The sequence below is a fragment of the Mya arenaria genome, chromosome 10 (genome assembly GCF_026914265.1).
Source record: "Mya arenaria isolate MELC-2E11 chromosome 10, ASM2691426v1".
In the NCBI taxonomy this organism is placed as follows: Eukaryota; Metazoa; Mollusca; class Bivalvia; order Myida; family Myidae; genus Mya; species Mya arenaria.
In genome coordinates this window covers 61,075,895-61,136,109 of record NC_069131.1, presented here as the reverse complement: position 1 = coordinate 61,136,109, position 60,215 = coordinate 61,075,895, and the positions used below count along the sequence as shown (strand labels likewise).

Here is a 60,215-nt window from a genome sequence, read left to right as displayed (position 1 = left end):
TAGTGTTTCTTGTATGAATTGTAATATTTTTTCCTCACAGTTTTCGTCCTTTTCCTCTGATACTCGTTTAAGGTATCCTACGTACAGTCATGTGAACTTTGGATGGCAGGTGACTCCTATTTTGTAAAGCGTTTTATGTGTAAAATATAAATATTTCACGGAAGAAAATGTTGTTAAAATGTTGTCTTGAATTTGAAAGATGGCAAACTTAACAAGTCATTTTATGTAGGTCAATTTACATATGAATTTGAAATAGAAATAATAAAACATAATAATAACCGCAGCAATGATATATATAACGTTTTTGACACATAATGGTACTCATCAAGCAATAGAAACGTTCAAATGAGAACAAAATTAAATGCGATAACCAAGTTTCAACATTCAAATTTATTTCCAGTGGATTGATAAAATGAAAATATATTTCGAACATCGGATACCTTAACAAGTATTGCAAATATTCAAATTATACAATATGCATTATCGTTATTGTATCAACTAACTATGTTGTACAAGAAATGCCCAAAGTGCAATTGATGCTGAGGCAACATGTTTACCCTTACTGTTATATTTGACTGCTGGTCAAGGATGATAAAGGTAATAGTTTATGTTCGTCACATGTTGTGTTTTTATTTTAAAATGGAAAAAATATTTCATGTTGTTATTCTTTCTATTATATCTGTTTTGATAATCTAAACGTTACATATTAAGGCCACACCATATCGATTTCTAGGTCATTGGATTTCTCGAATGTTTTTTTTTTCAAAACAGGAAAAATATAGTTTGCATGCAACAACATATATCTACAATAAAGGAAATTGACTGCCTTATTTTATCAGTGTTTGGCCAAAGTCAGCAGAATAATCATTTTTCTAAGCACCATCATAAATCTCCGCAATAATGAACAAAGAACAAAGGCGATCAGAAATTTGAAGAGGCCCGGTAAATGTCGCCGGCATGCTTTCAAAAATAAACTTTAACTTGTTTCATTGAGGATCTAAATAGCGAAGTATAGTAAATGGTTAATGTTATAGTAACTTAACTCTCCAGCATGTGTCTTTTAGCAAGAAGAAATGACCTGTATGGTTTAAATAATAATGATCAAGGGAAAATCCTCATTGAAAGGTGTTAAAGCGCTCTCGCAGTAATTCAACTCACTAGGGCAACCAAAAGCAATGTCAATTATCTGATTTTGTTTCACAATATACTATAGAGCAATGTAGGATTTGAGAAGCAGGAAGTCTGAAAGTAAAAAAGAAAACAAAAAATTGGTTTTGAACAACATGACATATAACAACGATGAGTATTTGAAAATTAAAATAGCAAACAATTTATCACATGTTTTCAGAATTAGACGGCAATACAGTCTTTAAATATTGATTGTTTTTACAACGGCTAATTTAGACATTCAATCCTTAATGTTAACACAGCTAGGCTGTGTACACGATGGTGTATGTGTATGTCATGAATTATTTACAGGACGTAGGTGCATGGAAAATGCTCATGAATATTATGGAGAAAACTGTAACAGACTTTGCTCAATTGGTTGCGTCGGTAGAAAGTGTTCATCAAATGGAACATGCTCATTTTGTTATTCTGGTTATTACGGGGATAAATGTAATTTCATATGTTCTATTGGATGCAATGGTGAAGTTAGTTTAAGGAACGGGACATGTTCTGAATATACTGTTGGCTACTATGGCGACCACTGCAACATGAAATGTTCTCATGGATGCGCCGATGGAATCTGCTTAAGATTCGGTTCATGTTTTAATTGTATTATGGAGAAAACTGTAGCATAACGTGTACACTAGATGCTTTAATCAGAAATGGCAATCACATGTACATACAGGCCGGGGATCGTTACGTGCTGAATACAAGCTTCGTTATCTTAATTATTACACTTATAGCCAAGTAGAAAAATCGATACTTTATGAATGCACTTTACATTACAATATGACGCATACAAACGATATTAAGTGTAATATGCTACCTTATATCCTGTATCAGTTTGGTTAAATGCATTGATTAAAACTCGTACAGGATTCGGAATTCAACACACAGAAGCAGGTATAAGCGTTGGTTTTACCGTTGGCGGAATGTGTGGCCGGAATAAACCTATCTATAATTGGAGCATACATAATTTGAACTTAGTTTTAACAAATCTTGTGAAATACGATATATACGTCTTGCTGACATGATTAATTAAACAAATCATTTAAGGTATTTGTATGCGATGAAGTATAATGAAGAACGACAAAAGAAACATAGCAGTCTTCGCCGCTTATGGAGCCCCGCCTTCGGTCTTTTACCAGCGTTTGATTGAATTTTTAGTTTCTTAAAACACTTCGATAAACCTTTTCACAAAACGGCCGTCTGACGATGCACTATCAAAACATTATTTTGGAAACAGGTTTGTGGAAGTGTTTGATGAAACTTATCACCTTATCAAACTCCGGTAATAAACGAAGGCGGGGCCCTTTAAGCGACATAGACTGCCCTTTGTTTTATATAAAGTGGTAAAACAAAAGTTATCTTTGTTTAAAGTCTTCATTTTAGGCAAAATGTTGCATTCCGACGTAGTATATATGTCGAAATTTATCACTTGGTATACAAACACTGGATAACAATTGGTAATTTTTTTTTTCTCAAGAGAACTTATCATCAACAGACACCAATTTAACAAATAACCGATACAGAATTGTGTAGAAATCATATCGATAATCTTGTGAAATAGTTCATAAAACATGAATGAATTTTGCACACCTTCACATGAAGCTGCATGTTAAGCTGATATTGTAAATGAATAAGACTGTAAAACAATTATCAATTATGTAACTAGTTATAGAGTCGCTCTTCAGTCAAAATAAAATTGACTTGGTTTATAATTTTTGTTACGGGCCAAAAAAGGATTTGTCTTACAACAGCTGTCCTTTTGACTTAGCGCTCAGTTATTTCTAATCATGGTAACTGATAATATGGCAAAATTCCATGAGACTCTCAAATGATTATGTCAGTCAACTTCAATGTTGCAGTATTTGTTAAATTGAATACATAAAATGTTGTCTGGAAGTTAATCAATCACATTGAATGGTTGATCAATAATGGGCTTAAGTGAAGTTTTGATCAAACACATTGAGTGGTGTCTAAGATATGGGCTAAATATAAATTTGCATGACTAACCTAAATCAAAACTAAGTCTTGAGAGCATAAAAGGGCGATTTGTTTTCTTTTCATACACCAGGAAAGGTTTGATAGATCCGCGTACCCACCAATTACTTGTTATTATAGTACATATGATAACTGAAAAACCTGTTTAAAGAGTCAGGTACTTACATCAAATGGATGTTGAAACACGAGCAAAAGGTTTATGATGTACTTTTAACAAGCCCGTTATATTCCAAATTATATCAAACTTGCATAAAGTTATCAGCATCAAAATGTAGCGATTAACCAATTGCTTTATGAATTGACATTTTTATGTGATATATATTTTATAGATTACACATACATTTTTGGTTCATGCACACACAATTAAAAATGTTGTTTCTGATATCAGGCATTCATAGTAACACTTGCATGGAATATCTTAAACAAGTTTTCATGCTGATGCCAATAGAATAGAATAGCCTCCTTATTGTTCAATCAGTCAATCTAAAAAGGTATTTTTGATATGTCATGTTTAATGTGTTTTTTTCGTGTGTACTTAGTAGATGGGATTCACGGGATGAAACGATATTTAGCTGAAACAGACAAGAAACCTCTAGTTTGTGGTCACCACGCGGAACATTAGTGCTTTGACGCTTTGCTGAATATTGACATATATCTACATGATTTTGTACTTCTTGTATATTGTATCTGATGTACGATTGAATAAGATTTAAACAAGTTTAATATAGCTATTCATACATTTGGGCTATTGTTTATCGTCATATTTTATTTGCTAACAATGCCATTTGTCATAATACTTAAAAAATGTTGGTTTAAAATGATTTTCAGTATTTTTCTAAGTATACGATACAATTCACCTTGTGGGATAATTCTAAATGTTTGATTTGTTTACATCAGTATTGGTCTACAATGTATTGGCGTTACTTGATTGTGAAAGTCATAACATAAGTAATATTTACACCTCAACTTCCATTCCTTAAATGAACTGCCTTTCGGCAATTGCGTTCATCAATCGATGAACGCAACATCTTCGGATATGTTCGGATCGTAATTCATTGCATAACAATATACATGAAAGCTATTAATCTTGTTTTTGGCTGTATTATGTCTGCAGGTCCCGTAAAATATAGATCAACATTTTTAAAAAGTGTTAGTTTATTATATTTTAAATATATTGGTACCAGAAGTGTTTCAATTTTACGTTTTAAAGTGATTTCAAGTGGTTGATCTTTTCCCGCGTTATTGTGACGTCATTTAAAAAAAATGTTTCCGGTTATAGTCGGGTCGTTCTATTTACAGAATGGGTAAGAACGGATTACTGAAAGGTTTTCTTAAATGAAATGAAGTATTTTTTTAACAATTCTTGAATGAAATAATGACCTATTGGTGTAAATATAAGGAATGAATTGCGGGGTTGATGTCATTATCGGGGATTTGAACGCAATTGGGTTGGTCAAAGTACGCGTGGAGTCCTTCGGACACCACACACATTGACCAACCCAATTGCCTTCATACCCCGATAATGACATCAACCCCGCAATTCATTCCTTAATTGTTGTATGTATATGTTTAAATGACTTTACATATTCATATACACCACAATACTATTATCAAGATTTAATAAGGATGCTTATTTAATCAATTATGTTGTTAAGGTCTTTATTTATCCCAATTGAAAGTACAATTGAATATGAGAATACCTAATTGTATTAAGTGTCAACTGAGTGTAAAGTGCAAAACAAACAATTGTATTGGATCATATCAAATATTATTAAGCATAAAATTTCCATATATGATTCAACTTAGATTACACTAATATTATCTTTTTGAAAAGAAAATGCATGTACAATCTTTAGAGATGACATTACTTATGTGTTGTTAAAGTTAATCAATTTTAGGCAGTATTTGTTGCTCTTCTTCATTTTTATTCCTACCATCTCTTACCATGTCAAACGTATGCATGCGTACATATTCGGAAATAACTCAAGTAACATGTAACTCTTATTTGCTCATATTCACACTTTAAAATGCTAAAAAGTTATCTACTTTTTACCACATCTTTCGTTTTTATAAATTTTATCAGAATGTTGTTCAACTTGACTAAATATACAATAACGCTTTTTGTCGCACATGGATGTGGGGTGGCCGCCTGGTTCGTTATATGGTTCTTTGTATGCTTTGTTGTCTGCTCCCGACAACTCCCGATTCAGTCTCATGTAACACATTCTATCCTTAGTAATGACGTTTCCTATTGTTTCCGTTCTGCGTTGTCGGTCACTTGTTAACCGTCCAACAGCTTTGTTTCTATCTTCTCGTTTACTTTCTATATCCGGAAATGTTCATCCAAATCCAGGACCAACTTCCACTTCGGACGACCTAGATACTTCATTTCTTTCATCTTCTTAGAGCGACTTAATCAACAGTGGGCACAGCGTTGTGCATCTCAATATTCAGAGTCTACGACAAAACTTGAACTCATAGAGGTCGAACTTCAAAACTATGACATTCTTATATTTTCTGAAACCTGGCTTTCCCCTGAGATTTCCGGCGAAAATATAAAAATTGCCAATTTTAGCCATCCATTCCGTTGTCACAGAGTAGGTAGGCCTGGAGGCGGGGTCGCAATTTACGTTCGTGATGGTATCACAGCTACCGAAAGGACTGACCTGTCTGTTAACGGTATAGAGGCCATATGGATAGAAATTAACACTAATAGGAAAAAAATATTGGTTGGTGGATTCTATCGCCCCCCAAACTAACAATAACCATTGGAACCTTATGGAACACAGCTTTGAATAAGCATTTTAACAAGCTGCCGACGACATTCTTATCGCAGGAGGTTTCAATATTAACCAATCAATTCCATCCAACAAACTTTCAAATCTTATTAATTCGTACAATGCACATCAATTAATAGATAATCCCACTCATTTCACAGAACATTCAAACAGTATTATTAATGTATTTATCGTAAAGCATGCACATAATGTAATATCCAGCCTCGTATCAGATCCTATCACCCCAGCTCTAACAAGATATCACTGCCCAATAGTCTGCGTACTTAAATTTACAAAATTCAAAACAAGCAATTATAAACGTCACATATGGCTTTACGACAAGGGTAACTATGGCGATTTCCGAAAAAAATTGCAAGCAACAAACTGGGAAACCATTCTCAACTCAAACAACATCAATCAGACAGCATCCAGTATATCAGATACAATTATCTCAGCAGTTTTTACAAACAATACCAAATAAAAATGTAACAATAAGACCTAATGACATCCCTTGGATAAACAATATGATTCGTAAACAAATAAAAATCAGGAAAAAATTACACAAATTAGCTAAACGGCAAAACACTGAGACAGCCTGGTCAAATTTTAGGAGGTCCAGAAATAAAGTCATATACTCAATTCGAAAGGCAAAAGAAGAACATGAAAACAAATTAATCATTCAAGTTAATAGTAGCAATATCTCATCTAAAAAATGGTTTGAATTAGTAAAAAACCTTACAAGTAAACAAATAAATGCAATTTTACCAACATTGATAGAAAATGATCGCACTGCGCCAACAGATCAAGAGAAAACTGAAATGCTTAACAACTATTTCTGTAAACAATCAACACTTCCAGATGAAAGCACTCAACCGCTCCCTCACGTACGAAATGCTACGTCAGTCTTATCAGACATCGTCATCTCTCCTCAAGATGTCTTAGACGCGATCACCTCTATAGACCCTTCAAATGCTTGTGGACCCGATATTGTCAGTCCCAGACTTATACGAGAGGGTGCACCTGTCCTTGCTACGCCCTTATCCATATACTTAAGTAAACTAATTCGTCAATCTGTTTTTCCGTCGTCATGAAAACTTGCAAACGTTTCTCCGATCTTTGAAAAAGGAGAATTGTCTAATCCAGCCGACTACCGGCCTATATCGTTGCTCAGCTGTCTTGAAAAACTGATGGAGCGCTGAATCCATACGGTTCTTTATAACTATCTCGTTAGTAACAAACTTTTATCCACTCTCCAATCAGGCTTTATCAAGAGTGACTCTACAATCAACCAGCTCACATTCTTATACAATGACGTCTGCAAAGCGCTTGACGATGGCAAGGAAGTCCGCGCAGTCTTCTGTGATATTTCTAAAGCGTTCGATAGGGTTTGGCATCGAGGTCTCCTCCACAAACTCTCTGCTCTTGGTATTTCTGGCTCTTTGCTTCGTTGGTTCTCTTCCTATCTATCATTTCGCCAACAGCGTGTGTTATATGCTGGTTTCTCGTCATCTTTGTCTTCTGTCAACGCCGGTGTCCCCCAGGGGTCAATTCTCGGCCCACTTTTCTTTCTCGTTTATATAAACGACATCACAACGGATATCAATGCCAATATTCGCTTATTTGCTGACGATACAAGTTTATACATCGTGGTCGACCATCCCGACACAGCTAGCACTGTACTTAACAGAGATCTTCAAACCGTCTACTACTGGTCCCGAACATGGCTTGTTTCCTTCAATCCAGACAAGTCTTAGTCTATGACATTTTCTAGAAAACACAAAAAGCCTGTACATCCACAACTTTACATGAACCATATTCCAATAAAACAAGTCGAGTCACATTAACATCTGGGTATAACACTCTCAAACGATGCCAAATGGACACAGCACATCACTCTGATGTTGGGAAAAACTTGGCAACGTATCGGTCTGCTTAGGTCCTTAAAGTATCACCTTAATCGTCCCTCTTTAGAACAAATGTACATGTCTTTTATTTGACCGCTTTTTGAGTATGGTGACATCTTATAGGACAACTGCACAAATCAGCAAAAATCTGATATAGAGTCTGTGCAAAATGAGGCTGCTCGTATAGTTTCAGGTGCAACTAAATACTGTAATATCAACTCAATGCTCGCTGAACTAAAATGGGAGTCCCTAGCAGACAGGCGTAGAAAACTCAAGCTTATTACCTTTTACAAAATATATCACTCACTTTCTCCTAAATATCTAACAGATCTTATTCCCGCACAAGAACAAACACGATACAATCTTCGAACTGCCAACAACACCCCAACTATCATAGTAAGAACACAACTTTGCCAAAACTCTTATCTTCCAGCAACTATATGTGAATGGAATAAACTTCCATACAACATCAGAAATCTGCCGTCTTTAATCTTGAATACGCTTTTAAAACTATTTACATTGTTGTATCAAGTTACCACGTTCTATTCAGCCCATTTCAATCTGCTTTATACCTCTTGTTAAATTGTATAACGTGAGTAGGACATGCAATGGTTGGGATATTATCTTCCTGTTTGATAATTATTATGTGACAGTCGTTAGACTCTGACCAGCGATACACTGATGTTAGCGTTTCGTATTTTGGCTTATGTTTTTGTAATATACTTTTGACTAAGCAGGGAGTTAATATTTGGACTTATAATACCGTAATTTAGTCTCTGGTACTAAACATATTTTAAAGTGGAAACGTTTTTCAGCTTAAACATGTGCATACATTGATGCCAGACTTCAATATGGATTACTTTTAGCTAATCTGTAGTTATTTAAGTAAGAAGTATGACTTTTCTTTAGGAACATCCAAATGTTGATTTTTAAAATGCCACCAACGTATGAACATGCTCCCAACGTCACAATTATAAACTTGTTTACTCGATTTATCTTGACTGTTATCCTGTATTGTCTAGAAACAATCTGTAATTCTGATAAACACCATCGAGAAAACTGTTAATTGATAGGAAAACGAACGTCGTAGAAAATATGCTATAATATATCTTACACTGGGCGTGTAACAAATGTCTAATTTTATGATACAAACACAGGTATTAAATCACTTGATGTTTATTAATTAATGTCAAACCAATACTTGTATAAAAGCAAAATGCTGATTAAACTCGAAACAAACTGTCGTTGCTTTCAATAATAAAAAAAACACAACAGGCAAATGCACGTTAAGCAAAATATATTTAATATCCGTTGCAGACGACGACTATAGCAAGACCACAACATAATGATACTGTGGATATTTGTGATACTCTGCGTGGCACGATCATGTATTACAGGTACGTACACATGTTTTGTTTTTATTTTGCGTTTTGCAAATAGTTTGTTCAATACAATGGAATTGCTGTAATATTGTGAGTGAAATTACATTGTATTACATATATGAGTATTCACTTAATCAAACAGAAAAAAAATGTATTACACTTTCAGGGCCGATTGTGATTATAGACGGAAATGAGATGGATTGCGGGCTGAACTGTGTGTGTTGTAATGGTGGAAATGCACATTGTAGAAGCTATGATAATTATTGTCAAATCGGCTGCATAGGCACAATATGGGGCAATACCTGTCATAATCGCTGTAATGGTAACTGTTCTACGTGTCCTCAAAAAATAGGTGACGTATGCTACACCTGCAAGGAGTCATATTATGAGCTAAGCAGTTTCTGCAAAAAGAGCTGCTCCATCGGCTGTGCTGGTGGAACCTGTAATGGAGATGGAACGTGTACTCCATGTACAGCAAATTATGAAGGAAGTAATGTGAAACCTGCATACCAGGAAAATATGGTGCAGCTTGCACACTAAATTGCACTTATCAAAACTGTCGTTGTTCTACTGCAACTGATTGTCTATCTTGTAAGAAAGGATTTTACAACCAGAGCACCTTCTGTCAAACAACTTGCTCTATTGGATGTGTGAATGGTGTTTGCAATAACGAAGGAAGCTGCATCTGTCACTTAGGATTTAATGGGAGTACATGCAGCGAATGTTTGGACGGAAATTATGGTGCAAACTGCAATACGTCGTGTTCAATAGGATGCGTATATAACAAATGTTCAAAAGACGGAACCTGTTCTTGTCGTGATAATTATTTTGGAACAACATGTGATACATGTGTGAGAGGAAAATTCGGTATTAACTGTGATGAGGTCTGTAGTGTCGGCTGTGCAAAATCTTCATGTGTCCGAAACGATGGCCATTGCGATTGCCTTACTAATTTTACTGGTGATAAATGCGACCAATGCAAAGTCGGATTTCACGGGCACTCATGTAATCTGCATTGCTCTTATAATTGTGGATATGTAGGCAATATAATGGTACATGCACAAAAGCTTGTGTCGATGGCTTTTCGGGTGACAATTGCACTGCCCCTTGTGATTCAACATACGCAACATGTCTACACGATGATACTCAATATTGTCTGTCATGTAAAAATGGACACACTGGAACAACATGTCTATGTCCTCCAAACTGTGTTTGTGCATGTGGATATGATATATGTGAATCATGTACACAGGATTACGTTAACCCAGTCCGACAATGCAAGTGTAAGACACATTATTGTAGTGGGAACAGTTGTAATGAATGCATTAACCAAACGTACTATGCTAATAACGAAGCGTGTTGTAAATGTCCAGATAACTGCAAAGGTGGTGTATGCAAGACTGGGCCTGATTGTATGGCTGGTTGCATTGATGGCTTTTATGGTCTAGATTGTTCTATACGCTGTTCGTCCTTAAGTGCCAACTGTTCAATATGTAACAGAAATGACGGTATGTGTATTGAATGTAAAAACGGACGTTATCCGAATGCAATTGGAAATTGCATCAGTTGCAATAATAACTGTTTAAACAAGGACTGTAATTCTGAAACAGGTTACTGTTCAAATGGCTGTTTAGGAAAGTTTTGGGGCGATAAGTGTGATATAAAGTGCAATTCAAATTGTGCAACATGTCAGCAAGAATCCGGAATATGTGATTCGTGTTATAAACCAACGGTCTATTGTTCGTATTGCAATGAACCATGCAGCTCATCTTGCCTTGAACGCAAGTGCGACCAACGCTCTGGTCATTGTTCAATTGGATGCGTAAGAGATTTCTTTGGCTATTTGTGTCAATCCATGTGCCCTGAAAACTGTAAACAAAGTGGTACAGAAATGAAGTGCAAAGCCGATGGAAACTGTAAATTTGGCTGCGTGGATGGCTACGAAGGCGATGCCTGCACAAGTAAGAATATGATATGTATTTGCTCAGGAATCAGCTAATTTGTAAAATCAATCAAATCAATATCGTGCCTATGAAATACTTCGCTCCAATGCTTGCAAAAGATATGCTTCATTTCGGATCTTCTTTTTTTAAAGTACACGAACTATTTTTTATTAGTATAAGCAGTTATTTTCATGTTAAATATTCTGTTAGAAACCATTGCCTTTTATGATTTGTTTACATCTCTTTAAGATAATTTAAAATATTATAGTGTTTATTATAGTTTGTGTATTTACATTTAATAAAATTCGCATACTAATTCTTTTCCGTTTTTATGTGACATTGGCAAGAATCTGACGAGTATTGAATTTTCGCCAAAGTATTTTTTTTCAAGGTGATGCTAATTTTTTTTTTTTTTAATCTCAAGTTTGCACTGGTTCTTCAACAAAAATTGCTTTCAAAGTTTTATCGGGAATTTTGGGCATTTTGCTTATTTGTACAGCTGCTGGTTGCTTCCTGTGGAACAGACGTGGGTCAAAACCAAAAGGTATATGGGAATAAATTTTGATTAACATTATTTATATAACATAAAATGTTTATTAATACATATCGTGTTAATATTAATTTCAATACATCGATTTCCTTAACATAATGATGTCAAGACACACAAGGTAAGGTTCTATTCCTGCTTAACGGTTACATGCGCGGTATTTCAATTTCAGAACAAATCTCGACGATAGAGTTAGATCAGCGTAAAATCGATAAAACATATGAACAGCTACAAGGACAGGCAAACGAACAAACATACAGAAATGTTGATGACAATTATACTGTGCTTTCGAATGTTCATAACACTTAGATTGCTTATTCTTATGCTGAAACAAGGAAATAGGTAGTTCATTTGTACATATTTGTTCTCAGTGTTTGTTTGGAACGTTTGTTAAACGGAAATAAGGAATGTCTAGCGCTATATAAATGTGAGACACTGCAGTGGTACTTTTGAAAGATAAGTTTGCCAAATTTGTTGTAAAGTAAATTGGTAGGCAAAGCATTATCAGAAACAGTTCATAAACGTTTGGGTTTTTTGATACATCGAGCATATGATTTTGAATACCCGGAAATCGGCATTGTGCTTCATCTTCTGAAGTTGACCAGGTAAAACTGTTATAACAGGCGCATTTGTTTCCTGATCAATGGTTAATTCGTACCTTTGATGTCACTTTGCATGCACCGTTGCTCAATGCTCAAATCATTCAATAAAATGATTCAGTATTTGAACTAGTACTTTAAACATAATTTTACTCTGCATTATATTAAAAGTGACGTATGCAAGACCGTGTAACTGAAAAATAAAAGCTGGTCCAAGTTCTTAAATTGTATTATAATATTTAATTCGTACACTACCATATCCAAACATCGACTGGTGATGCTGGGTCGCATCACACCCTATATCACCGTGCTGGTTTAGTTATGCGCGCTTTTTGCGACGTCTTAGGTTAATGTTCATCGAAAATTAAAGCAGAAATCGGCGTATCGAAAACTTTTATCTCCTACCTTCGTCATTTCCGGTAAGGAACGCAACTTTTCTGCGCCAATTTATCGATTAAATGAAATGGTGTAAAAATAATATCCTGACCGGAAATATCGCGCGATTTCCGCTTTTGTGAGCGATAGAAATAGAGTTAATTGTAAACAATAGAAAGTTGATACGAGCTATTATGTGGCGATAATACAATATTTTACACCTTTAAAAGAATTTATGATGAAAATTGGACAACTAAATACGATTGGTTATAGGCTGCTATTTTTTGAAGTTATTCTACTTTCAATTCGTCTTTGATCAGTGAAAGGACGGGTATTATGAATGTTCTGTAAAGTAAATGTAAACGTTCAGCATTGAGCTGATGATGATAGTAACGATGATGCGAAGACAACGACGATGCTGATATAACTATAATCATAATAATAATAATAATAATAATAATAATAATAATAATAATAATAATAATAATAATAATAATAATAATAATAATACAAGAACAACGACGACTAAGGTGATGCTAATAATAATGATGCCACGTCAATGATACTGCGGCAACGACAACGATGACGAAGATTATAATTAAAATAATGATGATGCTACGAAGACATTGATACTTATGATGTTACGATGACCAAGATGATGATGATGATAATGGTTGATGTTTGACGATGTTGATGACGATGACGATGATGATGATGATGATGATGATGATGATGATGATGATGATGATGATGATGATGATGATGATGATGATGATGATGATGATGATGATGATGATGGTGATGATGATGATGATAATGATGATGAGGTTGATGATAATGAGGTTGATGATGATAATGACGATGGTGGTGTGGTGGTGGTGGTGGTTGTTGTTGTAGGGTAGATGATGATAAGGATGATGACGATAAGGATGATGATGATAATGATCGTTGTGATAGTTGTAAGTAAACAGTTTTATTTCAGATAAATGATGAAACAACAGTTGCTGACATGATTTAAAGACTGGATACACAAGCCCACTAACCATAGTGGTTATATTGTAGAGTTTTTTGTTCTCGGATGCGTGTTGTGGTCGCAGGAATGAATCTTTACATATGATGGGACATATGACTTAGAGGACAATGCAAACAACGACGGTTATCTAAGAACAAATTATACCAGTACAAGCTTTGTCCTATAGAATGACTGTTATTAATTGCAACAGTCAACTGTAACCACGTCCCACCCAGGTCCGGGGGTATACCGGGAATAGCAGTGGAAATGGGCCGTGTTTTCACCTTCCAGGTTGACCCGCAGAGCCTAGTGAATGCGGTTGTTTTGTTTTCGCGATGGAAAATAACGGGGAATGGGTCTTGCCTAGGATGTCACCAGGGTGCGAGCCTTTGGCGAAGATTTTACCAGCGGATTGTTCCCGCAGAGGAGGATATTTACCTGGTGTTTGCTGGACCGAATGTTAAAGTCCCAACTACTCACCTGAGATAGCGAGGTGGGGGGGGGGGGGCGTGGTTACAATTGATTGGTGCAAAATACATGTAGTTATGTCTTCTATTCAACTTATGTTATTTAGCATGTTTATGATTAAATATCCACTGCATAAAAATTAAAAGCGAGTGCGAACACTTGACTACGCATCTAAAATATATAAAGTGTTGTATCAGGCTACAATGTTCTATTCAACTTATTGTATGCCGCTATATACCTCTTTCTACATCGTGTAAGATAATAAGGTATTTATTGCGTTGAGATATTTTCTTCCTGTTATACTGGCTGTGGATTGTCATGCTAAAGACGTATGCAGGTGTTTTGTAAGTGTTCTGCATCTAGACTCATCTGCTTATGTCATATAATTGTTACAAAATTAAGAGTTGATATTTGGAATTAAAAATTGCAATTTTTCATTTTGGCTATTGTAAGTACGTTTTATTTAAACGTATTGTCACTTCAAATTATATAGAAAAATACAATCCCTAATTGCGGGAAGTACAACCAAAAGGAGATAATATTAAGTGTTGAAACCGATTTCTAATAAATGTTCAATATGTCTCAGTTCAAATGTTTATTTGAAACCTTAAGTAATTTTCGTTAAGAAGTCGATTGCTGATGATTATGATAAAGTGCAATAAAATATTTTCCCGTTTTCAATATCGTGATGAGATTGAGATTATATTTACTAACGTGCTAAGTCTGACCCCATATTCTCTAACGGGCTGAACCTGAGTCAGAATTTATTAACCACCTGAGTTTGATCCAATATCCACAAGTTTGCTGCATCTGAGCCAAGTGTTACTTTCGAGATGTGTCTGAGCCTTTATTCACTAGCGTGCTGAATCTGAGCAAATATTGACTATCTTTTCAGTCTGAGCCCAATTTCACTAGCCAGCTGCGACTGAGCTAATATGCACTAATGTGCTGAGTACGAGTACATTTTTAGTAGTGTGATGGTTCTAGGCCAATATTAACTAAAATGCAGCGTCTAAGCCCATATTTCATAAAGTGATGCGTCTGAGCCCAAATTTACTAACGTGCTGCGTCTGAGTCCATATTTTCTAACGTGCTTAGTACGAGCCCATATTTACTGACGTGCTCAGTCCGAGCCAATTTTACCTATCGTGCTCAGTCAATGCCCAAACGTACTGAGTCCGAGCCCAAATACACTAGCATGCTTTGTCTGAGGCCTTTGCCACTGACATGCTTAGACCGAGGCCATATTCACTTACCTGCATAGTCTGATCCCAATTTACTGACGGGCTAAGTGAGAGCCCGTAATCACAGCGTCTGGGCCCATATTCACTAACGAGCTGTGTCTGAGACCATACTCACTAAAGTGCTTAGTCGGAGCCCATATTCACTTAAGTGTAACGTATGAGTCCATATTCACTAAAGTGCTTTGTCAGAACCCTATTCACTAACGCGCAGAGTCTGAGGCCATTTTCACTAACGTGCTGCGTTTGGACCCATATTCACTAGCGTGCTGCGACTGAGCCCATATCGGCTTATATGATGAGTCTTAGCCTTTATTCACAAACGTGCTGCGTCGGAGTCAATATATTCTAGCGCGATAAGTCTGATTTCATATTCACAAGCCTTCTGCTTCTGAGCCTAAATTCTCAAGATTGATGAGTCTGAGCTTATGTTCACTAGCTCGCTGAGTCTGAGGCCATATTTATTAACGTGCTTAGCGAAAGCCTATATTCACAAGAGTACTGAGTCCAACAATTGTTAACTAGCCAGCTCTGACTGAGCCAATATCACTAACAACATAATTCTGAGCCCAAAACCACTAGCATGATGATTATAAGTCTTTACCTTCTAACATGATGAGCCTAAACCCATTTTCACTAACATGCAAAATATATATTCCTTCCACATATGACCTTGACTAGTTAAGTCTGAGTCCATATTCACTACAGGGCTTAATACGAGCCCATATTCACTGACGTGCTCAGTCCGAGTCTATATTTACTAACGTGCTAGGTCCGAGCGCCCAAACGTACTGAGTCAGAACCCAAATTCACTAACGTACTTTGTCTGAGGCCCTAGCCACTGACGTGCTTAGTGCGTGCCCATATTCACTAACGTGCTTAGTCCAAGCCCATATTCACAAACATGCTTAGGCAAAACCCGTATTCACTGACGTGCTCAGTTTTAGCAAATATTTACTAACGTGCTTAATTCTTATACCAATTTCACTGACGTTCTGAGTCTGAGGCAATATTAACAAACTTGCTGAGTTTAAGCCCAAATTCACTGACGTTCTTAGTCGGGCCCCTTATTAACTAACATGCTGGGTCCGAGCCCATATTCATTAAAGTGCTAAGTCCGAGCCCTTATTAACTTAGGTGCTAAGTCTGAGCCTTTATTCACTAACGTGCTGAGTCCTTGCCCTTATTCACTTACGTGCTGAGTATGAGCCCATATTCTCTAACGTGCTAAGTCCGAGCCCTTATTAACTTAGGTGCTAAGTCTGAGCCTTAATTCAATTACGTGCTAAGTCTGAGCCTTTATTTACTTACGTGCCGAGTATGAGCCCATATTCACTAACGTGCTGAGTCCTAGACCTAATTCACTTGCGGGCAAAGTCGGAGCCTTTATTCATCTATGTGCTCAGTATGAGCCCATATTCATAATGTGCTGAGTCTGAGCACTTATTCCCATAAGTGCTGAGTCTAAGCTCATATTTACTAACGTGCTGAGTATGAGCCCTTATTCCCTTTCGTGCTATGTCTAAGCTCATATTCAGCAACGTGCTGAGTCTGAGCCCTTATTCCCTTACCTGCTGAGTCGAAGCTCATATTCACTAAAGTGCTGAGTCTGAGCCCTTATTCTTTTACGTTCTGAGTCAAAGCTCATATTCACTCATGTGCTGCGTCTGAGCCCTTATACCCTTAAGTGCTGAGTCTAAGCTCATATTCACTAACGTGCTGAGTCGAAGCACTTATTCCCTTACCTGCTGAGTCTAAGCTCATATTCACTAACGTGCTGAGTCTGAGCCCTTATTCCCTTACGTGCTGAGTCTAAGCTCATATTCACTAACGTGCTGAGTGTGAGCTCTCATTCACTTACCTGCTGAGTCTGAGCTCATATTCACTAACGTGCTGAATCAAAGCCTACATTCACTAACATGCTGAATCAGAGTCCATATTCACTAACGTGCTTAGCCTGAGCCCTTATTCCCTTACGTGCCAAGTCTGAGTCCATATTCACTAACGTGCTGAGTCTGAGCCCTTATTCCCTAACGTGCTGAGACTGAGCTCATATTCACTAACGTGCTGAGTCTGAGCCCTTATTCCCTTACGTCCTGAGTTCGAATCCATATTCACGTATGTGCTTAGTCCGAGTCCATTTTCTTTAAAGTGCCAAGTCCGAGTCCAAATTCACTAACGTGCTTAGTCCGAGTCTATTTTCACTAACGTGCAAAGTCCGTGTTCATATTCACTAACGTGCTTAGTCCGAGCCCATATGTACTAACCTGCTAAGCCAGAACATTTATTTACTAACGTGGTTAGTCCGAGCCCATATTTACTTAGGTGCTTAGTCCGAGCCCATATTTACTAACGTGCTTAGTCCCAGTCCATATTTACTAACATGCTTAATACGAGTCCATATTTACTAACGTGCTTAGTCTGAGTCCATATTTACTAACGTGGTAAGCCCGAGCCCATATTTAATAACGTGCTGAGTCCGAGCCCATTTTTACTAACGTGCTTAGTCCGACCCCATATTTACTAACGTGCTAAGTCCGACCCCATATTTATTGACGTGCTTAGTCCGAGCCCATATTGACTAACGTGCTTAGTCCGAGTCCATATTCACTAACATGCTTAGTCCGAGTCCATATTAACTCACGTGCTTAGTCCGAGCCCATATTTACTAGCGTGCTTAGTCCGAGCGCATATTCACAAACCTACTGAGTCTGAGCCAATATTTACAAACCTTCAGCGTCTGAGCCAATATTTAGTAACCTTTTGCTTAATCGAAATCATAGTTTTAATTAACAAATCTTCTAGCCAGCAGTACTATTTTATTTTGTTTTACTCTCTTATAATATTATATCTATTTAGAATCGATGTATTTATAATCATTTTATATGATATTTTTCCAATGTTTTATCTGTTTGCTATTATTATTAAACTTTTATTTTTAACTTATATGAATGCATTTATGATCTTCCATGTTCTGTGTTGCATAATTGGTTTTCTTATTTGTCGTAAAGTAGATATTTAAACAAGCGAATATTGTCTTTTGATATATGTCATTCATAATGTATTGTTAATATAACGGTCGATCTACTCTTTAGGAATTTGAGATTTCGTCAGTTGTGTCAATGATGGGATTGGAATCATTGATGCATTTAAACAGTAAAGAAACATTAAAAATATAAGGTATGAATAATACCTATTTATTATCTGATGAGAAAAAAGTGTAAATCCTGCAAACTGGAATCCTTTTTGCATAGGCTTCCTTCCTACTAGTACATAAAGGCAGACTGTCCATGATAACAAAGATGACGATGACAATAACATTACAAAATATAATCAGGGTACAAAATAAATTACATAAGAAGATCACACAACCATACGATCACAACAATATATTGTTTAGGGTAGAAGTATTCATTGGAGTCCTTATTTCCATTAGTACACAAATTATAGTTATCTTAATTCAATTTATTTTAACTTTAACTTTACTCGTACACACATACATGTTATAAGATGCACTGTCCCAAGCAATGAAGGCAGCGTTGCATTAATTTTGGACAACCATTTAATCAGTTAATAATTAGTCAGCAAATAACTAAAAAAAAGTATAAACCTATAATCTGACAATAATCCGATTACCGCCTGGTAACGGTCAGTTAAACACCTTGTTCACTAGAACTTGTTACTACTGTGTGCTTAAACTACCTTGTTAGAGACCTTTTAAGGCATGTAGTCTGAGTACTCGCTGAAGTCCCCGCTAAACAGAGCGAAGACAATTGTGAATTGATATGGATTTCGCCGGTTTGTTTATTAAACCCACAAATTATTTGCATGATTACGAATGCAATCTCCGGTTTCATTGACATCAGTGAAATAAGTAATTTTATACACTCTTTCAATTATATGGTTTATAAAATTATCTGTCCTCTAAAGTATATGTTTATCGTATAATTGAAAGGTGTGTACACTATTGCATTTCAGTGAGGTCGATGAAGTCAAGTTTCTTGCATTCATGCATTATTTTCCATGCAGTGACAAATGAGATTATATTAAAGGACAAGTATTACATATCGGTAAACATGTTATATGCATATACGAGGGGAGATCGTAAAGTTAAAAAAAAAATCAGAAACGCTCGAACAAATGTTACAAAAACATGACCTTTTCTTTGCAACTCAATTGTTTGTTGTGAAACCAAGTCCAACCATTGATCATGTAATTTCATTTTCATAGTTCCTAAACTGCAAGTAGAAAATACACATACAGAGTATATGATTTTACAATAGTCCTTGCAACAACAATAGCTTAGACAACAGTCCCTGCAACAACAATTACTTAGACAACAGTCCCTGCAACAACAATTACTTAGACAACAGTCCCTGCAACAATAATAACTTAGACAACAGTCCCTGCAACAACAATTCTTAGACAACAGTCCCTGCAACAATAATAACTTAGACAACAGTCCCTGCAACAACAATAATTCAGACAACAGTCCCTGCAACAACAAGATCTTAGACAACAGTACCTGCAATAGCAAAAGCTTAGACAACAGTCCGTGCAACAACAATAGCTTAGACAACAGTCCCAGCAATAACAATAACTTAGACGACAGTCCCTGCAACAACAAGTGTTTAGACAATAGTCCCTGTATTAACACAATACTGAGGTTTTTGGTTTTGATTAAACATTTTCATTTTTAAGTTATCTAATTAAAAAAGGTTTATTTTATTCTTGTATAGTACACAGCATTATTTAGATTATAGCGCCTAAACCAAACATTTATAATCAAATCGATTGCGAACACTCATAAATCTTATAAGCGCTTTTGAAAAGTTGTTGTATCATGTTACAACGCCCTATTCAGTGCATTGTAATCTTGCTAAATTGCGAAAAGATGAGTATGACTGACAATGATTGCGATATTCTCTTCCTGTTTCAGCGATTTAAATGTTACATATTAGTCGCGACTGCGGATTGTCATGATTTAGACTGAGGTTAGTGCATCTCCATTTGGACTGCTATTAACTATTTTAAACCTGAAAGATTTTACAGTCTTAAAATAGATACGAATTAATGCTTTAACTGGAATATTGATAAAAAGTGGATATTATTAAGGTAAGAACTTATTGTTAAGAGGAAAGCTGCATAAATCCTACAAGTGATAACTTCTTCCAATTTATCAAAATCGAGCGAGCTTATTATCAATCAGTAGTGTCGGTTAAGAATGATCGTCTTGCATTAATCATAATTAGATCCTCAAACTTATAAGAAATAACACGCTGGATAATTTGTTGGGTTATTAAATAAGAATCAGTGAACTACATCAGGCTTTATTCATAATAAACATAGTAGTAACACAGATAAATATGTTTAAACGATGTATACTCTAACATAAACGTTACTGCGCAATACTATTCATTAATCATATGCAACATTCTAAATATCATATGGGAAAGGGTCTGATGTCCGAAGTTACATGATTTAAATATAAAAACAGTACAGCCAAATTTCAATATCTTATCATGGTAGTTTGGTGTTTAAAAGAATTGTCTTTATTCGATCATGTAAAAATTAACCGATCCACAAAATCTGATGCACAACGTGAAGCATTTGCTTGACGTACGCGTGTTGTACGAAGTGGTAGTCCGTTGCAATGCACACGATGCAACTACCTAGTCTAGCCATTATTGGCTGTTTAAAGGTACATTAGTGAACAACTTTGTTAAAAAAGGCTGAAAATCCACTTCAATAAGACAAATTCCTGTTCGTCAGTGTTACTAAGAACATGCATGATCACTCATACAGTATTTACAAAGATCAACAAGGAGCATAGGAGCTAGCTCTGTTTGAAACTGGATGTCAAGTAGAAACCAATAATATTCGCACGGATGTTATATACTGATTATTTAGCACCGGATAAAATTTACATCGTCATTATGTTAATAACTGAACATTTTAGGCTACGCGTACAAACGTAGGGTGTAGCTTCGGGCTACAACTGACCTCAACCAAATAACTGGATCAATATGAAATAACCTAATTAATAAGATTATTTAAAAATGTCACCTCAACAAGCCATGCTTATATTTATATTAATCTAAATAACAATGTCTTTTTTACTAAGAATGGTTTTAAGTCACTTCGAGTTGTGATGTGTTTTCCTCTCAACCAAGACGATTGGGTTCAAGCAGCCGGTGAATATTTTCTCTGGATTTCTAGAAAATTGCACCAGTGTTAAGTACTACACAGCGTGAAGGCTTGTAACACTAGAGGTTGATACTTTAAAGCTAATAGCTGTCTTAAAGATATAACAACGTCTATGATCGTTTGATTGTTTTAACATCAAATAAACTTGTCCCTTGCCCTGAATATAAGGCCTTTAAAATGGTGTATTCACAAGCAATATTCATAAGCATTTAAATAAATTAATATTATTCCAAGCATGTCCCTTGACCATAAACATCGACTTTCCATAGCACATTGCAACGTACCGTATAAACAAAAATTGTTGAAACAAACGTTAACCATACATTGCATTAATATTCATTTCTAGAAACACTGGGCTTGCAAAACCGCAATGTAATATTTTGGCAACGATTACTCTTTTCTTGGAAAACATGCATACACGTTTCTACCAAGCAAAGATTGTTCACTTTCTATTCTTATTTCAAAGCCCCTAATAATAGAGTGTTGTCTAACTATCAGTTGAGTTAATCGAAATGAAGACCAAGTCTGTAGTGCCATTTAGTGTTGACTATCTATCATTTGAGTTATTCTAAATAGAAAACAAGCATGGAAAGCCATTATCATTTGCCCATTAATTTGCGTCTTTTCAAAACGGAGCCCGGGTCAGGGAATCCATCAAGTGTTGTGCGTCTATCGTCTTTTCAATATATCAATCGGAGACTATGTCAGGAAAGCCATTTTCTATTGTATAAATTACGAGGATTATTAAGTTTAATTCAAGATAATAAGCCTTAAACTATTATTTTCATTATTGTATTAAAGCGAACACACAGTACAGTTAAATTCATTATAGTTTATGGTCAATAAAGTGATACGTAATTTTAATTGTTTGATTAAATGTTTGCTAAAGAGAGGGTAAGCATACACTGATGCTGAACAGATTGTAAAACATGCCAGCATTTTTGTCTTAAAACGAAATTAAGCATTAGGCACTTTAGAATATCATGTACATTTTTAGAACATAAAATTAAGTGTTTTTTTTTTAATTTTAATGTAAATATTGCTAGGAAACTGATTATGAACAGCATTATTTTTTATGATCATATTAATTGATAGATCAATAAAGTGTTACAATTTTGTTTTAAAATTGCTCATGCAAGTATGTTTGTCTCACATTATTATCATACATTTGACAAAGTAATATACAGTGATATGCATCTTGTTCTACATAGACATACACCATACATCTCGCTATAATCAAAACGCTAATGATAAAACCTAACAAATTGATCAGTTTTATCATTTCAATCTCTACATCATTGCTAGAACAACGGAAATTAGACTTCTTCAGTATAAGGATAGATATCTCTCTGGGTTCTAAAGACTTTTAAAATATCTATAGTGAAACACTTTCGATGAAGAATGAAACAACTTCGCCGGCGATCCATACATAATCGCATTCATATTGGAACAAAAGGCTTTTAATCCTGTGGCCCATTTCGTTTAACAGCATTTTCTTAGTACGTTAGCATTATATAAAAGTTATAAGGGTACCTGTGGTTAGGCATGCTCCTCTGTTTCGACCAATGCTTTACACAACATGTCATATATATTACATAAAGGGAGTGACTTCCTCACTTATTCAAACAATTTGAAACAGAACTGTTCAATTCTACATAAGCTTGTATATACACTCTCATCATTTTTATTACGACAATAACTCCAATTTTCTGTTGAATAACACTTTAAAGGTACCACAATAGAGTTTAACAGTTTAAGAGCGTCCTTTCGTTGAAAATGACCGAATATGTTCTGAAATGTATAGATATTAGACACTGCCTTCGCAGCTTGTAATCGAAGTGTTTCTTGTGTTTAATTCCAGGACAAAATTAGGGATATGAAATATTGGATAATAATAACATGGAACAACTTCAATTTGGTTTCCGTTATACTACATAGTGCACAAGTGGCCCTCCACGTCTTAATACCATAATCTTAGACTGAATATATCTAGATCTTACAACTAGTTTGGAAGCCGACGTTGTACTAAAATCAAATCGATTACGCTACTATTCCTTGCATGAACTTAAACTCATATAAAGGCTACGAAGAAATCATGAAACCTAGTACTAACAATTAATGGATTACCAACGTTATAAATATATCTGGTTTTATGATTTTAAATATTTAAAATTAACTCTACTAACTACAGCAGGTTGCATCGAATCATTTATTCTACAAAGCATACTAATTTCATTTAGATTGAAAACGAATACATACATTTATAAACCTGCGATATGAGGACGCTTTTTGAAAATGTTTGTATCATGTTTCAATGTATCATTCAGTCCAGTGCAAGCGACCTACCCGTCTGTGTTAAATATTAAGTGGGCAGACAAACAAGGGTTGCAATATTTTCTTCCTGTTTGGGAAAAATGGTGATATGACAATCGTGGCTGTAGATCGATATGGTTTTGCCGAGAGCGGCTACTTCGGATGATATGAGTACATCTTCCAAAATATGAAGTGTGATCTGGATATTTCATTTTATCTAATTAATTTAGTTTAATTATTGAAATCATTTTGCATTTTACATACATGTATAAGGATGTATAGGCTTTCACCTTCTACTATGAATTGATAACACACTTTTGTTTGAAGAAGAGGCACACATTAAAATAAATACATATGTTTATAAATTATGTTTGCCTCTATTTTAAACATGAATATATATATATATAATTGTTAAACGCTTGCAAAATACATCAGCTCCTTTTAAACTGCTTGTGTCGTTTATTGCGCATTTGGTATATTTGCAATCCTATACAAATTCTTAGTTAGTTTTGGGCTACTTAGTTTGTCCCTATACTGCTATGTACTGGGCCAGTCCCTGCACTTTGAGCTTTGGCTTCTCTGTGTACTTCAATACTCTGGCGTGTTCCTGTTCTTCTATACTGGGCATATCCCTGTGTTTAGATACTCAGATGGTCCCTGTACTTTGTAACTATGCAAGTAACAGTACTTCGACATTTGGCCTGTCCCTGTACTGAGCTTGTTTCTGTACTTCGATATTTTGCTGGTACCTGTTCTTTATTTCTTGGCTTGTAACTGTACTACGATGTTGGGTCTGTCCACGTCCTTCGATACTTGGCTTTTCCCTGTACTACGATTTTGAGTGTCCCTTGTTTTCACTACCGGGCTTCTCGCTGTATTTAATACTGAGGTTGATACTGTCTCTGTACTTCGACCCTGGGCTTGTCGCTGTACTTCAATACTTAACTTGTCTCTGTACTAAACTGCTTGGCCTATCCCTGTACATCGATAATGAGATTGTCCATGTTATATTTGGCCTTTCTCTTTACTTAATAATTGAGCCTTTTCCGGTAAGTCCATACAGCAATTGGAATGTCCCTGTACTCCGATACTGGACTTGTCCCTCTACTTCGATGCATGACATACCTGTAAATAGAAACTCGACTTAAGCCTGTACTTCAAAACAATGCTAGTCCCAGAACTTCGATACTTCGTCTGTTGATAAATTTCGATACTCCTTATACAATATCCGCTCTTAAACCGAGAAAACTAAATCAAGATCTTTTACCTAAAATTGCAATTACATCATCACGAAGTGGTAAGGGGTTCGATGTGCGTGTTGTTATTCTGTACAGTTGTCTAAAACCAACACACTGTCAAATAATTGTCATATTGTTAAAATGGGGTCTTAAATGGACTTCTTGTTGTGTGCGTGTGTGTTGTCGGGGGGGGGGGGGGGATTACCAGTCTGTATCTTCATTGAAACAATGTCGGTTTGAGAGAGATCTGAGATCTTCAGCAAAAGAGCGTCCGGGGTTACTTAATCAGCCGTATGTATGGCACCTGTAAGCTTCAAATATCGGTATGTATTTAGCTGATAGTTGCAATTACGTCGCTTGAATTTCTGTTTTACTCAATAATGCTCAAGAAAGTTTTGATGGCTGTTTTAATGTTGATTTTGTAGATAAGTTACAACTAGCAACTTTGACTTTAGAACTAAATCTACTACATCAAAATCGTTTTGTTTATTACGATTTCGTACGCTTGCATATATTTATCTTCACAACTTACAACTTTCATGGACTTTTTTCAAGGGAAATGGGATTATGATAAACTATTTTCAGTCTGGAGAACTTGTTGTAAGTATATGCTTTATATTGTAGTTTCTCCACATCTCAGAACGTAATAAACTGTGACCTTTATGAGAGATGATGTACGCAGGAATATATTGATCAAAGCAGGAAAATACCACAATAATAGTAATGTAATAGTGCAGACAAATCTATAAGCGCAACGTGTTAATTGTTTTAAACAGTACAATATAATATAATATTATGATTTAAACAGTTTGTATTATGATTGAATATAGCAGCTGTAGAAATAACACATTTACGAATTAAACGCGCTTTGAAAATTAAAAGTATGGCGATAGATCAAAAACCTTGAGTACGCTTTTGAAAATGTTTTAACTGTTGTATCATATCACAGTATTATTGTCCCCTTGTCCATCGCAAGTGGATACATACCTCTAATCGGGTATATTACACCTCGTCACGATAGTTGAATTATCTTTAGGAATAATTTATAAAATATCGTTGTGAGTGCGGATTGTCGTGGTTTAAGACTTCGGCAAATGTCAATTTATTTTGAATTCAGATTTTTGTAAAGTTTGTCATAGATAAGATGATATTTTTATTTTGAATTAAGTCAATAACTTTTTATATTCCACGCTCGCACGCACGCATTGACGCACGCACGCACACACACACACGCGCACGCACACACTCAAGCACGCACGCACACGCATGCACGAACGCACGCATGTATACACACACACACACGCACGCACGCACGCACTACCACACATGCACCATCACAAATGCTCACACACGCGCATACGCACACATTCTCCCACACATACACCCTCACACACCCTACGACACATACACCCCATACATAGACACCCTCACACAACGTACCACACATACACCCTCACAAATCTTTCACATACACACACACACACACCCTCAAACACCCTACTACAAATACACTCTTATAGACACACACCCTCACACATTCGACCACACATACACCCTCACAAAACTCTCTAGCATACACACATACACCCTCAAACACCCTACCGCACATGCACCTGCATTCACCTACACACAACAGTTCAATTATATCACATTTTGGCGTGAATTAAACCCTCGCATTATTAAAAAAAATGAAACTTTACTATTCTTTACTATTCAAACATGTTGTTTATATAATAATTAGCCCACATTTCTGTTGAATAACACTGTATAGGTCCCACAATGGAGCCAAACAGTTTAACAGACTCCTTTCATTGAAAATAACGAATATGTTCTAAAATGTATAGATATTAGACAATGCCTTTGTAGCTTGTAGTCTAAGTGTTTCTTGTGTTTTAGTCTAGGACAAGGTTAGGGTATGAAATATAGAATATTCATAAAATGGAACAACTTCAATTTGGTTCCCGTTATAGTACCAAATGCTCTATGTGGCCCTCCACGCCTGACTACCAAACTCCTAGTCTTAATACATCTAGATCTTAATTTTACCTTGGATCCGAGGTTGTCCCTTTATAATATCGACTATGATACTTTTCGTTGCATAAACTAATAACTAATATGATAGTAAGGGCATTGACAATAGCATGATACCGAAGAAAAACAATTAATTGGTTTTCAACATTATGATTTGATCTCGTTTAATGATATAAACATTATTTGAGTTTAACTTACCTAAATACAGCAGGTTCCATAGCGTCAGTCACTCTTCAGCGAGTAAACATCTCATATACATTGAAAACGAATACGTACATTTATAAACCTGAGCTATACGAACGCTTTTTAAAATGTGTAAATTGTTGTATCATGTATCAACGATCTATTCAGTCAACTACATGCGACATATTCGTCTATGTTAATAGTGTTAAGTGGGCTGACAAAAATGGTTGCAATATTTTCTTCCTGTTTGAGAAAAATGACGAATATTACAGTCGTGTCTGTAGATCGTTATGGTTTCAACACGAAGGATGACTAATTCTTAAGTTTGGATTTTTTGCCGCAAGCTTTAAATTTATCTTGAAGCTTCTTTCTTCGGATAATATCGGTACATTCTCAATCAAAGTAAGTCTGATCTCGTACAGTTCATGTTATCTTAATAATTTAGATTTAGTTTAATATGTGTACAAGTCTTGCATTTTTAGCTCACAAGAGCACGAAATGCTCAAGGTGAGCTATTGTGATCGGTCTTAGTCCGGCGTCCGTCCGTCGGTCCGTCCGTCAGTCAGTCAGTCAGTCAGTCAGTCCGTCAGTCAACAATTGTTTAAAAAACTTCTCCTTTAAAACTACCTGGCCAAACTCAATGAAACTTCACAGGAAGCTTTATTAGGTGACCAATTACAAAAATACAACAAGGAGTCACGATTGATCAACAACAACATCAACAAAATGGCCGACTTCCTGTTTTGCTTCGAAAAACCTCTTCTCTGAAACAACCGATCACAATTCAATGAAACTTTACAGGAAGCTTCCTTGGATGACCCTCTACAAAAACACAACAAAAGTTAACGATTGATCAACAACAACAACAACAACAACAACAACAAAATGGCTGACTTCCTGTTTTGCGTTAAAAAACATCTCCTCGTTACAGGAAGCTTCCTTGGGTGACCCGCTATAAAAATACAACAAGGGGTCATGTTTGATCAACAACAACAACAACAACAAAATGGCCAAAATGTTAAAATCTGATAGTTATGTAAAGTGCTAGAAGCAAGGGCAGTAAGTCTTGCTATATGGTCTCCCTTTTTGTTGGAGATTCCACTACTTTCAATTTTTATTAACAAGGGAATAGATTTTAAATTTTATTAAGTCTTCAACATAGTCACTTCTAAGGTAGTTATTGTTCCTTTTTTAGGTTCATATATTCAAATAATTATTATACACTTTTTTCTTAAGAAGAAATTTCATTTTTACTAAATGATAAATTTAATAACTAGACTTTTCCATTGAACTTCATGTAGATTATTGTAAACTTCATGTACATTATTCTAAGCTACAATCTTATGTTCTGTGTGGATAGTGAATAAGCCTTAATGTATATAAAGACAAATTTGAAAGTGAATATGTGAAGGAAGGTAATGTTTACCTTGATGGAAGTATATTAATGGAAGGTGCTGAATGTGTTATAATATTTGATTTTTAGAGCTTAAAGCAACTGTGCATCAGATGATCAATTTGCAAGAAAAAAAGAAATTTGTCGAAAACTGTCATAAACTTGGTATTAATGTGTGCAATGCACAGAAACTTATTAACTGAAGTACCATATAGTTTACAATTTATTTAAGTTTAGCAGTTATTTCGTAGTTTTCCATTAAAAAAGATTACTGGGTATGTATACCTAGTAGAATTCATTCCTTATGCGTAATTGGATAGTCGGTGTTATCAGGGGATGTTACCGAGTTAGGTGTATAGCTTTATTATGTCACCCGATTACAGTAAGCCGTCGTAGCTCAGTTGATACGACGCTCGATTACAATTTTGGCGACACGGGTTCGAACCCGGTCTCCGACACAATTTTGTTTTTACATTTTGGTACTGTTTTTACAATTATGATATCAAAGCGTAACACATTCTATTAATTAATGTCCTGAGATTCGTTACAGGAAAATACCCTCTTTTGGGGCCAATCTGGTGTACAGTTCCTTAAAGGCAGTTTATTGATTTTATCGGATGGTGCACTGTTTGTTGTTTGTGTATCTATACTAAAAGTTATTTCAGTGTTCAACCAATTGAAAACAATTTTGTCAGTGTGGAGGCAATTGAACAAAGTCCTGTCAGTGTGCAGGCAACTGAAAAAAGTTCTGTCAGTGTACAGCTATCTGTACCAAGTGCTGTCAGTGTGCAGTCAATTACCAAGTCCTGTCAGTGTGCAGGCAACTGAACAAAATCATGTCAGTGTGCAGGAAACTGTGACAAGTACTGTCAGTGTGCAAGCAACTGTAACAAGTCTTGTCAGTGATTATCCAGGCAACATGTTTGACCAGTATGTTTTTCAATATTCTTTGAGCGTTTTTTAGCTTACCAAAACAAAAACATATATTTTATTTCTTGGTTTTATATTTTTTAATTTTTTTGAAGTCATTTAGCCCATTGTCAAATAAGTTCAATGTGATTACTGGTGAAAAAAATGATAAAGAACAATACAATCTTGGGCCATATATTTATACCGACCTACTTGTTTATATTTTTGAATGAAATTCGTTATTCTGTCGATTTATTGCGCAACTGCCAATACATATATAACGACTGTGACAATACTATGTGGCCTGTATTGATGATCTGCATTTGTATGTTCGAACAAATCATCCTCTCACAGCTAAATGATAAGAAATCAAACGTCTTATATCGCTTATACTGATAATATTATATTCAGTACAATAAATAACGCAACTATTTATAATGGATTGTAAACGTTCTAAGACAAAGAGTATGTCTTTGTACAAGAAGTCTGTGACATTTATAATTTAAGCAATAATTGTACAAAACATTTCAAACTGAAAGTTAAACTAGCTAACCGAAAACGTCTTTTGTTTGCCTTATTTTTAGCATAATATATGCACACGCACGCACGCATGCACGCAAGGACACACACACACATACATCCTCACGCACACACGCTTACACGAACGCACACACGCACGCACACACGCACACACGCGCACACGCTCAAACGCACACACGCACACACGCACACACGCACACACACACACACACATATATATATATACCTTCATACATACACCCTCACTCATACACTCTCAATCGCACACACCCTTACACACATACATCCTCACTCACGCGCACACGAACACACCCTTACACACATACATCCTCACTCACGCGCACACGAACACACCCTTATACACATACATCCTCACTCACGCGCACACGAACACACCCTTATACACATACATCCTCACTCACGCGCACACGAACACACCCTTACACACATACATCCACACTCACGCGCACACGAACACACCCTTATACAAATACATCCTCACTCACGCGCCCACGAACACACCCTTATACACATACATCCTCACTCACGCGCACACGAACACACCCTTACACACATACATCCTCACTCACGCGCACACGAACACACCCTTATACAAATACATCCTCACTCACGCGCACACGAACACACCCTTATACAAATACATCCTCACTCACGCGCCCACGAACACACCCTTATACACATACATCCTCACTCACGCGCACACGAACACACCCTTATTCACATACATCCTCACTCACGCGCACACGAACACACCCTTATACACATACATCCTCACTCACGCGCACACGAACACACCCTTATACTCATACACGCTCACACACCCTACCACACATACACCCTCAAACATCCTCACACACATACACACACTGATATATATTTTCTTTTTGCCTTCATATGTGTTTTTGAATATATTTCCTGTATTGTTGTACAATATTTGTGTCAAAATCAATGTTTGTTTTTGTTCCATTATATAACTAGGTCCCAAGTTGCATTTGTTTTCCATAGTTATATTAAGGTATATCCGAGAACGAAGCTGATCGTACTACAAAATCCTACGTTATCTAATAACGTCATTAAACTGGGAGTTTATTATTTCGCATTGTTTACAAATATGAATGAAGTGCAGTTGGAATTATTAGAGTTTGTTTTTTGATTGTTCAAAATGTATCGCTGAATTTCTGAGGCTAATCTATTGAGGAATCAGGATCCGTCGCGTGTACCGGTTGCGAAAAAAAGAGTTGTTTATGCCCCGGCTGTAACTATAGCGAAAGTAATATGTCACTACAATATTTATTTTGGTAATCAAATATTCGAATATTCGATCGAAGGAATATTCGAATACTCGAATATCAATTTTGCCGTTCGTTTGCTTCCCTAATATATGTATATGTTAGGGATGCAAACGAACTGTAAAATTGATATTCGAATATTATTTCGATCCAATATTCGAATATTCGATTACCATAATAAATCTTATAGTGTGTATATATATATACAAGCTTGCTCTTGTCAGTTAGTTTGTTTTAACTGTAAATTATGTTTGTCTGTTACAGACAAGGCTTTAAGGATCTCCAGAACATAGTCATGTTTCGGATGATTACTGTACTATGCCTGGCACGTCTATGTTCGGCAGGTACGTGCATGTTATATTAAATTATTTCTTAAAAGATAAGATTTGAATTCAGCTAGCAGCAAGCAACACGCGCGTACTGGATCAATATTGTAAACATTTGTCTTTTAGCTACGGCCATCATAAACGGGACTGAGGTGGACTGCTCCGTAGACTGTGCTTGTTGTATCGGAGGAAATACTAGATGTAGTACTGATGCCTCATATGGAGAAAACTATTGTATGGATGGCTGCGTTGACACAATAACCGCATACAGGTGCAAACAATATTGCCGCGGTAACTGCTATGCATGCAACCATCATTATGGAAACATCTGCAAATCATGCAAGGATACATTTTATGATTTTAAAAAAAACTGCAATAAAACATGTTCAGTCGGGTGTGTAGATGGAAAATGTAATGATGACGGAACCTGTAGTACATGTACAGCGAATTTTGAAGGAGAAAAATGTGACATTTGTTTACAAGGGAAATATGGCACAGATTGCTCTTTGAACTGCCATTATCGGAACTGCCATTGTACAAACTTGACTGGATGTGATTCATGTAAAACTAATTTTGATGGTTCCTTTTGCATGGAATGTAAAGATGGTTATTACGGGGCAGACTGCAAAATGACGTGTCCCAGCGGATGTAGCGGTCGTAAATGTATGGGGAATGGAACATGTACTCAATGCGAACATGGTTATTATGGGGAACAATGCAAAAACACTTGTTCTACGGGTTGTAGTGTTGGAGAATGTTATAGAAATGGGACATGTACATGTACGAATAATTTTACGGGTACACATTGTGACGAATGTGTTATAGGAAAATATGGGGAAAATTGTCAACAAGCATGTGGTGTAGGTTGTTTAACTTCATATTGTGGCAAAGAAGACGGATCATGCAGTTGTCATGAGAACTTTGATGGAAGGAAATGCAATTTATGCAAAAACGGACTGTATGGATTGCTATGTGACTTGCATTGTTCAGATCAGTGTGTTGGAGGTATATGTTCAAGAATCGATGGCGCATGCACAAACGGTTGTAATTTTGGATACTCCGGAAATAATTGCACTACGAAATGTGATTCGGACTGTAAGTCATGTCTACAGAATGATCAATCATACTGTACATCATGCTCAAATGGATACTCTGGCTCAACATGCAAGTGTCCACCTAATTGCGACTGCAATGGAGGGGATTATTGTAACGATTGCTTAGATCAGTGGATGAATCCTGGATATCAGTGTAAATGTCATAAGATATACTGTACTAATAATGCCTGCACCACATGCCTCAGTAGTACTTTCTTTCTTACTAGCAGCGATAATTCATGTTGTGAGTGCCCTCAAAATTGTAAAGGTGCTTTCTGCACACGTGGACCCCAGTGCACAAGTGGGTGTGCAGACGCATTTTATGGCATGGATTGCTCTCAGAAATGTACCGATATTAACGCTGAATGCTTTATATGCAGTCAATACGATGGAATGTGTTTGGTGTGTAGGGAAGGATTTTACCCGAATGAAACTGGAAATTGCATTAGTTGCAACGATAACTGTAAAAATGGGCAGTGTGATTCTGATACCGGCAGATGTATAAAAGGCTGTGAAGGAACATTTTGGGGAGACAAATGTGACATTCTGTGCAGTTCAAGTTGTGAAACTTGTCAGCAAGAATCTGGAATCTGTTTTTCATGTGTTGAGCAAACTGTACATGGGCTATTCTGCAATGAATCATGCATCTCATCATGCTTTGAAGGAAAGTGCGAACAAATAACTGGTCTTTGTTCTCTTGGGTGCGAAAGAAATTTCTTTGGCAATATGTGTCAAACGAATTGCCCTGAAAATTGCCTGCAAACTGAAACAAAAACGAGTTGTAATACCGATGGCGACTGTTTGTATGGCTGCATTAATGATCTTGAAGGCAGATATTGTACCGGTACGTGCAAATGGCATTTTCACACTTTTTTACGGCTATCAATATGACTGTTTAAGTACACATGAAGAACTTTGTTTGAATAAGAATATTACTATAAACGATTAAAACTTCAAATGATAGCAACGGAAATTATTCATTCGGAATATACCTTTTCAAGGCTAAGTCTAAAGTAAAGAGTTTCTTAAGATATGTAGCTGAACATTGTTGGTTTAAAACATTCACAGATTCATTAGAATATGCTACACACGTTTATCTATCACCCTTTCTTCGATTGGTTTTAGTCATTAACAACACCTTTTAAGTTAACGTGTTATGTAAGGAATTAATTGCAGGGTTGATGACATAACGGGGTATGAACGCAGAGAGGCTGGTTAAAGTGTGTGGAGTCCATGGGCACTTTAACCAGCCCAACTGCGTTCATATCCCCGATGATGATATCCATCCCGCATTTTAAAACTTATATTTAAACTAACAGTTCATTATTTATTTCGTTTATTGATAATAAAAAATACTTCATTTCATTTAAGAAAACACGACGAGACCGTAACCTGAAACAGTTTATCGAAATTCGCAACAATATTGCGGGAAAAGATCAATCACTTGAAATCACTTTGAAATGTAAATAAAATTCTAATGACAACAATGTATTTAACATATCATAAACTAACACTTTCTAAAACGTCTATTTAAGCTATTCGGGACCTGGTGACAAAAAAAAGAACAATAACAAGATAGATAAATCATTGTTCATGTATTTTGTTTTGCAATGATTCGCGATCCGAACATATCCAAACATGTTGCTTATATCGGAAAAAAATCGAAATTGCCGAGAGGCAGTTCATTTAAGTAGTGTAAATGAGGTGGTAATATAGGATGATTAGTATGTTATTTTTTCTTCTCACTTATTGATTAATAATGGCATTATTAATTATGACCTTATACTCACTTTTTAAGGCGATTAATTCATGTTGATGATACTATAAGTTAACTGTATCATTCAAATATAAGTTAAAAATATATAGGTATTCTGCAATAAAATAACAAAATGTTATTAGTAATCTTAAGTTATTTCAATTAACATAACAGTACTACTGTTCCTAATCTGTGCCACCTTGTGATGCATTTGCTCTGTCAGTACACATCCGCAACTTCTTTTGATTGGCGACGTAACGTCACGTGTCGATCTGGGGTACTATAAGTTTTCATGTAGTCTTTTTCTCGGTAAATAACATATGCACTGTGTTGCACGAATGCGTTTGTTATTAGTCTGAAAGTGCCTTTTGGTCAAAGCTTCAATAAAAGTTGATTTGTACCATATATTTCTTAAGGGATACATCCAGTGATTTATCCTTTTTAATAAATATATTAACATTCACGCAGTCAAGTTATTTGTCCGCTAGTTTTTACAAACGAGAAATGAGTTTCGCCAAATATTCTTTTATTTTATAATTGTTTAAACATCATGAATTAAAGGACTGATATTAGGGAAAGGAGTTTAAATGAAATGTATTTATTAAAGAAGGTTTCGATTCAGAAGGTGCTGCATATTAGATTAAAAGTTATGCATATAAGTTGAATTTAGTACTTATTCATGATATTTCAGAAAGACGAATTTACATTACTTCTTCCACAAATATTGCACTCGCAGCTTTAGTGGGAGTGTTTGCTACTTTGTTCATTTCAACAGCTGCTGGTTGCTACCTGTGGAACAGACGAAGATCTAAACCAATAGGTATCTGATATCATACTGGTTTTATCAATATTATTATTCATAACATGAATATGTATAATTCCTTCTTATATCATAATTTGTATTGTCTAAAAAAATATCAGGGCACCACTGGTAGTTTTACATAAGTAGTTCATAACCTGCCTCACACGCATTAGATAATGTATATATATATATATTTCAATTGAAGTCTGTTTGATGGGCTACATTTTATTTTGTAGAACAAAGTTCGGAAATACAGTTAGATCAGATTGAAACCGAAAAGGCATATGAGCAGCTCCAAAGACAGGCAATCGAACCAATATACAGGAATGTTGACGATAATTATACTGTGCTTTCAATTTAGAAGTTCGACGAACTGATATTTCTCATTTGATACTGAATATAGGACATAGTCCGCTTAATATTGACATATTTTGCTACTTAGTATAAAGCTACAATCTCAGTTTTAAAATGTATCGTGTGTAGGTTATTACAGAAACATTTATATTTATTTGTTCGTCTTATGTTTCGTCAGTTTTATGCACGATATAAAACCCGAAGTATGTTTTATGCGGAATACCGACTGACCGACAATACAAGCAGTACTCATTATGACAGAAATGAACATAATTAAAACATAAACTACGACATAAACAGGTGACTATGACGGTGTCGCAACCATCAGACTTTGTAAGTTGTGCGCGTTATAAAGCATTGTAAAGGTCTGCAGCGCAATTGCACACCGTATTCTAATTATCGATACAATATTTATATGAACGACTTCAAGCACAGAAGTCGAACGTTTTAACATAAACAACGAGTCAACAGAGTCAACGCCAAATACATATAACATAAAAACAAACCTGATTAGCTTCACCTGACTTAAGATTTGTTTTTATTCTGAGATGGTTCTCTATTCAGAGTAACCAAGCTCGAAACGATGTTTAAAATCATTTCCTATTTGTGTGCGTGCACTAATTTTTGGTATTGCAATATAAAATTCGGTAAGTCTACGACAATAATGGCGAGTAGCCAGGAAACTTTATTTGTTAATATAGTTTATATGTTTATATATTATAAGTTAAGATAACGTGGTTTGTCTGATTGGGGGAAGCGGGATTACTGACTTAAGAAAGAGCGGAAATTATCCCGATTGAAAACGGGCAGCGTGTGGTATGCTGCGCCATGGTACTGTGCTTGGCCACTGTTGTTACTATTCTTTCATTTGAAACACAGTACCTAGAAGGGTGATGACTGTTACATATTAGGCAAGTGTGTTAAAATTTGCTGTGTTGTGGCGTTGCCGTTGATTATAATAATAAAACAATTTGGTAGAACTGTGTTTCTCTACATTATTTACAACAGCGAATGACGGACCCATGGCCGAAAACACAGCTCATTATCCTTTTTTGCAACCAATAGGCTCGATGTGTCAATTGCAAAGTGCATTCTTAATTGTTGGTCATTTTCACGCCAGCCGAGTCAAACATATTTTCTAGCTACCGCCCTTTGTCTCGCCAGTATTCCATCAACTATTGTGTTATATTGGGGTGGACTGTTAAGAATAAGGATCTATAAATAAAGAAAGGCGTCGGTCCATTTTTTAATGTTTAATATATTAATTATTTGGTTTGGCTCTAAGCGCAATCTCGCTATTGATAATGGTCTTCTATCATCTTGACAGTTTAAGGGCGTTCTACGTCTGAAAATTGACTTTAATATTGACTTAAATTGACAAAGTTACCAAAAATGATCTGAGATCCAATGGAAGCCAACATTGAGTCTCCAAAATGGCTATATATGCTGGGCGAGATATACATGGTTGCATCCTGCTCTAAAGAGAATTGATTAATAGGGATTATACCTTGCTCACAATTTTCCTAATTCACCAAGGTTGTGGTAAAGTATGGGATCATGCTATGACCGACCTGCACGTCCAATTTTTCTTAGATAGAGCGTCGATGTATGATGTGGCACTGAATGTCGCGGCGCGTGTCGGCGCTCCTGACGGTTGAGATATGCGGTTGGCAGACGGGGCGTTTTTGGTCTTCACCTGAGCGCATGTGAACTATGTCCATTTTAACGACGTGGCCGTCTCGAACCTTGCGTGCTTCGCTGTCCGCAGACCATTTTTGATATCGCGCAGATCCGACTCAGATATGGCAATTAATTTAAAACAATAGTTAACGAGGAAACGACAGCATGATTAACCATAAGCGAATAAATTTATTTAAACCACATCTTATTCGCTTATATTTCTTATAGTTTGTTTTTATTTTATAGCCAAATCAACTACTATTGCATAGCAATATTATACTACTACTTCCATATTAAATTTATGTCCGTCGAGCCGAAAAAACGCATGTTGAAGTCAAGTATTGTTGCAAAAAACAGCGAATGACAAAACGCGTCTTCTCAGCTGAGATTATTATGCGGGAGCTTAAATAACCATTTTGTTTGAGATATACAGCTTAACAAAAACAAATTAAGTTTTAGTTATGTTTATACCGGTTACCACGTGCGCGCTGTCAATCGAGAATCAAATTAACTTATAGACAATTGATACGACGGTAACAGCTTAACGTTGACATTCCGTTAGTAGTAACTAATATTTGTCTCAGTTAATCGACACGAGTAACGGGAATTATTTTGTATTTGTATATGGGAAATGAATTTGAAACCGAATACGGTAACCGGATAGTTAGATATTTATATTATTTTATTTTTTATCAGAGCAAAACGTTTATACGCTATTCATGTATTTAATAACAGTCAATGTAATACCAATTACTTAGTCAATATCCCCTGCAACAACAATAACTTAGACAACCGTCCCTTCAACAACAATAACTAAGACAACAGTCCCTTCAACAACAATAACTAAGACAACAGTCCCTTCAACAACAATAACTAAGACAACAGTCCCTTCAACAACAATAACTTAGACAAAAGTCCTTTCAACAACAATAACTAAGACAAAAGTCCCTTTAACAACAATAACTAAGACAAAAGTCCCTTCAACAACAATAACTAAGACAACATCCCCTGCAACAACAATAACTTAGACAACCGTACCTTCAACAACAATAACTAAGAAAACAGTCCCTTCAACAACAATAACTAAGACAACAGTCCCTTCAACAACAATAACTAGGACAACAGTCCCTTCAACAACAATAACTTAGACAACAGTCCTTGCAACAACAATAACTAAGACAACAGTCCCTTCAACAATAATAACTATGACAACAGTCCCTGCAACAACACTATCTTAGTCCACTGTCCCTGCAACAACAATAACCTAGACAACAGTCCCTTCAACAACAATAACTTAGACAACAGTCCCTGCAACAACAATAACTTAGACAACAGTCCCTGCAACAACAAGATCTTAGACAACAGTCCCTGCAATTTTATTAACATAGACAACAGTCCCTGCAACAACAATAACCTACACTTAACAACTTTTCTAACGCTACCAGTAGCCTTTTCAAAATAATTTAAAAACTACTGAGGATAATTGCGTGAAATTTTCAGGGCAGTTAAAGTTATATATTAGACAGTGATTGGTGGAAAACAAACAACAGACATTTCCGTATTTTGAAGATTTTGTATTTTATTCGATGCAACCCCCACTTTACAAAGTCGCAAAATTTATCGGATAAATACAATTACTAATAAAATGTAAGTCAAGGTCCCCAATCTTGAAAACGTCCTTGGAATGCTAAGAACAAAATTTGTACACGACCATCTTTATCGTATTAATTAAAGCGTGATTCATCGGTAAATAATACAGCCGCCCAGTCCGCTCTGGTCATCCGTAAGTGACGACGAGCCAAGCGTAAACGGGTTATGATCAGTTAAGATAATCCCATGAAATGGGCGTCTGCAGCGTACACCATTTTCCCTCAACCTTCTACGCACAGTCTGGGTGCTAATAGGGCGACCATGCGTTCCAACTGTTACCCTCGATGTATCAGTAGCTCGACGTCGCCTGTCTTGAAGGTGTGTATTCAGAATGTTTCTGTCCTGATTTCTTGTAGTAGCTCGTCCTCTTGGTTGGCGTGGCAGGTCTTGGACATATCCTGTCGTTTTGTAATTACGAAGCAAACGTATTACTGATGTGCGGTGCACGTTCAGCATTCTTGCAACCTGAAAATGAACGAAATTTGCAAGTTTCTGAAAATGGCCTAAGTTATATTTAATATCTTTTTTTTAAAAGTCTGATCGAAAACGAAATTATAATGACTGGCAAAAAATAAGTAAACGAACACTTACAACATTGTAACTCGCACGTGCTCTTTCTTGGTTTGACAGTTTCGGCATTTCAAAAATCTTTCCTAATAACTGATGCAAATGTCAATGCCCATGAATTTAACCGTTTATTTTTAGACTACTTAGAAAGTACATGTATTACATACCAGTAAGTTTCACGTGCACCGCGCCTCTAAAAACGAGTTCTTGGAAAAATAAAATCGATGCCCACATGAGCAATTAAACAGTTATTTATCGTTTTTTTTTGGGGGGGCGGGGAATAAATATAAAATCACATTAAAATATGATAATAACAGTGATTATAAAAACGAAATTTAATTTATTAAAAATTTGCAAGAATACAGTTAAGAATGTGAAGTACTGAATAGTTGGCTAAATTTGCGACTTTGAAAAAAGGGGTTTCATTGGATAATTAATAAAATCTGTTATCTTTTAGAATTCTTTTATTGTAAATTTTATATCAAACAATGTCCTCTGTATTAATCTATATTTCCTGAAAATATTATTCAGTTCCTTTCGGTAGTTTTAAAGTTATTGCGAAAATGCTACTGGTAGCGTTAGAAAAGTTGTTAAGTGTAGACAACAGTCCCTTCAACAACAATAACTTAGACAACAGTCCCTGCAAAAACATTAACTTAGACAACAGTCCCTGCAACAACAATAACCTAGACAACAGTCCCTTCAACAACAATAACTTAGACAACAGTCCCTGCAACAACAATAACTTAGATATTAATCATTTCAACAACCGACTACATACCCTTAAATAACAAGAGATGTTTGTCAAACATTATGCACCCCCCCCCCTGAGCGCCATGTTGTCAGGATTATTTGGACAATTGAATAAAATATGCATTGACCAATATGACAGCTGACTTTTCATTGACGTTTGATGCCTATGGTGCAGTTTTAAGATTAGGACCATTTAAAGTGCAAGGAAAGTAGGTATAGCTTTTTATCATGTTCAAATGATGACTGGTATTTGCAGATAAAATTGTATCCTCTTAGCAGAAGGAAATAAGTAAATAAGACAAAATTTATAAATATGATTTATGACCATGACCTTTGTCTCTTTGACCCCTATATCAATAGGGGTCATCTACTGGTTAGGCCAAACCTCCATCTCAGGTTTGAGGGCCATGGGTACAGGCATTGTCAAGTTATCCCTCGAACAACCTTTTATCATCGAAGGTCACTGTGACCTTGACCTTTGACCGATGACCCTAAAATCAAATGGGGTCATCTACTGGTCACTACCAGCCTCCATACCAAGTTTGATGCCCATAGGTCTAGGCATTGTTGAGTTATCACTCGGACAAGCTTTGGTGTACTGACGGACCACCGACCGACATGTGCAAAGCAATATACCCTTGTTCGAATGGCGGGCTTAATAATAACTAAGACAACAGTTCCGACAACATCAATAACTTAGACCACAGTCCCTGCAATAACAATAACTTAGACAGCAGCCCATGCAGTAAAAATAACTTAGACAACAGTCCCTGAAATAACAATTACTTAGACAGCATTCTCTGCAACAACAATAGCTTAGACAATAATGCAAAAACCATAACTATGACATCAAACAGTTCGTGCAATAACAATAACTGATGCACTAGTTTCTACAACAACTATACCTTTGTCAACAATTCCTGCAATTGAAATAACTCTACAACAGTTCCTGCAGCGACATTAAACTACATCAAAATCCCTGCAACGACATTAACGTAAGACTTCAGTCCTCACAACGATACAAATGTACAACCGTCCATGCAGCGATAATAAATAATAACAATCCGTTCAACAATAATAATTCAGACATCAGTCCCTGCAACAACATGTTCATAGACAACAGGCCCTGTATCAACAATGTAATTAGGTATTTGTTTATGCGAAATGCAATAATTAAATACATTTTAATTTTTAGATCTTCTAATTTAATATATTTTATTCTTGTATATTAGGTACACAGCATTATTTGAGTCATAGCGCATAAAACAAACACTTATAATCAAATCGATTGCAAACACTCATAAATCTTAAAACGCTTTTGAAAAGTAGTTGTATCATGTTACAAAGCTCCATTCATTGCATTGCTTAATCGTGTAAGGTGAGTATGACTAACAATGGCTGCGATATTTTCTTCCTGTTTCAGAGATTTAAATGTAATAAGTCGCGATTGCGGGTTGTCATGATTTAGACTGAGGTTAGTTCATCTTCATATAGATTTATCATTCGTTTAATAACATTACATTTTAACGAAGGCACATTCTAAAAGAAAAACTACCGATTGAATGATACGTTAACAGTTTTGTTTTTCCGTGCATAAAATACTTTAAACCAGAAACGGTGTACAATTGTAACATATATGCGCATTGATGCTTTAACTGGAATATTGATAAATAGTGGATACTAGTAAGGTAAGAACTGTTACCTATTTCCACCTTCACCTTTTTTACAACAACCAGCAATAATTTGGCGCATTGAACGGTTTTTATTGCATTGTGTTAAGGATTGATTCGTGGGCATTCGTGCGATCTTAAATGCCCCGCTCGAAATGGCTATTACCTCGAAGCGCACTATTATCGCCTTTATGCCCCTGAAATGAATGTAAATCCTTATATGTACAATTTGTCAACCCTTTTTGTAATACGTTTTTTTTCAAATATCATTAAAACACGTTATGTTGTTTACATGCGAAGGGAAACTACGAGTCACTGTTATAATAAATAAACAGGGAAGTACCACCCCCTCTTGAACCGCTTCATAGCAATTCTATCTTATCATCACGCAGATAATAGTTCTGCTATTTTTCCTCGTATTGTTTTCTTTATTTTGTCTTTAAAAACAAATAAGAGGAAATCTGCTTCACATCTATCATAAAATGAATCTTATGAGCTCATAAACGTTTTACATTCATAATCTTTTACTAAAACTCTCCAAGTCACTGTGTGCTCACACAAGGGGTATGAGATATATACAAACGAGTTTATCCCATTCAGGTAAGTAAATCAAACGTAATTTTAATCGTTTGCTAACAAGTAGGCATTCATTGATGCAGAACAAATTGTAAAAACATATGCCAGCACCTTTGTCTTAGAACAAAATTAAGCATTAGGCACCTAAAAATATTATTATATGAATTTTTACAACTTAAAAGTTAGTTAATTATTTATTTATTTTTAGATTTTAATGTAAACTGATTCTGAATAGCATTAGTTTTTATGATTATATTAATTTATAGAAGAAGTGAACAGTTACAATTCTGTTTTTAAATTACTCATGTAAGTATGTTTGTCTCACATTATTATCATACATTTCACAAAATAATACACAGTGATATTTATCTTGTGTAACGTTGACATCCACCATACATCTCGCTTTAAACAAAATACTAGAGACAAAACCTAACGCATCGATCAGTTTTATCATTTCGATCTCTACATCATTGCTAGAACAATGAAAATTAGATTATGACTTTTTCAGTATAAGGATAGTAATCTAGCCGGGTTAAAAACTTCTAAAAACATCTATAGTAAAACACTTTTTATAAAGATTTTAAAACTCATTAAATTTCTGAATGGCACAAACTTTTACTACGTTAACATTTCATATTAAGATCGTCATTTTTCAAACTTTACCGATCATCCATACATAACTGCATCCATATTGGAACAATAGGCTTTCAATCCTTTGGCCGATGTCGTTTAAACAGCGTCTTCTTAGTCCATTAGCCTTAATGTTAGGGTTCCTGTGGCATACTTCTACGTTATGTCAACTGATTTACACAACGATTCATATATATATAGTCGAACCCTGTTGGATGCATTTTATTTTTTATTATGACTGCAAATGTACAGGCTTTTACCTTCCACTACGAATTTATAACACATGCTTGTGTGGTACATTGCGCTTTAGGATAATGTGCAATCCTATACAAAATCTTAGTTTTAGGCTACTTAGTTTGTCCCTATACTGTTGTGTAATGGGGCAGTCTTTGCACTTCGAGCCTTGCCTTCTCCGTGTATTTCAATACTCTGGCGTGTTTCTGTTCTTCTATACAGTGTATATCCCTTTGTTTCGATACTCAGATTTACCCTGTACTTTGTAACGGTGCCGGTAATTGTACTTCGACATTTGGCCTGTCCCTGTACTTCGAATATGGGCTGACCCTGTACTTCCTTATTGGGTCTGTCTCAGTTATTGAGCTTATTTATTTCTTTGCCTGAAACTGCAATTCGACGTTGGGCCTGTCCATGCTCTACGATCCTTGGCTTTTCGATGTACTTCGATTTTGAGACTGTCCCTGTTTAAACTACCAGGCTTCTCCCTGGTCTTTGATAATGAGATTTTCCATGTACATCGATTCATGGGCTGTCCTTGTACTTCGACCCTGGGCTTGTCGCTTTCATTGATACTGAATGTGTCCCTGTACTTAAATGCTTGACCTATCCCTGCACTTCAAAGATGTGACCGTCCCTGTACGTTGATACTTGGCTTTTCGCTATACTTAATTACTGAGCCTTTTCCGGTCAGTCCATACAGAAATTGGAATTCCCTTGTACATCGATACTGTACGTGTCCCTCTACTTCGACACAATACACCCCCTGTATTTAGAAACTCGGCTTATGTATGTACTTAAAAGCAATGCTGGTTACAGTATTTCTGTTGTTTGACTGTTACTCAATTTCGATACTCCATTTACAATTTTCAGCCCTTAAACCGAGATAACTTAACCAAGAACTTTTATCTAAAATGAAAATTACATCATCATGAGGTGGTTAGGGGTACGATGTGGATTTTTTATTATGTCCATTTGTCTAAAAACCAGCACAATATTGCTTTATGAACAATATATTCGGAAAACTTTATGGACTTTGCAATTTAATTTTTATATTTGCCGATAGCATTTTAGGGGGATGATTACCAGTCGGTATCTTTAGTACCGGTTTGAATAAGATCTGAGTGGTCCCTAACAAAAAGCATCTGGTATTGCTTAATCAGCCGTATGTGTGGAGCCTTTACTGATGCTCCACACATACGGCTGATTAAGCAACACCAGACGCTTTTTTGCTAAGGCCTCTCAGATTTTACTAAAACCGATACTGTTACAATGAAGATAACGACTGGTATTCATGATATTAAAATTGACGTATGTAAAACCGTATAAATGAAACTATAAGCAGCTCCAAGTTTTTATTTGTATTATGATATTTTATTCCAAACATAGACTACGATATCCAAACATCGGTTAGTGACTCTGATGGGGTCGCATCACGTGCTGTGTGAGTTATGCGCGCTTTTTGCAACGTCTTAGGTCTGCAGGGGCCACACTATCATCACAATATAATTTATGATTTAAATATAACTAATAGCAAGAAAAATACTATAACATACCTAGCATCAGGAACGGTCAATTAAACAAAACAACTTGATTTTGAATGCCTTTCAAGCAATGCTCAACATTTACTCAACGAAAAAACACAAACAGCACAAGGACACAAACATTAAAATAGCGTTATACATCACTTTGGGTATTTTAACAGTTTAAGAAAACGTATTTTATATTTACTCCCTTTATGAATCTATCTCTTTATAAAGACATTTAAAACATTATATGTGAAAAAGAATCATCTTGTTAGTAAATTTAGTAGTTAAAAAGCTAATACATTGAAGCATGTATGGTATTGAAGTATTCAAATTACCACAATTGCAGCAGACTGTACGCTACGTACAATTAATACTTCCGCCTAGCTTTTGTCAACAAGTTTAAGTTTAAACGTTTTCATCCTGTTTCCGATACTAAAGAAATTTGATGCATGTAATTAAAGCTCAACGCTTCTTCTTAAGCAATAAATAGGTTTTATCAGTTGAGTATTGTTACAAGGAAAAATAATACTTCCTTTTCATCCTTTAAATTTTATTTAATGACACGTACGTACTTTGGGCTGTGATAAATCTCACATAAATCTATGCGTTAAACTTCCTTTTTCATGTTCTTTATACAGATGAATGTAATACAATATACACTGCCCTGGTTATTCTACTTTGGACAAGTTAGTATGTGCCAAGTAATGTACAATGTAATCAGATGGAAGTTAACTGATTTTTTATATCATATTTTGCCGGTGCTTTTAACAGTTGTATTACAGTATATGTCTTGGTAAACCTTTCTCAATGACGACAATTATTGAGGAAAATGGTGTGAACGTTCCTCCTGCATGTGTATCTGGTAAAGTTGGACTGGAACGATGTGATATGTAAATAGCAATAAAATAACGATGGGATACTGGTTCTCACAATCCGTGTCAGGGAAGAAGCTACACTTATGACCACGATTATGGAACACTGTGTTACGCGATCAAATCGTCATATTAACATAAAAAATGTTTTAAGTGAGTATTTAATCAGTTGCTATCGCCAGACTATACACTAAAATAATAATACTATATACATTTGGCGTAAAACTTTCAGTAACGGCAAACCTTAAATCTTATGTGATTGAAAGTGAATAATTAATAACAAATTAAGATTTACAATGGGAACTTTGTTTAAATCGATCCATTCTCTTACTCAGAAACGAACCAAATGGTATATGTATATGAGTTGTATTGGCACATCATGAACTAGCAAATGAAACCATAATTATGTATTATAGTGATAAACAGTTCAGCAACATGTACATGAATATTATCACAGGTAAAACACGAATGGCAATATGATTATGAATACAGAAAAATATCAAAATAAGTCTTATAAGTAACATTGGTTTCTTTAAAACAGCGTGATACAAATACATGAACATATTTTCCAAATCCATGATCATAGATTTTAAACTTGAAAAAAAAAGAAAATTAAATTAGCAGACAGAAGCACTAAAAATAATAATCGAATATACATATTTCAGATAAATAATCATATAACGAATTTCGATAAAACAAATACAAAACATTTAAATTCAGTGAAATGATAACCATAAAAATAAAGTAAAATAATTACAGTATATTTAAAATTTAGTAAACTATTTACAGCGCACACAAATCAAACATTCTTAAACAATATCACCATATGTGCTAATCTTTTTAATCAGCTATTCAATAGTATTATATTTAAATAACTAATTATGTCTTTTGCTGGAATAGTTGTAATTAACAAGTGCCATTTTCCATATACATGCATCTGTCATGCTTTTCAATTTAATGCAAAATCTTGATAACATCACCGGCGCTTTATTTCAATAATATATTCACTGTAATATTAAGTTTTGCCACCGTTCATCTTGCAGCGCTGTGGTTTGTCTTGGCATTTGCGGTAGAACAAGTTAACATCATGGCTGTAAAAAGTAAACATTGAGGTAGTGAATAAACCACTCTATGGTAGATTTAACAAACACAAACATAAAACCCGCTTCAGATTTCAATGAAATCGAACAGAAAAGAAATAGTCGAGAAACTTTTCGAAATCCAAAACCTTATGCCAACGATAATGGGATATCTGACAAAATACAGTATTCATCTAAATATGGAAACGTAGTTTGTAGTCTGAAAAATATAAGAACAAAATAAAAGCGGAATACTTATCAGAGTCGAAAAAAGCGTTTATGACTGTTTTTCTGTAATGTTTAGCGATAATCAAAGCAGTAATTGCCGTATCGAACAATTTTATCCCCTACCCTGGTCATTTCCAGTAAGGGACGCAACTCTTCTGCGCTAACATATTTATTTGTTAAAAGGGTGTAAAAAAATATATGAAACATCGCGCGATTTCCGCTTTCGTGAGCAATAGAAATAGAGATAAATGTTAAGAAAAACTTACGAGCTATTATGTGGCCGATCATACATTATTTTAGATAATTAAAATTATAAACGCAACAATCATTTTGTCCCACGCAATGTCTTGCTGAGTTGTACCGTTTAAAAAAGACCAACAGTGTTCTTAAGGAAGCCACGATTTGTATATATTAAGCAAGTTACGTTACAAACCTACGCTATTTTTATACTTATTGGGACCTGAACGAGTAAAGCGGGAGTCCTGGCTTAAGGTAGAAAGCGGAAGAAATCCCGATTGAAAACGGGTCGCGCGCGGTATGCTGCGATCTGAAAATGTTAATGGGCCACTGTTGTTACTATACTCTTTCAATTAAATCACAGGACCTAGACGGATGGTGACGGTTACATATTAGGCAAGAATAATGTTATTTGCTTGTTGTGGCGTTGCCTTTGATTATAATGAAACACTTTGGTAGAACTGTGTATCGCTACACAATTCACAACATCGAATAACTGGCCCATGGACGAAAAATACAGCTCATTATCATTTTTGCAAACAACGTGTCAATTGCAAAGTGCATTCTATATTGCTGGTCATATTCACGTCAGCCACGTCAAGCATATTTTTAGCCGTCGCCCGTATTTTCAACAACTATTGTGTTCTGTCGAAGTGGACTGTTAGAAATAAAGAGCTATAAATTAAGAAAGGCGTTTGTCCATTGTTCAATGTATGATATAATAAAGACGTATTTGGTTTGGCTCTAAGCGTATTCTCGCAATTGATAGCAATGACGTTTGACATCATATTTACCGTTTAAGGATTTTCAACGTCTTAAATCGACAAAGCTACCAGAAATTATCTGAGATTCAATGGAAGCCAGCATTGAGTCTCCCAAATGGGGACGTTTGCTGGGCGGAAATTATCAATAGCGGTTATACCTTGTTCACAATGTGCCTGATTCACAAAGGTCGTGGTTAAGGGGGGGGGGTCTTGTATGGCCGATCTGGTCGTCGGAATTGTCGTAGGTAGAGTGTCGCTATATATTGTGGCTCTAAAAATCGCGGCGCTTGTCGGTGCTCCTGACGGTTGAGCAACGTTGCTGGCAGACGGGGCGTTTTCATCTTCACCTGGGCGCACGTGAACTATGTGTTTTGCTTTCCACAGACCATATATGATGTTGCAAAGATCCGACTTAGATATGGCAATGAATTTAAAACAATAGTTAACGAGGAAACGACATCATGATCAACAATAAGCGAGTAAATTTAATTAAACCACTGATTTCCGCTTTTATTTCTTATATGTTGTAGTTATTTTATAGCCAAATCAACTACTAGTGAGTATTCACCCATATTTAATATAAAAAATGTATGTCCCTTAAGACGAAAAGGGGCATGCTGTAGTCAAGAATTGTAGCAAAAAAGCGAATGATGAAAAATACGTCTTCTCAGCTTAGATTATTTGTCTTACATAACTTTATTTTTTTTGCATAATTATACAGCTCTATAAAAACAAAGTAAGTTTTAGTTTTGTTTTATACCGATGACCACGTGTGGTCTATCAAGCGAGAATCAAATTGATTTATATACAATTGAAAAGTCTATAAACAACATATGCGAGTTGAACGTACGTTGAGATTCGGTTAACAGCAAATAATATTTGTCTCGGTTAATCGACATGAGTAACCGAAATTATTTTACATTTTAATATTAAAAGGGAAATGAATTTGTAACAGAAGACCGTTGCGAGATAAATTGATAAATTTATAGTATTTATAAAAATAAAGTTAAAGCCGGAAGTTTATACGTTATTCGTGTATAAAAATAGTCCCTGCAAAAACAATAACTCAGACCAAAGTCACGGCAATACAATACGTAAGACCACAGTCCCTGCAAAAACAATAACTCAGTCAGCATTCTCTGTAACAACAATAACTTACACAAACAGTCCTTGCAACAACCATAACTTAGACAATAGTTTTTGCAATAACAATAACTTAGACAACAGACCCTGCAACAACAATAACTTAGACAACAGTCCATGCAACAACAATAACTTAGACAACAGTCCATGCAACAACAATAACTTAGACAACAGTCCATGCAACAACAATAACTTAGACAACAGCCCCTGCAACAACAATAACTTAGACAACAGTCCATGCAACAACAATAACTTAGACAACAGTCCATGCAACAACAATAACTTAGACAGCAGTCCATGCAACAACAATAACTTAGACAACAGTCCATGCAACAACAATAACTTAGACAGCAGTCCATGCAACAACAATAACTTAGACAACAGTCCATGCAACAACAATAACTTAGACAACAGTCCATGCAACAACAATAACTTAGACAGCAGTCCATGCAACAACAATAACTTAGACAGCAGCCCCTGCAATAACAAAAACTTAGACAACAGTCCATGCAACAACAATAACTTAGACAACAGTCCATGCAACAACAATAACTTAGACAACAGCCCCTGCAACAACAATAACTTAGACAACAGTCCATGCAACAACAATAACTTAGACAACAGTCCATGCAACAACAATAACTTAGACAGCAGTCCATGCAACAACAATAACTTAGACAACAGTCCTTGCAACAACAATAACTTAGACAAGAGCCCATGCAACAACAATAACTTAGACAACAGTCCATGCAATAACAATAACTTAGACAACAGTCCATGCAACAACAATAACTTAGACAGCAGTCCATGCAACAACAATAACTTAGACAACAGTCCTTGCAACAACAATAAGTTAGACAACTGTCCATGCAACAACAATAACTCAGTCAGCATTCTCTGTAACAACAATAACTTACACAAACAGTCCTTGCAACAACCATAACTTAGACAATAGTTTTTGCAATAACAATAACTTAGACAACAGACCCTGCAAGAAAAATGACTTAGACAACAGTCCATGCAACAACAATAACTTAGACAACAGTCCATGCAACAACAATAACTTAGACAACAGTCCATGCAACAACAATAACTTAGACAACAGTCCATGCAACAACAATAACTTAGACAACAGTCCTTGCAACAACAATAACTTAGACAACAGCCCCTGCAACAACAATAACTTAGACAACAGTCCATGCAACAACAATAACTTAGACAACAGTCCATGCAACAACAATAACTTAGACAACAGCCCCTGCAACAACAAAAACTTAGACAACAGTCCATGCAACAACAATAACTTAGAGAACAGTCCTTGCAACAACAATAACTGAGACAACAGCCCCTGCAACAACAATAACTTAGACAACAGTCCATGCAACAACAATAACTTAGACAACAGTCCATGCAACAACAATAACTTAGACAACAGTCCATGCAACAACAATAACTTAGACAGCAGTCCATGCAACAACAATAACTTAGACAACAGTCCTTGCAACAACAATAACTTAGACAACAGTCCATGCAACAACAATAACTTAGACAGCAGTCCATGCAACAACAATAACTTAGACAGCAGCCCCTGCAACAACAATAACTTAGACAACAGTCCATGCAACAACAATAACTTAGACAACATTCCTTGCAACAACAATAACTGAGACAACAGCCCCTGCAACAACAATAACTTAGACAACAGTCCATGCAACAACAATAACTTAGACAACAGTCCATGCAACAACAATAACTTAGACAGCAGTCCATGCAACAACAATAACTTAGACAACAGTCCTTGCAACAACAATAACTTAGACAACAGCCCATGCAACAACAATAACTTAGACAACAGTCCACGCAACAACAATAACTGAGACAACAGTCCATGCAACAACAATAACTTAGACAGCAGTCCATGCAACAACAATAACTTAGACAACAGTCCTTGCAACAACAATAAGTTAGACAACTGTCCATGCAACAACAATAACTTAGACAGCAGTCCATGCAACAACAATAACTTAGACAGCAGCCACTGCAACAACAATAACTTAGACAATAGTCCATGCAACAACAATAACTTAGACAATAGACCCTGCAACAACAATAACTTAGACAACAGTCCATGCAACAACAATAACTTAGACAGCAGCCCCTGCAACAACAATAACTTAGACAACAGTCCATGCAACAACAATAACTTAGACAGCAGCCCCTGCAACAACAATAACTTAGACAACAGTCCATGCAACAACAATAACTTAGACAACAGTCCATGCAACAACAATAACTTAGACAACAGTCCATGCAACAACAATAACTTAGACAACAGTCCATGCAACAACAATAACTTAGACAGCAGCCCCTGCAACAACAATAACTTAGACAACAGCCCCTGTAACAACAATACCATTGACACCAGTCCGCGCAATAGAACAAAGGCAATAACTTAAGCCCATGCAAGAACAATAACTTAGACGTAAGCCCATTCAAGAACAATAACTTAGACGTAAGCCCATGCAAGAACAATAACTTAGACGTAAGCCCATGCAAGAGCAATAACTTAGACAAAATCTGCTACAAAAGCAATAAATTAGACCACAGCCTCTGCGACAATAATGACTAAGACAACAGTCTCTGTAAAAGCAATAACTTAGACAACAGTCCCTGCAATAGCAAGAACTTAGACAACAGTCTACAACATCAATAACTTAGACAACAGTCTCTGAAAAGCAATAACTAAGAAAACAGTCCCTGCAATAACAATAACTTAGACAACAGTCCCTGCAACAATAACTAAGAAAACAGTCTCTGCAATAACAATAACTTTGACAACAGTCCCTGCAACAATAACGTAGATAAAAGTGGCTGCAATAACATTAACTTAGACAATAGCCCCTGCAACAGCAAAACCTAAGACAACAGTCTCTGCAAAAGCAATAACTAAGACAACAGTCCTTGCAATAACAATAACTTAGAAAACAGTCCCTGCAACAGTAACTTAGACAACAGTCTCTGCAATAACAATAACTTACACAACAGTCCCTGCAACAATCACTTAGACAACAAGCCCTGCAATAAAAATAACTCAGACAACAACCCATGCAACAACAGATACTCAGACAACAGTCCCTGCAAAAGCAATAACTAAGACGTAAGCTCCTGCAAGAAAAATAACTAAGACAATATTTGCTGCAAACGCAATATCTTAGACACCAGACCCTGCAACAAAAACAACTAAGACAACAGTCCCTGCAATAGCAATAACTTAGACAACAGTTTCTGCAATAACAATGACTTAGACAAAAGTCCCTGCAAAACCAATAACTTAGACAACAGCCCCTGCAACAACAATAACTTAGACAACAGTCCCTGCAATAAACATAGCTTAGACAACAGTCCCTGCAATACACATAGCTTAGACAACAATCCTTGCAACAACAATAATTTAGACAACATCACCTGCATTAACAATAACTTATACATCAGTCCCTTCAATAACAATAACTCAGAAAACAACCCATGCAACAACATATACTTAGACAACATTCCCTGCAACAACAACCATTTAGACAACAGTGTCTGCAACAATAATAACTTAGACAACAGTCCCTGCAATAACAATAACTAAGACAACAGTTCATGCAATAACAATACTTTATTTACAAGTTCATGCACCGACAATAGTGTATACAACAGTTCCAGCAACGACATTAATTTAGATCGAAATCCTTGCAATGACATAAACTTAGACAGCAGTCCCTTTTCCTATAAAACCTTATGCAAAAATCCCTGCAACAATACTATTTAGACAATAGTCCCTGCATCAAAAAATTAAGTGTATATTTTTTGTAAAACCAAATGATTAAATACATTTAAATTATGGTTTTTAATTGAAAAAGTATTATATGCTTGAAAAGTAGGTATACATCATTATTAATTTCATAGCGCAAAACAAACAAACACTTATAATCGAATCGATTGCGAACACTCATAAATCTTGAAAACGCTTTTGAAAATGTTGAATCATGTTACACCGTTCTTTTCAGTTCATGTTAATCTTGCGAAATTGAGTAAGGTAAGTAAGACTAGCAATGTAAATATTTTCTTCCTGTTTAAGGGATTTAAATGTAAAATGATTGTCGTGACCGCGTATTATCATGATTTAGACTGAGGTTTGTGCATCTCCATTTGGATTTATCATCATAACATTACATTCATATCGAAGATACATTCTACAAGAAAAATAATATATTATCCATTCAATGATTGTTTGATTCATATATCGGTGCCTAAACTAGTTTATACATGAAACGATGTACAGTGTAAATATACATACGCATTAATTCTTTAAATGGAATGTTGATAGAAAGTGGATATAATTAAGGTAAGAACTGTTCCATATAATCAATGTATTGCATGAATCTTACAAGTTAATACTTATGAGAACGAGTGTTAAAGTTATTCAAATTAATCAAACGAGCTCATTTTCAATCAGTAATTTTGGTTAAGACTGGTCATCTTGCATAAATCATAATTAAATCCGCTTACCAATTAGAAACCACACGTCGTCGATAATATGCTTGGTTGGATTATACAATTAACATACTAGTTTCAAAGTATCAAAGTCCATGTACATCGATTCATGGGCTGTCCCTGTACTTCAACCCTGGACTTGTCGCTTTTCTTAGATACTGAACTTGTCCCTGTACTAAAATGCGTAGCCTACCCCTTCACTTCGAAGATGAGACTGTCCTTGTACTTTGGTACTGATATGTTCCATGTACATCGATTCAGGGCCTGTCCCTGTACTTCGACCCTAGTCTTGTCTCTTTACTTCGATACTGAACTTGTCCCTGTACCAAAATACTTGGCCTATCCATGCACTTAGAGATATGACTGTCCCTGTACGTTGATACTCGGCTTTTCGCTAAACTCAATAACTCAGCCTTTTCCGGTAAATCCATAATATAGAAATTGGAATGGCCCTGTACTCCGATACTGGGCGTGTCCCTGTTCTTCGACACATGATATCCCCTGTAATTAGAAACTCGGCTAAGGCTGACTGTTCCTCAATTTCGATACTCCATATACAATGTTCAGCTCTTAAAGCGGGATAAATTAACCAGCCTGTACTTCGACATTTGGCCTGTCCCTGTACTTCGACATTTGGCCAGCCTGTATTTAGACATTTGGCCTGTCCCTGTACTTCGACATTTGGACTGTTCCTGTACTTCGATATTTGGACTGTCCCTGTACTTCGACATTTGGCCAGCCTGTCCCTGTACTACGACATTTGGCCTGTCCATGTACTACGATATTTTGCCTGTCCCTGTACTACGGCATTTGACCTGTCCCTGTACTTCGACATTTGGCCTGTCCCTGTAATTCGATATTTGGCCTGTCCCTGTACTTCGGCATTTGGCCTGTCCCTGTACTCCGACATTTGGCCTGTCCCTGTACTTCGACATTTGGCCTGTCCCTTTACTTCAACATTTAGCCTGTCCATGTACTTCGACATTTGGCCTGTCCCTGTACTTCGACGTTTGGCCTGACCCTGTACTTCCAAGTACATCGATTCAGGGTCTGTCCATCTACTTCTGCCCTAGGCTTGTCGCTATACTACGATACTTAACTTGTCGATGTACTAAAATGATTGTCCTATCCCAGTAGGCCGATAAAGAGAAAGTCCCTGTACGTTGAAACTTGTCTTTTCTCTATACGTAATGACTGAGCTTTTTCCGGTACGTCCAAACAGGAATAAGAATGTGCCTGTACTCCGATACTGGGCTTGTCTCTCTACTTCGATAAATGACATGTCCTGTTATTAGAAACTCGGCTTATGCCTGTACTTCAAGATAGTGCTAATTCCTATACTTCGATTATTTGCCGATTCCTAAATTCAGATGTTCCATAAACATTATCCAGCTCTTAAATCGAGATAACCAAACCAAAGAAATTTACCTTAAATTGCAATTACAGCATCATGAAGTGCTAAGGGGTACGATGTGGATTTTTTATTCCGTCCAATTGCCTAAAAACCAGCACAAATTCGTTGTATCAACAACATAATCAGATAACTTTATTGACTTTGTGATTTTAGTGTTATGTTTGCCCCTAGCATTTTATCAATAACATTGTCAAATAAGTGTCCTATTGTAAAATGGGATCCTAATATAGTATATGGATTTAATCTTGTTGAGGGGGTGGGGGTGAGATGTTTACCAGTCGGTATCTTCATTGTGACAGTGTCGGTTTGGGTAAAATCTGTGTCGTCTTTAGAAAAAAAGCGTCTGGTGTTTCTTTATCAGCCCTTTGTATGAAGCCTTTACTGTTCAAATATAGGTTATAATGGTATGTATTTAGCTGAAGGTTGCAGTTACGTCGTTTGAATTTCTGTTTTACTCAATAATGCTCAATAAAACTTTGATAACTGTTTTAAGAAGTTGATTATTTAGATATGTTACTACTAGCAACTTTGACTCTAGTATCTAATACTGAGATCACCATGATTTTATTATAATGTTTGCCTTTAGCATTTTATCAATTGCATTGTCAAATAATTGTCCCATTGTAAAATGGGGTCCTATATGGATTTAGTCGTATTGAGGGAGGGAGGGAGGCGGGGGTGAGATGTTTACAAGTCGGTATCTTCACTGTAACAGTATCTGTTTGAGTAAAATATGTGTCTTCGTTAGCAGAAAAGCGTCTGGTGTTTCTTCATCAGCCGTTTGTATGGAGCCTTTACGCTTCAAATATCGGTTATAATCGTATGTATTTAGCTGGCCGTTGACATTATTCACATCACCGAATGACGGGCTAATTGACGAAAAATACAGCTCATTATCATCTTTTTTGCAAACAATAGGATCGATGTGTCATTTGCAAAGTGCATTCTAAATTGCTCTCATATTCACGCCAGCCAAATCAAACATATTTTCTAGCTGTCCCCTTATATCTCGCCCGTATTTCAACAACTATTGTGTTCTATTGGGGTGGACTGTTAAGAATAAAGAGCTATACATAAAGAAAGGTGTTCGTCCATTGTTCAATGTTTGATATATTAAAGACGTATTATTGTCGCTATTGATAATTATTTTCATCATCTTGACCGTTTAAGGGTTTTCTACGTCTTACAATTGACTCAAATCGACACAGACACCAGAAAAGATCTGAGATTCAATGGACGCCAACATTGAGTCGCCCAAATGGCGATGTTTGCTGAGCGACATAAACATGGCCGCATCCTGCTCTAAAGGGAAATGATCAATAGGAAATATACCTTGCTCACAATGTGCCTGATTCACCAAGGTCTTGGTTCAGTGACGAATCTTGATATGGCCGACCTGCACGTCCGAATTGTCGTAGGTAGAGCGTCCTGAACGATGTTGCTCTAAATGTCGAGGCGCTTGTCGGTGCTTCTGACGGTTGAGCTACTTAGCTGGCATACGGGTCGTGATTGATCTTCACCAGGATGCACGTGAACCGTATCCATGTTAACGGCGTGGCCGTCTCGAATCGTCCGTGTTTCGCTGTCCGCAGACCATGTATGATGTAGCGAAGATCCGACTTAGATATTGTAATGAATTTAAAACAATAGTTAACGAGTAAACATCATGTTTAACAATTTGCGAGTAAATTTATTTAAACCACTGCTTATTTGCATATATTTTATATATTTTGTATTTATTTTATAGCCAAATCAACTACTAGTGCATAGCAATAATACTCCTCCCATATTAATTATATGTCCCTTGAGCCGAAAAGACGCACTTTTAAGTCAAGTACTGTAGCAAGAAAACGAATTACAAGATGCGTCTTCACAATTTAGATTAGTATGCGGGTGCTTTCATAACAGTTCTGTTTTAGATATACAGCTTTGCAGAAACAAAGTAAGTTTCAGTTATGTTTCATACCGGTGAATACGTGCGCTTTGTCAAGCAAGAATCAAATTGACTTATATAAAATTGAAAAGAAAATGAACAACATAATATTATGCGAGTTGAACCTAAGTTGACAGTCGGTTAATAGCAACTAATATTTGTCCCATTTAAACGACAAGAGTTACCGGAATTATATTGCATCTTAATATGGAAAGGGAAATGAATTTGAAACAGAATACGGTTTCAGAATGGTTTGAGAACTTTATATATATATTTTATTTTTATTAAAGCAGAAAAAATATACGCTATTCGTGTATATAACAACAGTCCCTGGAACATCAATAACTTCGACAACAGTCCCTGCAACAACAATAACTTAGATAACGGCCTTGCAAAAACTATAACTTAGATAACGGTCCCTGCAACAGCAATAAATTAGAGAGCAGTCCCTGTAATAAAAACAGTTTAGTCAACAGTCCTTGCAATAACAATAACTTAGACAATGGTCCCTGCAATAAGAATAACATCAACAACAGCCCATGCAACATTAATTTCTTATACAACAGTGCCTGCAACATTAATTACTTAGACAACAGTCCCTGCAACAACAATAACTAAGACAACAGCCCCTTCATTAACATAAACTAGACTAACAGTCCCTGCAACAACAATATCTTCGATAAAAGCCCTTGCAGCAACAACAACTAAGAAAACAGTCCCTGCAATAACACTTACTTGCATAATTGCAACTGCAATAGTAATGCGAAAAGCTACAGAAACAAGCTATGTAGCAAAACGTTTAAACATACATGAACCCGGTTAAAAATGGCAGTGGGTAATCGCCATAGACATAGAACATAAACTCACAAACAAGAAACATGGAAGAACAGCACAAAACTCCACAAGCAACACAATGCATACATACTATATATAAAAAAACTAGGTATCCTTATCAAGGATACATTGATGCAACATGAAAAAACGTAGATAACAGTTCCTGCAATAACACTATCTTAGACAACAGTCACTGCAAAAGCAATGAATTAGACAGCAGTCTCTGCAACAACAATATCTTAGACAGCAGTCCCTACAATTATAATAACCTAGACAACAGTTCCTGCAATTACAGCAGCTTAGTCAACAGTTCCTGAAATAGCAATAACTTAGACAGCAGTACATGCAACAACAATATCTTAGACAACAGTCCCTGCAACAAAAATAGTTTTGATAACAGTCCCTTCGATAATATTAACTTAGAAAACAGTCCCGGCAACATCAATAACTTAGACAACGGTTCTAGCAACAAGAACAACTTAGACCAAAGTCCCTGCAATAACACTTACTTGAACAGCAGCCCCTGCAGTAATAATAACTTAGACAACATTCTCTGCAGCAACAATATCTTAGACAACAGTCCCTGCAGTAGCAATTACTTAGACAACACTCCCCGCAATAACAATAACTTAGACAACAGTCCCAGTAATAATAATTACTTAGACAACATTCTCTGCAGTTACAATAACTTTGACAATAATAGATTAATTTACAATACCAGAGACATCATGATTTGCAATAACCATCACTAAGACAACAAACAACACCTGCAATAACAATTACTGATACACAAGTTTCTACAACAACAACATCTTTGACAACAGTTCCTGCAATTGAAATAAGTATACTACAGTTTCTGCAGCGACATTAATTTAGATTAAAATCCATGCAAAAACATTACCTTAGACAGCAGTCCCTACAACGATATAAAATAACAACAATCCATGCAACAATAATTCAGACACCAGTCACTGCAACAACAATATCATAGACAACAGGCCGTGTATCAACAATGTAATTAGGTATTTGTTTTTGTGAAATGCAATAATTAAATAATTTTCAATTTAAAGTTTTCTAATTAAATATATTTTATTCTTGTGTAGTAGGTACACAGCATGATTTATTTCATAGCGCATTAAACAAACACTTATAATCATATCGATTGCAAACACTCATAAATCTTAAAAACGTTTTTGAAAAGTTGTTGTATCATGTTACAAAGCTCTATTGAATGCTAAATCGTGTTAGGTGAGTATGAATGACAATGGTTGCGATTATTTTTTCCGTTTCAAAGATTTAAATGTTACATGATAGTCGCGACTGTGGATTGTCATGATTTAGACTGAGGTTAGTGCATCTCCATTTGGAATTATCATAGTTTTTAAAACATTGCATTTTAGCGGAGGCACATTCTAGAAGAAATATTACCGATTGAATGAAACAGATTTGTTTCGGGGAATAAAATATTTTAAACCTGAAATGTTTTACAGTCTAACCATACATACGCAGTAATGCTTTAACGGGAATATTGATAAACAGTTAATATTTTTAAGGTAATAACTGTTACCTATTTTCAACCTAATGCTTTAGATAAAAAAATACATCAATCGTGTTAACGTTCTTTAAATTAACCAAAATCAAACGAGCTTGTTATCAATCAGTAATATTAGTTAGGATTGATCGTCTTGCATAAATCATAATTAGATTCGCTGAATAAATTGAAGTCATACATCGTGTGTAATATGCCTTGTTTTATTATAAAATAACAATAATGATCTGACGTCAAAAAGTACATTATTTCAATATAAAATCAGCTAAGCCAAATTTCAATATAGCTTTGACATTTGGTGTAAGAAACGTTTTTTTATCAGTGGTAATGCGTTCCAAGCAGCAAAATTGCACCCATCCTATCAATAGGTTCTTTACGGTTTAAACATAAACAAAGTGAACAGCTGTGCGAATAACAGCCTAAAGATTCACTTACATAACACAATATCCTGTAAGTCAG

General features: G+C 35.8%; 1 protein-coding gene and 1 long non-coding RNA gene across 2 annotated transcripts; both read left to right on the top strand.

The window, feature by feature from the left end:
• The first annotated feature begins 20,402 nt into the window (after positions 1-20,402).
• On the top strand, positions 20,403-32,703 carry LOC128205876 (uncharacterized). The gene is made up of 3 exons (XR_008256347.1): positions 20,403-20,534; positions 31,808-31,887; positions 31,996-32,703. It is a non-coding gene; the product is annotated as an uncharacterized LOC128205876 (long non-coding RNA).
• Positions 32,704-32,711: 8 nt separating this feature from the next.
• On the top strand, positions 32,712-36,844 carry LOC128205874 (scavenger receptor class F member 2-like). The gene is made up of 3 exons (XM_052907907.1): positions 32,712-33,807; positions 35,411-35,539; positions 35,758-36,844. The coding sequence occupies exons 1-3, from the start codon at positions 33,099-33,101 to the stop codon at positions 35,880-35,882; spliced, it is 963 nt and encodes a 320-aa protein (XP_052763867.1). The 5' UTR covers positions 32,712-33,098; the 3' UTR covers positions 35,883-36,844.
• Positions 36,845-60,215: the final 23,371 nt, after the last annotated feature.

Excerpts from the sequence above, each read along its gene's own strand:
- LOC128205874 (XM_052907907.1), top strand. The coding sequence starts at position 33,099 with ATGAATCCTGGATATCAGTGTAAATGTCATAAGATATACTGTACTAAT. Across the intron at positions 33,808-35,410 it reads TGAAGGCAGATATTGTACCG|AAAGACGAATTTACATTACT; the intron begins GTACGTGCAAAT and ends ATGATATTTCAG. Across the intron at positions 35,540-35,757 it reads ACGAAGATCTAAACCAATAG|AACAAAGTTCGGAAATACAG; the intron begins GTATCTGATATC and ends TTTATTTTGTAG.